Source organism: Pelodiscus sinensis, chromosome 33 (genome assembly GCF_049634645.1).
Source record: "Pelodiscus sinensis isolate JC-2024 chromosome 33, ASM4963464v1, whole genome shotgun sequence".
NCBI lineage: Eukaryota > Metazoa > Chordata > Testudines > Trionychidae > Pelodiscus > Pelodiscus sinensis.
In genome coordinates this window covers 12,127,216-12,197,325 of record NC_134743.1, presented here as the reverse complement: position 1 = coordinate 12,197,325, position 70,110 = coordinate 12,127,216, and the positions used below count along the sequence as shown (strand labels likewise).

The window sequence follows — 70,110 nt, the reverse complement described above, 5'->3', positions numbered from 1 at the left end:
ATCCAAAGAAGTGATTATTCCCCTTTATTCGGCTCTGGTGAGGCCACATCTGGAGTATTGTGTCCAGTTCTGGGCCCCCAACTACAGGAAGGATGGGGACGCATTGGAGGGGGTCCAGGGGAGCTTGACCAAAATGATTCGGGGTCTGGAGCACATGACCTATGAGGAGAAACTGGGGGATTTGGGTTTGTTTAGCCTGCAGAAGCAAAGAGTGAGGGGGGATTTGATAGCAGCCTTCAACTTCCTGAAGGGAGGTTCCAAAGAGGATGGAGAGAGGCTGTTCTCAGTAGTGAGGGATGGCAGAACACGGAACAGTGGTCTCAGGTTACAGCGGGGGAGGTCTAGGTTGGACATTAGGAAAAACTATTTCCCTAGGAGGGTGGGGAAGCACTGGGCTGGGTTCCCTAGGGAGGTGGTGGAATCTCCATCCCTAGAGGTTTTTAAGTCTCGGTTTGACAAAGCCCTGGCTGGGATGATTGAGTTGGGATTGGTCCTGCCTTGGGCAGGGGGCTGGACTTGATGACTCCTGAGGTCTTTTCCAACTCTAGGATTCTATGATTCATCCGTGCTTTGTCACTGGAGTCTCAGGGAGGTACACTGTGGGCGAAAGCCCCGATCTTGCTTCTGGTTTTGTACAGGCGGCCGTGAAAGTAACTTTACAGTTTCTCACAGGTACTGTCCTATTGCAGCCCAGGTCTTTGCAGTTCTTGCTGGAGCTGCGCACCAGGGCACTTTCACCTCTGTGTTCAGGATTCAGAGTTATCTCTTTTCCCAAAGATCTTCCCTGGAGCTGTTCAGAGAGAGCTTGCTCCCTCTCGCCACAGTCTCTCTTAAGGCAACCATGTTCTTCAGAGCCTCTGGCCTGACGTGGAACGGGACGGGGGACACCACAGAAGAGGCCAAATTCGCCGGGGGAAACACTCCAAGGAAATGGATGCTAAAGAGGGTCCATTCGCCAAGACTCATGTGCAGGGCCTCTTTGATTTCAGTGTTGTCACTATAGACCAGCGCGCGCCCGTTGAGATTATGGTCCCTGAGCCTCTGTTTGTACAGCGGGACGTTTTCCTCCTTCAAGCCGATTGTGTCCATCTGGAAGAGAAGTGGGAGCACCCGTTAGTGCCGTGCATCTACTGAACAGGTCGCCAAACACGTTTTTAGGAAGGGTCCGCTATAGCTCCCGAGAGGAACCTGTCTGGGATTGCTCAGATTCTAGCAAACAAGGCGGGCCGGCCGGCTGTGGGGCCAGGTATGGTACCCGGCACACCCCACTGCCGTGTGCTTGGATTCTGCTAGGGGCACCGCTGAGCAAGTTGGCACGGCAGGGGAAATAGCATGCTCTCTGCAGGCAAAAGCTAGCAATGCAGGGACCACTGGAGGGGTGTGTTGAACTGAAGAGGGAAGGTTTCCTGACCCTGCTTGAAGGCTGGAGGGAAGCATGCAGTCAGCCTGACGGGGGTGGAGTTGGGCCTCTCGACCTAAGGCTATATCTACACTGCGGGCCTTTGCAGGCAGAGAGTATGCTAATGAAGCACTCGTTAGCAACTTCTTGTGCTTCATTAGGGGTGTGTCTGGACTACATGCCTCCGTCGACGGAGGCATGTAGATTACACAGATCGGCAGAGGGAAATGAAGCCACGATTAAAATAATCGCGGCTTCATTTAAATTTAAATGGCTGCCCTGCTCTGCCGATCAGCTGTTTGTCGGCAGATCGGGGCAGTCTGGACGTTCCCCTTTCGACAGAAAACCCTTTTGTCGACCGCCCCGGTAAACCTCATCCCACGGGGCATAACGGGGCGGTCGACAAAAGGGTTTTCTTTCGACAGGGGAACGTCCAGACTGCCCCGATCTGCCGACAAACAGCTGATCGGCAGAGCAGGGCAGACATTTAAATTTAAATGAAGCCGCGATTATTTTAATCGCGGCTTCATTTCCCTCTGCCGATCTGTCTAATCTACATGCCTCCGTCGACGGAGGCATGTAGTCTAGACACACCCTAGCATGCTCTCTGCAGGCAAAAGCTAGCAGTGTAGACATAGCCTCAGGGTTCTTGTGTGTTATTCTGGATAAGGGGTATTACACTGCAGGCCTCCAGCAAGAGTATTTATGTTTTTGCCTCTCTTCTCTCTGGAGTGCATAACAGACAGCTACGGGTCTCCCAGTCTTAAAACCGACCAAAGTCATTTCAGAGCGTAAAGGATGAAACCGGGGAGAGCCAGCCAATGGCTTCGGGGTTGGAGGAAAGAGCTCCAAGGAACCGAGTTGTTCCAAGAAGAAATGTTTTGTGCAAACCAAGAGTCAGGAGCAGCAGAAAGTGGGGGAACTAGCAGAGCCCGGACTGTGGCCTTGCCCCCTACATCACCCTTTCCCCCTCATCCTCACTCTGCCCATTCCCTCTCATGTGCCCCCCCTACTCCTGAGGCCTCAAACCAACACTGTGCCTTCCCCGAAAGCCCCCATCCCACACCGCCTGTTCCCCTCAACATCCTACCCCCACTAGTTCTCGCTCCTCTCCCTCCAGTTATGCACCAGTTATGTGGGACAGTTTTCTCCCAGCTCTGGGGCCCGTAGTCAGGGCTGTCCCTAGGCCCATGGGAAATATGTAGCTGCATAGGGCACCGGAAAATTTGGGCACCAAATTTTTTAGTTCCCCAATGCAGCAGCCATGTGTTCTTGTATGTCTGAGGATATGCCTCTGCCGGTTCGTCTCTGGGGACGCTGTGTCCTGTCTGCTGCAGGGCTTTTCCCTTCGCCCTCCCCCACGTGCTCCTCTCAGCTGGCAGTGTAATCCACACACCTAGTGTGTGTGGTTCACTGTCCCTTCGTGTGGCAATTGGACCTCTTACAGCCAGAGATAAGAACAAGGGAGCTCTACATCCTAAGCTGGGAGCCAGCTGCCTTCATGGCTCCAGCTGTCGAGGCCTCTAGGGGTGTGTCTAAACTACATGGCTCCATCGATGGAGCCATGTAGATGAGGCTGATCGGCAGAGGGAAATGAAGCCGCGATTTAAATAATCGCGGCTTCATTTAAATTTAAATGGCTGCCGCGCTCTGCCGACCAGCTGATGATCAGCTGTTTGTCGGCAGATCGGGGCAGTGTGGACGCTCCCGTCGACATGAAAGCCCTTTGTCGACCTCCCCCTGATGCCTCGTGGGATGAGGTTTACCGGGGAGGTCGACAAAGGGCTTTCACGTCGACGGGGAAGCGTCCAGACTGCCCCGATCTGCCGACAAACAGCTGATCATCAGCTGGTCGGCAGAGCGCGGCAGCCATTTAAATTTAAATGAAGCCACGATTATTTAAATCGCGGCTTCATTTCCCTCTGCCGATCAGCCTCATCTACATGGCTCCGTCGACGGAGCCATGTAGTTTAGACACACTCCTAGAGGGCCTAGGTTCAAATCTGCTACGGGGTTCAAATCAGCAGCAGCAGCAAGCTAGCAAACAGAGAGGATCTGCAACTCTGCTCTAGTTCCTGAGCCCTGCTTGGGGTAGGGAGGTAGTAGGAACGACCAGACCTCCAGCAGAAGCTGCATGAGGGGAAAAGGCCCAGGCAATCCTGCAGAAGGGCCCTCAATTATTCAGGGCCCCACGATTTGCAAAGATGGCTCTGCCTGTAGCCATCATCTGTGGGCAGCTGCTGTCACATGAATGACATGCTTCTTGCGATGAAGAGGCATGGACATTCTATCGACAGCTGGCCCTGCTCGAAGGAAGGAAACCCAAGGGTGACCCACCTCTCGGCAGACATCCTCCACCGTCATACCCAGCAGAGTGCAGGCGCTGAGCTTGTCGAATTTCTTTGTCCGTTTCAGTCTGTGGCTGCCACGTTGCAGCTCCATCTGTCTTTTCAGGGATGGGTCCAAACTGACCGTGAAGGGGAGGTAGAAGAGGGCCTCCTCCATCCGAAACCTGTCGCACAGGAAAGTGTGGAACAGCTCGGGATCCTGGTCCAGTTCCAGCAGCTTTTCCATCTGGCCTTTCAGCATGTCCAGCTCTTCCATGTACTTCTCGTAGACCTCCCACAGAGACATGTCGGGGCGGAGCGGGCTTCCATGGCAGCTGCCCATTCGGCTCCTCTGCTCCTCATCCTCAATGCACTGCAAGAGCCAGCTCAGACGGCACGGCCACTGGTTGGCAAGGAGCACCCATTCCACCACCTTCTTCGGACACACTTCATCCTTGGGGATGTTACTCGCCAGCAGCCTGATGGTGATGGTGACGGTGTTCACGATGCGCCGCATCTGCACCACGTTGTCTGTCATGAATTCCTTCAAGGCGTCATCCAGGAGGTAGTCGAAAGCATCTTGAATGAGGTCTTTGGCTCGGATACCTTTCCCGCAGCTGCCGGTTCCCAGCGCTGGGGTTCCAACCATGAGAGGTATCTGGCTGTCCTCTGCAACTGGATTCTGGGCATCGTGGTTGGCCGAATGGTAGCGAGAGATGTTGAGGAAGTCAGAGCTGGCTTCCATCTTGCCATCCTGCCGGAAGCCGACCTCTGCCTCTAGCTGCTCCTTGCGCGCGATGATATTCCTGATCAGCCTCCGCTTGGTGTCGCAGTCCATCCGAGGGACAGAGAAGGGCAGGGTGACGATGCGGTTTAAGAACTCGTAGCCGTTGTTGGCCATACCTCTCATATACTTGGAGCTTTCCACGCAGTCGACAATGATGCTGGAGTCAACAGCCAGGATGGAGATGAAAGGGGCGTCATCGTCTGAGAGGAGAATGTTCATGGCATCAAGGACGCCCACCACCTTGTCAGGGCTGCATGTATCCAAGTGGGTGATCTCCAGCACCACCCGCAGCTTCCGCCGCTGGAAGATCTCCATGTACTGCAGGAACCCAGTGATTGTCCTGACTTCGCTTTTCACGCAGCTCATGAAGCCCAGCTGTGCGCTGAGAGCCGTCTGGTTCATCTGTCTCTCCAGCTGGCTCTTCTGGGTGACGATAATGTTTCGTACCACTGTGATAGTGAGCCGTATGGCAGCTGCTGCAGAGACGCTGACAGCCGTCACCCCAATGCCTTCCACGACAGCTATGGCGTCTCCCGAGGCATCCCCGATGGGGATCCCAAACACTAGGAGGAGACCACCCACCCCAATAGCTACCATGATCAAAAGGATCACAGCCACCCACAGCGGGAGGAAGAGGAACTTCTTGCTAACCCATTCCTGATCCCCTGGTCTTTCGATGATGCTACATTTCCTGTCTATGGTCCTGTAAATGCTCATGGGTAGGAGACCAAAGTGGCTTTCGATGCCGTCGCACAGTGTGTTAATGAGGCCTGCCCAGAGCTGGTCGCAGCCCGCGTACTCCCAGGCGCTGAAATGGATGAAGACGTGTTTCACGTTCCTTCTCCACTTCTGCTGCTCCGTCAGGACCGGCCGGTAGAAGATCATGAGTAACAGGAGCTTGAGTAGATCCCGGCCAGTGTTGTCACGCTGCATCTTCTGCGTCCGCTGAAATTCCTCCTCGTCTTTCTTCTTCGATTCGTTTTCCATGTTCTCTGAGATAAAAGAGGAAGATATGTTAGGTACCTGGCAGTGCCTTAAATCTCTCCTCCTGAAGGGTCTTCCAGCTTCACAATCCCTCCCTTCTGGGAAGCAATCAAGAATGGGTAGCTCTTGGCAAAGCCATCCTTAGGATTGATGGGATCCTACGCCGTACTATTAAACTGGTGCCCATCTGCCCAACAGCAGCCCAGATGGATGTTGAATTTTTAGCGATGTGATTTTATAATCCTCATCCACACACTAATAAACAAACACATTTTAAACTAAGGTCCTGTCGACTCTCTCAGTAAATTCAGCAAACATTTAGCAGAGGTTGGCAAATGCCTGTTAAATGGCTTCATTACCATGTCGTCGATGTTCTGCTAGTAGCTCGAGCAGACTTTGTCACTTGTAAATTAACTAGATCTTCTAGAACTTCTGCTGCTGGAGGAAGCAGAGCCACAGACCATGGATAGGAAGAGGCAGGTGGGTGGAGTGGACATGAAAACCCAGTGCTGCACCAAATTTTCAGGTCCCCTATGCGATTGCATAATCGGCAAATGAGTACGGGTGGCTCTGGCTCTTTGGAGATGGTTGTCATCCACTAATCCCCATCCCCACAAGGTTCCTTCCCCGTCTTACGTTCCCCGGGGCAGTACTCACCCTTGATTTTGTGTAAGAGCAGGTTTTTGCAATGTCCCCATGGTGCATAAAACCCAGCAGTCACTGGCGTGGGCACAGTGTACAGGGCCTTTGCTAAAGCGAGGCAGTAGATATCCTCCTTGGTCTGGAACCCTGCAACGGGGATGAGGTAAAACACGAAGATTAGCCTCACCGAGCGCATCCTCAGTGGATGCTCAACAGTGTCTCTTCTAATATTTTTCGGTTCAAGGTACTAGGTACAAGGGGAGGGAGCAAACAAATGTCCGAAACCACACAAGTTTATTTTAGGCTATAAATATTGGGGTGCCTGGCCTTACCCCCTTTGCATGGCCAAAGGGACAACAGAGACTTACTGACTGAATTGCTCCTCGTCCTGGGGCACTCATGAGTTGGTGCACGTGTAACCGCAAATCCAGGGCACTAGATCTGTGACTACACGGCTATAAACCTGGCCAAGTGCCTCTGTCACCAGACGGTGCCTGTGGTCGGTCTTTGTGCATAACAGCGAGATCTGCAGCAGGAGCAGGCTGCGTTACCTGCATTGACCACTGATAACACCAGAGCTCCAAGAACAGAAGCACTGAGCCACGCTGCTGAGGCAACCACATCACAGCTCTTAACACTAGGAGCCCGTAAGTACTCCTGTAGACCCTGCTTTTGCTGGCATTAAGCCAAGCAGCGTCCACAGAGCCCCCTGGCACTCCTGCGCCCTGCTGTGCAATGCAGAGGGAGAGATGGAGAAGAGAAAGGCCCTCGTGTTCCTTTGCCCTGGCCCAGGCTAGCCTATGCCACTTCCCATGGTTCTGTGGGCCAGACTTGCAGGGCGGGGAAAAGAGATGTAGAGATCATGGTGGGTAATCAGCAGAACACGAGCTCCCATTGTGGCGTTGGGGCTTAAAAAGCTATTGTAATTCTGGGATGTATAAACAGGAAACGCTTGAGCAGGAGTAAAGAGGTTGTCTCGCTTCTGTGATGGATGGGAGGCCCACTGTTCTTTTCTGAACATCCCAGTATTCAGTAACTAAAGGGTTAAATCTAGCTAGCTAGAAAGTGTTGGCAGGGAGCCAGGAGCACCAGTGAGAAGAAAGAGTTCAGATCTGCATTAAAAGGGAATCTGTCTGCTGTTTTTCTTTGTGAGTTTAATCCTGGAGCTGCGGAAGGGGATGGGGGGGGGGGGGGGGGGATGAATTGAACTGGGCAGGGACATCATGCCTAAAAAAAAGAATACCTGGGCCTAGAATTGGACTGGACCTTGGAAGTGTGGATACTTGAGTAGATAGAGAATGTTTATTTAGATGCGATCAGGTTATTTTTTTGTTTTGTTGTTTGGTTAAACTCCTCTGTGCTAAATCCATATCCCCTCCTCTCCCCACTATAACTTTAAACTGAATCCCAGGGATGCAATTGTCTGTGTTTTAATCTGTTCTTTTCTCAGTTGCGCTATAACTCCTAGCAGCCAAGTCAGCTTTACAAATGAATACCTTTTTGTTTTCTTAATATAATCACCTATTTTAAGGCTATGATCTGATTTTGTATCCTGGAAAGTAATAGGAGGTCTGTGTATACCTGCCTAAGACTAAGAGGACAGCTATCAGAAATTACAGTTTGTTTTCATTTTTCTTTTTTTCTTTCCAAGTGCTAAATAAAGGGGAATAATCACATCCCTAGATCTGCTGACAGTGCTCCTCCTAATGCAACCTAATATGCCATTAGCCTTCTTGGCTACAAGGGCGCCCTGTTGACTCATATCCAGCTTCTCATCCACTGTAAACCCCAGGGCCTTTTCTGCAGAACTGCTGCTTAACCAGTCGATCCCAGCCTGTAATAGGGCTTGGGATGCTTCTGTCCCAAGTGCAGGACTCTGCACTTCTTGTTGAACCACATCAGATTTCTTTTGGCTCTTGTGTAAAAGAGTTTGGGTTACCCTTCTGGAATACGTTCCCAAGTGACTTCTTCCTGCGTTCAAGAAGAAAAAGTTTTTTTCCACTTGGGTGGAGGCAGCAACCCTCCTAAGCTCAGGGAATCTGTGACCTTGGGGAGTTTTGAAGCAGAAGCCCATAGAGACACGGTATTTTAAGGTCTCTTTTGGGCCCACACCTTCTGCACTCCAAGTGCCAGAGTGGGGAACCGACTTAGCCTCTTTATTCAGCACTTGAACTTCTGCTGCTGGAGTTCTGTGCCCAGCTCTGGTGACCAGAATTCCAGATGGATGTTGATAAATTGGAGAGGGGTCATGTCAAGGCTGTTTCCCACTCTGGCACTCCAAGTGCAGAAGGTGGGGGCCCACAAGAGACTTTAAAATACCCTGCCACTGGAGGCTTGCGTTGGTGTTGCTGCCATCATCCAAATGCACAAACCCCTTTGAGAACCAGACAGGCGCATTTCAGAATTCCCTCCTGTGGGGTACCTTCCTTGTCCTTGACACTCCCTCCAGAGAGAGCTTGAAAACCTGTAATTTCTCCTAGAAGTATGGCTTGCTGTCTTAGGCACGTGCATACAGAACCTTCCGCCCTCTAGGATGCAGGAATCAGATCATGGTTTTAAAAATGTGACTTCTATTAACAAAACAAATACACTTGGTGAAACATTACTTAGAATCATAGAACCATAGAGCTGGAAGAGACCTCAGGAGTCATCAAGTCCAGCCCCTGCCCAAGGCAGGACCTATCCCAACTAAATCAACCCATCCAGGGCTTTGTCAAGCCAGGACTTAAAAACCTCTAGGGATGCAGATTCCACCACCTCCCTAGGGAACCCAGCCCAGTGCTTCCCCACCCTCCTAGGGAAATAGTTTTTCCTAATATCCAACCTAGACCTTCCCCATTGTAACTTGAGACCATTTCTCCTTGTTCTGCCATCCGTCACTACTGTGAACAGCCTCTCTCCATCCTCTTTGGAACCTCCCTTCAGGAAGTTGAAGGCTGCTATCAAATCCCCCCTCTCTCTTCTCTTCTGCAGACTAAACAAACCCAAATCCCTCAGCCTCTCCTCATAGGTCATGCGCTCCAGCCCCCTAATCATTTTGGTCGCCCTCCGCTGGACCCTCTCCAATGCGTCCACATCCTTTCTATAGTGGGGGCCCCAGAACTGGACACAATACGCCAGATGTGGCCTCACCAGAGCCGAATGAAGGGGAATAATCACTTCTCTGGATCTGCTGGCAATGCTCCTCCTAATGCACCCTAATATGCCATTAGGTTTCTTGGCTACAAGGTCACACTGTTGACTCATATCCAGCTTCTCATCCACTGTAACCCCCAGGTCCTTTTCTGCTGAACTGCTACTTAGCCAGTCGGTCCCCAGCCTGTAACTATGCTCGGGATTCTTCCATCCCAAGTGCAGGACTCTGCACTTGTCCTTGTTGAACCTCATCAGATTTCTTTTGGCCCAATCCTCTAATCTGTCTAGGTCACTCTGGACCCTATCCCTGCCCTCCAGCATATCTACTGCCCTCCAGCGTATCTACTTGGTTGCTAGGTGTTACAAAGAAACTGAAAAAAGAAAGATTAAAACGCAGAAAATCGCTTCCCTGGGATTCAGTTTGAAGAGTTCCAGGGTAAAGGGGGATAGTTACATGTGCTTAGCAAAAAGAAGTCCAACAAACTAAAAAAATAAAGAAAATAACCTAGTAGCGTCTGACTAAAAATTCCCTGTTCTACTCACATCTCTCTTGTTCCAAGATTTAGTCTTTCCCTAGCCAAGAAAGTTGCTGGATTCTGCTTGCCCAGGTTCCTGGCTTAATTCACATCTTCCAGGCATGATCATACAACAGGCACATCACTGCTTCCAATTCAAAACCCCAAATTCTGTTTCCATTTTCTTTCCTGGCCTCCTGTCAACTCGCTTCCTGCTTCTCTAGCATTCCTGGAGACTTTCTAGGACCTTTTGTCTATGGTTTCAACCTTTCCAGGCAAGACAGTTAGGGTTAAGTCCCAAGACTTTCAGGCAACCGTCTGCTTTTGACACGACCTGCCTGTTTCTCTTCAGCTAACTCTTGCTTACTTTGGTTCAGGCCTCAGGCCTTACACCAGGCCCATGCTTCAGGCCCATCCTTTCTAGTACAGGATGTAGCCTGGTAACAAAGCCCTGACTGTGGTATCAGGAAACCTGGGTTCTATTCCTGCCTCTCCCACAGGTTGGAGAGGTTATTCCCTGTCTGTAAAATAAGACTAATGATACTAACCTTCCCTTTTTAGACCTACACACAGCAACTAGGGATTTTTATTAACTACTCAAATATCGGTGAGCCTGGCTCGCTAGATGAACCATCCGGTTCCTCTTGGAATCATGTTAAATGCTTGATCCCCATGACCAAAGTCTCAGATACTGGGAGAAGTGACACGGGGGAATAAAAGCTGCTGTCTGAGGTAAACTACCTGGCAGGAATCCCCTGGAATGGGAGCCATCGCTACCAGGAGCCCAGGAATAACAAGACTCCAAAAGTCCAGCTGCCAGGCAGTTTGACCATCTCCTTCAGGCCAGTGGCCCAGAATTCCAGGACATCTTTGGGCCTGGGTTTAAAAAGAGGCAGTACCGTGTGCTCAGCCCCTTTTTATCCATCCCCTTTCCCTCCATTGGCACGCAACCCTCAAATGGCCAAAGGTTTCCCTTTCCCTCCCTCCTTGGTTAAACAAGCTGGTTAAACAGCTCGAGGTGATGGAGTGATAAGCACCCACTGACAGAGTCGCTCGGGTTGCAGGGCCAGCGTAAGTCCGCTTTTAAAACTGCCGGCCATAGCTGCAGCTACGGGAGGGGACTCTAGCAAGGGCCTGGAACAAGGAACAGGGCTCCACTCCTGCATGGGATTCGGGCTTCCCCCAGGCAGATGCTCTGTTGCTGCTTTCCTGTCTCTCCCTTCTCCAGGTGGAAGGGGACGGTTAGCCAGTGTTCCCTGCAAGCTGAGCTCTTGGGCGGCCAGCCAGGAGATATTCAAATGCTGCCCAGTTTGCTAGCCGGTAGCATGTGTTTCTAGTGGTGGTGCATGTGGTGTACTGGGTGTAGACATAGATCTTGTTGTTATAGTAACTGCGTTAGGTCACTGGGGGTCAGCCCAGCTGGTTTGGGTTTTTTCTAGCTAGCTCCGTGCTATGCAATAAAATGGACACTTGCAACTACTCAAGCTCTCTGTATTTCCACTGATTTCTTCCCATGCTGTGAAACTCCACGTGACGTAACAGTGCACATCCGTGCATGCCTTGGTGCACATAACAAAATGTATTCCGCACAGGAGTGGGGGAAAAAGTAGAGGCATTATTGCTGCTAGCTCCTTACTGAAACTCAGTGAAAGGCAGGGGAAATGAGAGATCAAAATCCTGAGACTGACAGTCCCCAGGAACAACGGGGAGAGGCTAAAGTCCCAGTTCAGCCTGACTGGCAGAGCAGGGAGCCAGGAGGGAGCCAGGGTCGGCAGAGTGGGACTGAGCTAAGGAGAGAGCAGGGGCCCGCACTGAGCTGGGGAGCAGGGCTGGCCTCGGGGAGGGAGAAGGGGAGGCCGGGGTCAGGATCGGGGGCAGTGCGACTGGCCTCAGGGAGGAAGGGGGGGTCAGGGGCAGCATGACTGGCCTCGGGGAGGGAGAAGGGGGGGCCAGGGTCAGGATCTGGCCCTTCCCCCCCAGAGCTGCTTCCCATCCCCTCTTCCTTCCAGCCAGTTCCTGCCCCCCCCCTCAGCCAGTCCCTCTTCCTCCCTCCCCCCTGCCCAGGATCAAGTGTGTCCGTTTTTTTGGGGGAGGGTCTACCTGGCAACCCTACGAGTCAGACCCGGCGCAGGCACCAAGTGATGGGGACTGCCGGAACTTTGGGAACCTGAGTCTGCGGGGTGGGGGTTTGTGGCAGGTCAGGAGATGAAAGGGGAAGGCACTAAGGGACAGGGTGTAGGAGACAGACAAATGCCAGGGGGCCAAGTGGAGACAATGAGGAAAAGGGCAGGAGGGGAGGTGTCAGTGAGGGAGGGGACAGGATGATGCTAGGAGAGGAGAGGGGAAGGGCTTTGGGGGCTAGAGGGGAAAAGGGGAGGTGCTGGGAAAAGGCTTGAAAGAAGGGGTGGGCATGAGGAAGGCGGGGATGGAGCAAGGCACGTGTGAGGGCACAGGGACATGAGGGGAACGGGGGCAGAGGGTGGTGAGGGGGTGGGCATCAGGGAAAAAGAAGGCAAAGGGGGCAGGGGCAGTGAGCGAAGGGGGAGGCACCAAGAGGGTGCAAGGGTAAGGGAAGGTGCAGGTGCCAGAAGAGTCCGGGGGGTGAAGCAGAAGGGCAGACACCTGCAGGGGAGGGACCAGCACCAGAGGAGAGAGGCAGGGCAGGTGTGTAGAGGGGGGTGTTAGGAGAGGGGATGAGGAGGGGTAGCTCACATGGTCAGAGTGGGGCTACTGGAGGAGTGGGCACGGGGGGGGGAGAAAGGCTGCTGGAGGGGGCAGGTCTGGGGAAGGCCGAGGGCAGTGAGAAGGGCAGGAGTCAGGACAGCAGAGGTGGGTGAGGGATTGGGGGGCAGCAGGCACCAGGGGAGCTGATGGAGGAAGGGAAGGAGACAGGGCAGCAGAGGGGACAGGTAAGTGGTTCATAAGATATTTATGAATAACTTGGGTGCCACACTGACACATCCAAACAAGCCACAAACTCAGTACTGGTGCACAACACAAAATGTATTGTGCTCATGGGAGGAAATTCTTAGAGGGAACACTTCCCCCAGCCTCTCCACCCCCCGAGTTAATGTCTCACACATTGGGTTAATGCAATTGCAGGATCGTTGCACGAGGGGGGGGTTGGTGAGGGCCAAACTAATCCCTATTGGTAAGTGGATGGTGGGAAAAGTCCTTGGGGGGGGGGGGGAAGGTCACATGACACCTTTTAATTCTGGTCATGTGTCCATATTGCCCTGAAAGTGTTACCTCCAGAGGCGTGGCTAATGGGAGTCAGGGGGCGTGGCTAATGGGGGTCAGGGGGCGTGGCTAATGGGGGTCAGGGGGTGTGGCTAATGGGAGTCAGGGGGTGTGGCTAATGGGGGTCAAAGAGTACATTTAAAAACATTCTTTGGGTGCACACCCTAATGAAATGTGCTGCGCACGCCTATGGGCAGAGAGCAGATCCAGTCCTGGGAGCAGGGCTGCAGCCACAGAGTTATAGATGCCGCCCAGAGAGCAGATCCGCATGCTGGGAGCAGGCCTGCAGCTGTAACCCACCCACCTGATGTGGGTCACTATCCTATGGAGTGGCACTGAGACCACTTCCAGCAAGCAATTATTACAAGGGAGCTCTTCAGCCTATGCTGAGAGGCAACTGACTTATAACTCAAGCTATAGCAGCTCCTGCCCTAAGCTCCAAAAGTCCCAGGTTCTAATCCACCTGGTGGCAGTTGCACAGCCATGGAAGCAGAGGGGCCAGGGAACCCTCTGTACAGGACTCCCCCCTCCCCCCCACACACACACCCTTGCTTCCTGGAATCAGCCACCTAGGTGAATAAAGCTGGAAACCCCCATGCCTATAGCTGTGCACCTTTGCTAAATAGCTACAGCCATTCTAAAGTGCCCAGATCTCACAACTAAAAAGGAGACATCCCAATGAGCTGCTAAGCTGTGCTGCCTACCTCGGACGAGGAGCGAGTGCTGTTACTCTGGAGCCTAATGATGGTGGTGTCCCCCAGCCATTTTCAGATTAGTACAGCTGCCTCCCTGTGAACCAGGTGCCAGCTGGCCATGGGGTCCCATAGACCTGGCTTGTGCAGCCTAACCTGATAACCAAGCAGCCCATCCATTACTAGCCAGCCGATTACCTTGGGCATGGGAGACCATCGCACTTGTAATTCCTGGGGCCTTCACGCACTGACAGGGCTTGACTTGATCGGCCAGCTAGGGAGAAAGAAATAAACAAAAGGCAGAGGAGTCACCAAGAGATCAGAAGACCAGCATGATGCCTTACAGGCCGTTCAGCTGTGAAGAGTCACCAAGACAGGGCAGGTGATGCTAACCTGAGTTAGTCCATTAGCTGCGGCTAGGCTGGGCCACGAGAGGAGAGACAGGCAGTAAATCTGCAGCTGTCAGACCATAAGGAGGACACGGAGGTTTCGAAACCAGCTCAGAGAACAGGGCTGGGTAAGATGCAACCTACCAAACACTGTGATCTGGCCGCTTTCTGTTTAGATCCTGCTGCCCATGCCGCCACCGAATTCTAAGTGGGGACTCAGGCAGCAGGATCCAATTTTAAATGATTCACGGCTCATGGTTACAGCAGGGGCAGGAGCCACGAGCCCTTTAAAAAGCTGTAGCCACGCTGGACAGCTGCCAGTAGTGGCAAAGCTGTGAGCTCTTTTCTGTGCTTTTAATTGAAAGCCTCAGCCACGGAGAACTCTGAGGGTGGGCTAGTCCACAACACCGCCCCTTCTGCCTCAGGCTCCGCCCCTTCTGTGGGTGGAGCCGGCCTATGACCCCATACCAAAATCCATTAAGTGGCCCCCTTCTGAAAATTATCGCCCAGCCCTGTCACAGAATCATAGAAAAGTCTGAGTGGAAGGGACCATGATAGGTCCAGTGTTTCGCAAACTTTTTTTATAATGTACCCCCTTTAAAAAAAAATGTGTAAGTACCCCCAGTACCTACAGTTTTCAGACACACACAATTTTTTTCTACCGTTGCAACACATTTGTTTAAACAACTGCATCGTAGCCGGGCGGGCGATGGCATTTTTGGGTGTAAAAGGTACAAAAAGAATAAAGCGCTGTCAAACTGAAAATTAAAATTCAGTTTTCTCCAAATTTCAGTTGTGTTGACGTATCCCCCAGACATCTCTTGAGTACCTTTAAGGGGACTCGTACCACTGGTCGAGAAGCACTGATCTAGTCCACCCCTGCACCGAGACAGGACCAAGCATGTTTGTCTCACCTCTTGGCTCCTAGGACACGGCTTGAACTAACGCACTTGGAAAGACATTATCGTTTATACGCCCAAAGTGCTTCGTCTCAGTGTATTACCATAAAATCTAACCGACCAAACTCCGACCTTTCATTTCCCTGTCACTTGGCCAGCTACAGCCTCACACGCCTTCGGCATCGATCTCAAAGCCCTCGTCACGCTTTTACACACCTGTGCTGACACGCTTGTGAGCCAGGCACACTTGTGCGACACGTCCCAAAGCACTTGCTCCAGGGCATTACATCGCACTTGCCTGCCTTTGATGGACAGGGAAAGGGAGACCTGAAAGGCCTCTCCAAGGTCACCAGCGCGAGAGTGAGCGCAGAATTGAGGAGCAAGGGTCTAGCACACAACTCTGTGCCTTAGTCACTAGGTGGCATTAGATTAAAACCCGGGAGTTCTTACACCCAACCCCCTGCCCCCTCCACTAGGCCATGCTGCTGGCCTCCTGCCTCTCCCCCAGGGCTTGGAGACAGACGGGAGGCTGGAGCCAGCCTGCGCAGAAGGGGCTGTAACGCTTACAGCACGTTCATGACACTGCCCCTGCGCAGCCCCTCTCAGATCCACACTCGGAACCCACAAGAAACACCCCAAGAGCGGAGATGAAACCGCCACTCACCTGCAGCCCAGCTTCCAGGAAGGGCAAAGCAAAAGCGGAGCTCGCGGATTCCAGCCCAGCCTGGCACCTGCTTCCTGAACTTTGGCCCCTTTCCTCCAAGATAGCAGGAGGCTGCTCTGGGCCTTTTGTGCCCACGACGGGGCAGAAAAGCAAACTCAGCTGTTGGTTCCATCTTGCGGGCAGAGCCCCGGCAGACAGTGGCAGGCGGGGGTATCGACTGACCCTCCACCCAGGATATTCCCCCAACACACGGATTCGCTTCCTAGTCATCCCCATCTCCCTGCACGATCCTTGTTTCTCATCCCGCCGGTCCGAGAAATTGTCAGAGCAGGTTGATCCCGACCTTGCCAAGGGCTTAGGTTACATCACAAGGCTTTGCCGCCACAGCTGGCTTGGCTTGGGTGTGTGGCAAAAGCCACCCCCCCCCCCCCCGGCACAGCTATTCTGGCAAAGCCGCCAGCCATCACCACCACTGCCCTGCCTCTGTCCTGCTCCTCATCCCCGCCCCCACTCCTATCCCCTGCTCTCCTCCATCTCCTCCCCCTTCCCTTCTCCTGCCCCTCCCCATTTCCACCTGCCCTGCCCTGCCCATCCCCGTCCACTCCCTCCCCCCGTCTGTCCCCCTCTTATGTGAGGGCTTTGCTGGAAACGCCCCCCCCCCAAGCCAGGGAGATCTCCCCTCCGGGAACAATTCAGACCCCCCATCTCGCTCCCTCCACTCCACAGTATTTCCTCCATTCCCCACAGTTGAAAATTGAGCTCCCCCATCCCCTCAGGTGACAGTCGGGCTCCCCCATACGCAGCTGCCTAGGTAGGCACCTCCGCAGCCAGAGCCTGCCCCTGGCGCCCACGTCCCCTCCCCGACTGCCTGTCCCAGGCGACCACCTGAACCTGCGTCCCCCATTCCCTCAGATCACAGCTCCCTCCCTGACCCTGCACCCCCCGACACCCCTCCCCCAGGCCAGACTCCTCTCTGGCACCCGCACCCCCTCCCCCAAACCCTCTGCTCCCCCTTCACCCAGGTCACAGCTCCCTCCCTGACCCTGCACCCCTCTAGAGCCCCTCCCCCAGGCCAGAGTCCTCTCCTGCGCCCATACCCCCTCCTGGACCCTGCACCCCTATCCACCGCCCCAGATCATACCCCCCCCCTGCACCCAGGCTCCACCCCTAAGCTCCCTTCTGCACCCAACCGCCCCGTCCCAGACCCCAAACCCCTCGGTAGAAATGTGGCCCTTGATCAGTTGCCAAAATGGCCCCCCCATTACAAATTATTGACCAAGCCTGATCCAAATGTTTTTTGAAACATTGTTTAATGAGAATGTAAATACAATTCAATACAATTGGGAGGGTTGGGGGGAGGGGGACGCAGCTGCTGGCTCCTCAGCTCTTGCTGCTCTCTCTGGGTGTCTTCCTGCTGCAAGGGAAGCAGAATCCGTCACATTCATCCCTGGGGACTCAGGGGAACTGGCCCCCCAGCATTTCCACCCTCCTCCCCCCTGCTCTCTGGTCACCCCCCGTCAGGCCCGCAGGGTGAGCTCCTGACCCCCCCCCCCCCAGAGCTCCTGACACCTCGGCCCCCTCCCGCCTCCTAGGACAGTTTCTGTGTTCAGAGCCTCCCCCACCCCCAGGGACGCTCGCAGGGGCAGGAGGGATTCTGCCAGCAGGGACGTGGGGTGGGGGCAGCCTGAGGAAAGGGGCGGGGGACTCCCTGAGGGGATGGGAAGGAGACCCTGGCCCTGCCCCACTCTCCTGATCTGCTCCGGCTGCTCACCATGTATTCCAGGAGCTGATGGGCCTGCCCATGCAGGGCGTGGGCCAGGACCAGCCCGGCCTGGCTGGGGCGCCGCAGGGGGGAGCGGGCAGCGAGCAGAGCCTTGTCCAAAAAGCAATTCTCCTGCTCTGCTGTGAAGAGCTGCCCAAAGACCTGGAATCAAGAGCACAGGAGGTTTCAGCTGACGGCCCAGAGCCCGGCCCCAACTCCTGGGGCTAAAACAGCTTCCTCCTCCCCCAAACTCCCTTCCAGACCCTGCACCCAGACGCTCTCCTCACCCGGCACCCCAACCCCTGCCCCAGGTCACAGCTTCCTCCTGCCCCCAAGACCCTCCTACCCCCACGAGGGCCCCAGCCAGCCCCACCCCCGAGCCCTGCCCTGCCCTGGCAGCGCGTCCTTACCTCTCCCACCCTCACGCTGTTGCTGTGAGCCAGGACCCATCTTTCTTTGTAGTAGTGTCTGCACCACAGGTCCTCTGCCTGGTGGATGTTGAGGCCTGCAAGAGACACAACAGGGTCATTCTGCTGGCAGGTCTGAGCCCTTCCCCTCCCACGGGTCCCTGCAGGCATCCCTGGGCAAATGGAGGGGCACAGGGGGCAGAAGGGGAACACAGAGGGACGCATCCCCCCTTGGGCCAGTCTGGGGGAAAAGGGCTGGGTCCCCTCCCCCCGCCGCCGGCACCCTCAGGGTGTCCCTGGGGCCCAGGTCCCGGCTGGGTTCCTTACCCCTGTGGTGCAGGAGGAGTTGATACAGGCTGTGCACCCCCTCCCGGGCCAGCCGGCTGACGTCTTCGGATGGGTCCGAAATAAAAAGGCCCAGCTGGGCCACGTGGTGACCCATCCTCGGCCAGTCGGCGGAGTTCTGAGGGGAGAGAAGAGGGGGGGTCCCTCAGCATCCTGGGGCTGCACGTCCCATGCAAACGGCCGCCGAGGCGGGTCTGAGCTCGGGGGACGGACAGAGACACCTCCCGGGGCGGGGCGGGGCCGGCCTTGCGAGGAGACAACCCTGAGCAATGGCCCCGACTGAAGGGTCACTCCGGGGGTGGAACAAGGGGATCCACTGACGGCCACTCCCCAGTCCCCAGGCCCAGTCCCTCAAGAGCCCCCCTGAAGGGCCCAGGGTCGCCCCTCCCCGGGGAAAGGAGAACGCGGCCCATTCCCGGCCCATTCCCGGCCCTGCCTCTGCCTCCCGGGGACACTCCCAGCCCCGCGCCCTGCAGCCCCAGACCCCCCGGCTCCGAGGTCACTTACGTCAAACCCCGGGAGGGTGGTGGCAACTCCCAGCAGGGCCGTGGTGCTGCCAAGGGCCCTGGCTCGCTCCTGGGGCAGGCGGGACTCCAGCCACGGGCTCAGGTGCTGGGGGGGAAAGAGACAGGTCAGGACCCGTAGGGAGGCGCCGGTTCTGGGCAGAGCCTGGGGCTCCTCTCGGACTGTGCCCCCCCCCCAGCCACTGACACTGCTCCTCTCTCGGCCCCCCCCGAGGAAGCAGGGACAATGGCCCCGTCCCCCCCACGGGGCTCACCTCCATTATGAGCTGCAGCCGGGCGGTGTCTGGGGACTCGGCGAGGAGGCTCGCCAGTAGGGCCTGGAGGTCGTAGGGAAGGGCCCGGATGAACTGCTGCAAGACAAGGGGGAGCCCTGGGTCAGAGGGGGGGTTGGGGGATCCAGGCCACCCGCTGGCTCCGGGGTCCAGCCTAGAGCAGGGTCTGAGCCGCCTCGCAGAGCAGGGAGGAGCCCAGGCTGGGCATGGAAGGGACGGGCCCCCCGGGAGAGCAACGGGAACCCTGGAGGGAAGGATCCAAACCTGCAGCTTCTTCCCTCCCTCTGCCCCCCCCCCTCCTCTCTGGAGCTCCAGCCCAGCCCGGGAGCAGGGCCCGGAGGGACGTACCTGAGTGTGGATGGGCTCCTGCTGCCAGTCCCCAGACACTGTCTGTCCCACGGCCGCCGTCAGCAGGGGGCTCAGGAGCTGGGCCCGCAGGGGAGGCTGCAAGGTGCTGGCAGGAGAGAGGGGCAGAGACTGTTAATTCAGCAGCAGGAGACAGAGACTTTCCCACTCCCTGGCCAGGGGATCTGCTCTGGGGGGAGTCGGCGGGGGGGGAGGGGGGTCGGTACCTGAGGCTGCAGGCGGCGTTGAGGCAGTCGGCCAAGACCAGCGGGGGGGGCGAGTCCTCCATGATCTCCTGTGAGACCCAAGGAGACAAAGGGGCATGTGGGCCGCCGGGAAGCAGGGCTGGCTGGGAGGGGGCTGGAGGGAGCGGGGCTGGCCGGGGGGCAACCAGCCGTCGGGAAGCGGGTCTAGTTGGGTTGAGGACCAAGAGGTGGGGGAACCGGCCGGCAGCGCTGCAGAGATGTACCAGAGCCTGGGTCGGATTCATCTTTGGTGGGCCCTGGCTCCTAGACCATAGACACACTCCCCCCTCCACCCCCCCCGGAGGCCCTAGGGAAAATGGCACCCCGGCCCTGTGGACATGGTGCCCTCTCTGTTTCCCTTGGCCCCGTAGGCACTAAGCTCCACTCCTGACGCCCAACTACTACAAGGCCCGACTGATTTCTCTGTGGCCCCCGACCCAAAAAAGGATCCCCCCAGCCCTGTGTTAGGGGATACGAGGGAGTCTGGCTGGGACGTAAGTGCAAATAACTCTGCTCTTAGCAGCTCTGAACCGATGGGCTCTGCCCTGTGCCCCAACCAAGAACCCTAACATAAGAACGGCAGTACTGGGTAGCCTGTCTGCTGACAGTGGCCAGCACCAGGTGCCCCAAAGAGGGTTGACCAAAGACAATGATCAAGCGATTTGTCTCCTGCCATCCTTCTCCAGCCTTCCACAAACAGAGGCCAGGGACACTATTTCTATCTCCTGGCTAATGGCCTTTTATGGACCTAACCTCCGTGAAATTATCTAGCTTCTCTTTAAATCCTGTTATAGTCCTAGCCTTCACAGTCTCCTCTGGCAAGGAGTTCCACAGGTTGACTACACCCTGTGTGAAGAAGAACTTTCTTTTATTAGTTTTAAACCTGCTACCCATTAACTTCATTTGGTGTCCTCTAGTTCTTCTATTATGGGAACTAATAAATCACTTTTCTTGATTCACTCTCTCCACACCACTCATGTTTTTATAGACCTCTATCATATCCCCCCTCAGTCTCCTCTTTTCTAAACTGAAAAGTCCCATCGCTTTAACCTCTCCTCGTATGGGACTCATTCCAAACCCCTAATCATGTTAGTTGCCCTTTTCTGAACCCTTTCCATTGCCAAAATATCTTTTTTGAGGTGAGGAGACCACAGCTGTACACAGTATTCAAGATGTGGGCGTACCATAGTTTTATACAGGGGCACCCTGAGTTACCAAACCACATGGCAGTGCCCATTAAAAACCCACCAGGACTTACCCAGCATTTATATGCAGAGGTCCCGCACCAGCAGCAATCTGCACTGGACAGGAAACCATCCGCCCAGCACGCGCGGGAAATCACAGGAACCCAGCCTGGACGGTCCGATGCCCCAGCCCTGACAGAAGAAAATCAAGGTGTGCTTGAAGTGCCACGCCCACCATCCCTTGGTCCTCTGGGGCATTCGGCACATCCTGCTGGGTGAAAGGGCCGGTCACAGCTCCAGGGTCTGTCACACTTCAGGGCCTTTGGCAGCTCCTATTCACCGGGGTCAGGCAGATAATCGCCCCGAGCTTTCCCAGCACTTTTCAGCATCAGCTCTCAAAGGGGGGCAGCGTGACCCCCATGGGAGCAGGGGAATGTCAAAGAAGGAATGGGGCGGGGCAGGGGAGGCAGCCAATGGCTTCTCCTAATGCAGTGGTCCCCAACCATTTGAGGTTGCCGGGCGCCAAGGGTTGTGGCTGTTTGCCCGCAGGGCGCCCTGGAGCGGAGCCCCCCATTGCGTACCCGGGGGCGGGGCCCCCCCATAGACACATTCCCAGGGCCGCCCCCCCCCCCCACAAGTACCGCATGCCCAGGGCCGGGCCTCCCACCAAGCGCCGCGCGCCCGGGACCGGCGCTCTCCCCCCAAGCACCGCGTGCCCGGGGCCGGCGCACCCTGCAAGCGCCACGCGCCCGGGGCCGGCACTAGCGCTGGCACTCTCCCCCCCCCAAGCACCGTGCGCCCGGGGCCGGCGCTCTCCAAGCGCTGTGCGCCCAGGGCCTGCGCACCCTGCAAGTGCCGCACGCCCGGAGCCTGCGCTCCCCCCATGCGCCACGTGGCCATAGCGCGGGCAGCCAATCTGCGGCGCCCCCGGGGCCGGCGCTCACCGTGCACCATGCGCCCGGGGCCAGCTCCGGCACCGCACATGCGCCACGTGCCCGGGGCCAGGCCAGCCCTGAGCACTTGGCGGGCGCATACAAATGCGGGCACCGTGTTGGGGACCAGTGTCCTAATGTTAGCAGTGGGGACACCAAGTTCGGAAGTGAATGGTTAACCAGTAAGCCGGTTATGGTTAACCAGAGGGGGCTGGAGCAGCCCTCCACCAGCCATAGGCAGAGGGCACTCTGGCACGCCATGGGTAGGGTTGCTCAGCAGTCACAGCAGTGTGCCACGGGGGTAGGTGTGTGGGCTGCTCCAAGCCCATCTTTAACACATCCTACGTGTCCCATTTAATCGGTTAACTGGTTCAACATATTGTTGAACTGGTTAGCTAATTAAATGAGATTTTACATCCCTGGCACCAAGGTGGCTAAAAGTAGGGTTGAATTGGGACTAGAAATTCCAGGATTTTGACTTTTTTTTCCTGATCACACACAGTTCTGCAAATAAATTCACATTTTGTTTAGATTTTGACTTTTTTTAAATGTAGTACGGTGGATTACGGAAGATAAACTTTAAAGAGACCAAACAAAGAGTCATTTCAGGAATGGAAAACTACATTTTAATGTTCTGAAATGGTGGAGTTTTCCCCTTCCAAACAAAAGGTCACTAAAATCAGCGTTTTCCAATGGAAAAACATCCCCTCAGAAAACTTCCTTCCAGCTCTAGTTAAAACGGACGTATTTTGAAGTGTATAATCAACCTCTGGAACTCACTGCAAAAGGATATTAATGATGGTGAAGGAAAGGGGAGGGAATCATAGAATCATAGAGCTGTAAGAGACCTCAGAAGGTCATCAAATCCAGCCCCCTGCTCTAGGCAGGACCAATCCCAACTAAATCAACCCGGCCAGGGCTTTGTCAAGCTGAGACTTAAACACCCGCTGTGTACAGCCTGTCTGATCCCTTCTGGGGAAGCATGGGTGGGAAGAAAGAATTAGACAGGGTTAGACAAACCCGTAGGTCTTGGTTGACTTCGTCCTGCTTCAGGGCAGGGCGCTAAACTTGGGGACTACTCTAGTCAGACCAACATTTCAATCAATCTTGTCAAGAAACAGGCAAAAAAAACCCCCCAACCCAAACCAGGGAGAAACACGTTCCTTGGTTTGTAAACACAGACACAGAGAACAGCTCCTTCCGCTGGGGGGGTGGGAATAAAGAAAATAATCCCTCGCCCCCTCCCCTTCCTATTTGGTCCTAAAGGATGAAGATTTGTGCAGGCTGCGGGGGCAGGACGGATACTCAGGGAACGGGGAGCATGGGGGAGAAGGGGGCAGCTTGCTTACAATCCAGGGGCAACCCCGTGTCTCGGGGCTGGCCCAGCAGAGGCAGGATTTCTGCAGCGCAGGGGGACACGAGGTGAAACAAGCAGCGACTCGGCCGATTGGGGCTTGTTATTGTAGGGTCGCATTGAAGCAGACACTGGCACCAGCGTCGCCTCCAAGAGCGAGGGGAGCGCGCGGCCTGGTAACCCCGTACGGACCCGGACCCCCCTGCGCTGGGGGGCCAGGAGTCACCGCCCCCCCGCCCCTCACCTCCGCCTCCTGCCTGCTCGCAGCTCCCGGGCCCGCGGCAGCAGCTGTGCCAGCCGGCTCCGAATGTTGAAACACCAGCAACATTAGCCCTCGCTTCCCATTGGCTGGAGGGCCCCAGGGGCGGGCGCAGGGAAGGGGAAGCTCCGCCCTCCGAGGGCCACGTGGGCAGGCAGTGGAAGTTGCAAGTTGCTAGTCAGCTGGAGGAGAGAGGGGCCCGGCCCGGCCCGGCCAGCGCACGTGGCTTTCACCGCAGCGCTCACCTGCCCTCACGCCCCACGCTCCTGCTTTTCCCTCCCTGCGTTGTTCGACCCAACCCTCACCCAGGCATCCACCCAGTTCACCCCGATTCTCACCCCTTTTTAAACTTGTTCCTAAGAAACCCCGATCGGTTCCTGGGAAATTCCCAACAACTCTTATCAGTGGTGCCCGTTACATACCAGCTGGGTTTTCCCTTTGATATTTACATACCCACTGCCTCCTTCCCCCCCCCTCCCATTTTTTCCTCCCCTATTCATTTTGGTTCTGGACATACAACACTCCAGTCGTCTGAAGAAGTGGGCTATGCCCAGGAAAGCTCATGATCCCATTGACACGGTTTGTTAATCTTTAAGGTGACTATATGTTGTGTTTTAAGTTTTTTCTGTTACAGACTCACTCAGCTACCCCTCTGAAACTCGTGGGCTCTGTCTACACTGCAGGCTTCTTGCACAAGAACTGTTTTGCAGAAGAGTTCTTGTGCAAAAGGTCTTCCATACGAGCGCGTCCACACTGCCATGTGCTTTTGCAGAAGAGATGTGCTTTTGCACAAGAGCATCCATGGCAGTGTCGACACTCTCTTGCACAAGAAAGCTCTGATGGCCATTTTAGCCGTAGGGGTTTTTTGCGCAAGAAATTCATGTTGCCTGTCTACACTGCCGCCTTCTGGAAGAGCTCTTGTGCAAAAGGTCTTCCATACGAGCGCGTCCACACTGCCATGTGCTTTTGCAGAAGAGATGTGCTTTTGCACAAGAGCATCCATGGCAGTGTCGACACTGTCTTGCACAAGAAAGCTCTGATGGCCATTTTAGCCGTAGGGGTTTTTTGCGCAAGAAATTCATGTTGCCTGTCTACACTGCCGCCTTCTGGAAGAGCTCTTGTGCAAGAGGGCTTATTCCTCGTGGGGAGAGGAATAACTCTTCCGGAAGAAGCCCTTTTTGCTGATGCTGTACTGTAATACTTGTGCAAAAACACGCACGCAGTGTAGACACTCTGCAAGTTTTTGCGCAAGAACAGCTGTTCTTGTGCAAAAAGCCTGCAGTGTAGACATAGCCTTAGAGGGGCAACCCCAACAGTCATTACTAACAAGGAGTCCTGTGGCACCTTGAAGATTTATTTGGGCATCAGCTGTTGCGGAGGAAAAGCAGGTCCAAGTGTTTTTTACCCCTGGAAGCGGATGCCCAAATACACGTGTTTGTCTTTAAGGTGCCCCAGGGTGCCTCTGTTTAAACAAGTGGAAGAGAAGGGCCTGTGTGCACCTCATAGGATGCCAGGCTAGACTGAAGATCACAATGGCCCTCTCTGGCCTGGAAGTTAATGAATGGTTACATCTGGCCAGGCTGCCTCTCTTTATGCTTGCATTAACTAACTGGGTTATTTGCAGGTGTTGTACTCAGTCCAGCTGTGTCGGAGCGCCTGCTGCTGGAGGAGAACGCAAAAGTTCTGTTACCTGGTTTGTAAGTCTGGAGCCTTCTCTACTGCATGAGGTACAAGCCACCTGGCTCTTCGCTAAAGTTGCAGAGCCGAGTCACTATCGCTGGATGTGGTCTCCGTGCCCAGAGTCCCCAGAGACCACAAACCAGATAAGATTCGAAATCGCCCAAGCAGATTTTTTGCGTAACAACATGCAATAATAGTTGCCAGCGAACAGACTCAGCGCTGCGCCGCTACACTTTATGGAAGCCGTGGCAATGTCCTAACACCCACTGAGCACCATCCAGTGCCCCCACACAGTCAGCTGGTGAACACCATTTGAGGTGAACTTTTATACATTCCTGATGTATCAGGTTGCTACCCCCTGTTACCTGGTTACCGTCCCTTACCTTGCAGAAGGGGGCTTACTTCCTAGTCTTCATACTGTCAACTTACTATCTGTTATGCTGTCAACTTTGACCTGGTCCTGAACATAGGTCGGTATGTACTTTATTTGTGGGAGGTAAATGGTACCAAGATGTTCCTTAGGACAATCCACAGAACTACAGACCGGTCAGCCTTACCTCACTCCCCGGAAAAATCATGGAGGGGATCCTCAAGGAATCCATTTTGAAGCACTTAGAATAAGGAAAGGGATCAGGAGCAGTCAGCATGGATTCACCAAGGGCAAGTCATGCTTGACGAACCTGATTGCTTTCTATGACGAGGTAACTGGCTCTGTGGACATGGGGAATTCAGTGGATGTGATATACCTGGACTTATTCTTGCCAGCAAGTTAAGGAAGTATGGATTGGATTAATGGACTGTAAGATGGATAGAAATCGGGCTAGACTGTTGGGCTCAATGGGTAGTGATCAACAGCTCGATGTCGGACTGGCGGTCAGTTTCAAGCAGAGTACCTCAAAGACCGGTTCTACGGTCGGTTTTGTTCAACATCTTTATTAATGACTGGATGAGGGGATGGATTGCACCCTCAGCAAGTTTGCCTATGTCACTAAGCTAGGGGGAAAGGTAGATACATTGGAGGGTAGGGTATATGGTGCAGAGTGTCCAAGACATATTGGAGGATTGGGCCAAAAGAAATCTGATGAGGTTCAACAAGGACAAGTGCAGAGTCCTGCACTTGAATGGAAGAATCCCAAGAATTGTTATAGGCTGGGACCGACTGGCTAAGTAGCAGTTCTGCAGAAAAGGACCTGGGGGTTACAGTGGATGAGAAGCTGGATATGAGTCAACAGTGTGCCCTTGTAGCCAAGAAGGCTAATGGCATATTAGGGTGCATTAGGAGGAACATTGCCAGCAGATCTAGGGAAGTGATTATTCCCCTTTATTGGAATGTGGTGAGGCCACGTCTGGAGTATTGTGTCCAGTTCTGGGCCCCCCACTACAGGAAGGATGTGGATGCATTGGAGAGGGTCCAGTGGAGGGCAACAAAAATTATTAGGAGGCTGGAGCACATGACTTAGGAGAGGCTGAGGGAGTTGGGCTTGTTTAGTCTGCAGAAGAATGACGGGGGATTTGATAGCAGCCTTTAACTATCTGAAGGGAGGTTCCAAAGAGGATGGAGAGAGGCTGTTCACAGTGGTGACGATGGCAGAACGAGGAGTGATGGTCTCAAGGTGCAGTGGGGGAGGTGTAGGTTGGATATTAGGAAAAACTCTTTCCCTAAGAGAATGGGGAAGCACTGGAATGGGCTAACTAGGGAGATGGTGGAATCTCCATCCCTAGAGGTTTTTAAGTCCTGGTTTGACACAGACCTGGTTGGGATGATTGAGTTGGGATTGGTCCTGCTTTTGGGCAGGGGGCTGCACTCAATGACTCCTGAGGTCTCTTCCAGCCCTGGGATTCTATGATTCTAAGGCAAGGGACTTCTTTTATTTGAGAGCCCCAATTCCTTCAACAGCAGTATAGGTCTAATCCATGGAGCTCCTGAAGAGCAGCTCTGCATCCCTTTCTATGGCAGCCCAACTGTCCTTGGAACTGGTCAGACCAGTGTGACATCCCCCTGTGTAGGCATAATGAGCTAACGTGTCCTTCACTCCCATGCACCAACTTTGCCACTTATCAACTATGTTTTTAATTTGTTCCAAGGGAAAGCTGAATGAAGCCAAAATTAATGAGTGTTTTAACTTGTAACAAAATACAGGACTGTGTAGCACTTTAAAGACTAACAAGATGATTTATTAGATGATGAGCTTTCGTGGGCCAGACCCACTTCCTCAGATCCACTATTTGATCTGAGGAAGTGGGTCTGGCCCACGAAAGCTCATCATCTAATAAACCATCTTGTTAGTCTTTAAAGTGCTACATAGTCCTGTATTTCGTTTCAGCTACACCAGACTAACACGGCTACATTTCTATCACTGTTCTAACTTGTGTTTCTGTTCCCAGGAAATGTTGAAACGGTAGATTCCTAGGGACTGTCAAGTAGAAAGATTGACCCAAATTAGTTACTTGTTTACTTTCTTTGGCTCCACTGGAATCTTACAACAGGGATTAACTAGCTCCATTCATATCTATAATTAACACAAACAAAATCTATGTTTAGTGACAGGTAAGGTTTCCTGAGCACATGTCTAACAATCCAGACATTTAAAATCAGAAGTTAGTGGAAGGAGGCTGAAAAAGGTGAGGCTTTCGAGAGAAAAATTGCCCGAGAAAGGGTTATTTTGAACTCCAATTTACTCTGTATCAACCCATTTTTCCATTAAACCAACCTAAAGTACTATAAATAGGACTCAAAGTTTATGTCCTATGTTTTAGTTTTTGTCATAAACACCACAAGAAAAAAATATAAAGCAAATGGGAAAAAAGGGAGGATGCGAGTTATGAAAAAGCAAACAGTTGATAGGAGAAGCTAAAATTGGGGGAAAAAATCTATAACCAGTAACATAAAGGATAATTAGGAAATGTTTAAATATATCGGGAACAAAAGAAATCAGAGGAATGGTAAAGATCCATTACTGTATAAGGCTGGTCAAATTGCCAATCATGATGAAAAAAAGAAACTTCAGCAACCTGCTTGGAATTTAATGCGTTGAACTACACACAAGCCATAAAGATTGGATGTCTTTCTAAAACATATGTGGTAGCTCAACCGAGGGATGTTAAATTGCGCTTAATCAGCTAATCCAGTAGTTGGTGGAATTTCCATCGACTACTCAATTAGTCAATAAGGGTATGTCTACATTAGCTCGTTAATTTGAGCTAGGTAGGCAAAGCAGGCAACCGGAGTTGTAAATGAAGCCCGGGATTTAAATAGCCCAGGCTTTATTTGCATGTTCCCGTCCGGTCGCCATTTTGAAATTCCACTAGCCCGAAGTAACTGCCGCGCTGCTATAGAATGAGATGTAACAGTTAATTCGAACTAAGGACTTAGTTCGAGTTACCGTTTCATTGCCACATGTAGCCGGCAGGAAGGGACCTCGAGAGGTCGAGTCCAGTCCCCTGCCCTCATGGCAGGACCCAGTACTGTCTAGACGAGTGTTTCTTAAACTTTTTAAGACCGAGGAACACCAAACAATTTTTTTTTTAATGAGGATTTTTTGTTGACTCCTGAGGTCTCTTCCAGCCCTAGGATTCTATAAATGTGCTTGGTACCTGTGCCTGGACCTTTATGCTTGATCTGGCTTATACTATTTCTCTTTCCTGCCTGCGGTTCCACTGAGCCAAAGTCTTGCTTCCTAGATTTCAGGCCTGTTGCTGTTTTTATGTTACCGGCCTTTATTCGGGCCTGCTGATTTTATGTTACCAACCCGCAACTTACTACAGAGGCAACTGAGTCCCAAAAAGGAGGAGCAGCTTGTTCAAAAACACAGCAAGCCAGTGGCAGCGCTAGGAATAGGACCCGTATGTCCCAACTCCCTGTCCCCTGCTGTACTAACCAGACCAAAATACTTTGACCACCAGGGTCTGAAGCCCCACAGACAGGGGCCACGGATGGGGAGGGGGAGAGGCAAAGGGGGCAGTTGTCCCGGGAGCTGATGATTTAAAAGGGTCCAGGCCTCTGGGTCACTGTATCGACTATTATGGCAGCCGCCACTGCCAGAGACCCGGGCAAATGAAATCAATCCTAGAGCTCTGTCTGGTGCAGGGTGGGTGGCGCTAAGGCCTGATTGGCCCTAGCCTTGCCCCTCCTACCTTTAGCTTTGCCCCTTTGAGGGGGTCTAGAGCCGACCCCCTCCCATACATTACCCAGGGCCCGACAACGTCTGTCACCAGCCCCGTTGACATGAATGTGCCCCAAATCCCTCAGACCCAGTACAGTCCCCCCCTCCTCCCCCCCCCCCCCCGGATCCTTAATTCTTCTCTTGTCATCTGATTGCTTCAAGCATTGTTACAGGCTGGGGACCGACTGGCTAAGCAGCAGTTCAGCAGAAAAGGACCTGGGGATTACAGTGGATGAGAAGCTGGAGATGAGTCAACAGGGTGGCCTTGTAGCCAAGAAGGTTAATGGCATATTAGGGTGCTTTAGGAGGAGCATTGCCAGCAGATCCAGAGAAGTGATTATTCCCCTTTATTCAGCTCTTGTGAGGCCACATCTGGAATATTGCGTCCAGTTCTGGGCCCCCAACTACAGGAAGGATGGGGACGCATTGGAGGGGGTCCAGGGGAGCTTGACCAAAATGATTCGGGGTATGGAGCACATGACCTATGAGGAGAAACTGGGGGATTTGGGTTTGTTTAGCCTGCAGAAGCAAAGAGTGAGGGGGGATTTGAGAGCAGCCTTCAACTTCCTGAAGGGAGGTTCCAAAGAGGATGGAGAGAGGCTGTTCTCAGTAGTGAGGGATGGCAGAACACGGAACAGTGGTCTCAGGTTACAGCGGGGGAGGTCTAGGTTGGATATTAAGAAAAACTATTTCCCTAGGAGGGTGGGGAAGCACTGGGCTGGGCTCCCTAGGGAGGTGGTGGAATCTCCATCCCTAGAGGTTTTTAAGTCTCCGTTTGACAAAGCCCTGGCTGGGATGATTGAGTTGGGGTTGGTCCTGCCTTGGGCAGGGGGCTGGACTTGATGACTCCTGAGGTCTTTTCCAGCTCTAGGATTCTATGATTCATCCGTGCGATGTCACTGGAGACGCAGGGAGGTACATTGTGGGCGAAAGCCCCGATCTTGCTTCTGGTTTTGTACAGGCGGCCGTGAAAGTAACTTTACAGTTTCTCATAGGTACTGTCCTGTTGCAGCCCAGGTCTTTGCAGTTCTTGCTGGAGCTGCGCACCAGGGCACTTTCACCTCTGTGTTCAGGATTCAGAGTTATCTCTTTTCCCAAAGATCTTCCCTGGAGCTGTTCAGAGAGAGCTTGCTCCCTCTCGCCACAGTCTCTCTTAAGGCAACCATGTTCTTCAGAGCCTCTGGCCTGACGTGGAACGGGACGGGGGACACCACAGAAGAGGCCAAATTCGCCGGGGGAAACACTCCAAGGAAATGGATGCTAAAGAGGGTCCATTCGCCAAGACTCATGTGCAGGGCCTCTTTGATTTCAGTGTTGTCACTGTAGACCAGCGCGCGCCCGTTGAGATTATGGTCCCTGAGCCTCTGTTTGTACAGCGGGACGTTTTCCTCCTTCAAGCCGATTGTGTCCATCTGGAAGAGAAGTGGGAGCACCCGTTAGTGCCGTGCATCTACTGAACATGTCGCCAAACACGTTTCTAGGAAGGGTCCGCTAGAGCTCCCGAGAGGAACCTGTCTGGGCTTGCTCAGATTCTAGCAAACAAGGCGGGCCGGCCGGCTGCGGGGCCAGGTATGGTACCCGGCACACCCCACTGCCGTGTGCTTGGATTCTGTTAGGGGCACCGCTGAGCAAGTTGGCACGGCAGGGGAAATAGCATGCTCTCTGCAGGCAAAAGCTAGCAATGCAGGGACCACTGGAGGGGTGTGTTGAAATGAAGAGGGAAGGTTTCCTGACCCTGCTTGTAGGCTGGAGAGAAGCATGCAGTCAGCCTGACGGGGGTGGAGTTGGGCCTCTCGACCTAAGGCTATATCTACACTGCGGGCTTTTGCAGGCAGAGAGTATGCTAATGAAGCACTCGTTAGCAACTTCTTGTGCTTCATTAGGGGTGTGTCTAGACTACATGCCTCCGTCGACGCAGATATCCTCCTTGGTCTGGAACCCTGCAACGGGGATGAGGTAAAACACGAAGATTAGCCTCACCGAGCGCATCCGCAATGGATGCTCAACAGTGTCTCTGCTAATATTTTTCGGTTCAAGGTACTAGGTACAAGGGGAAGGAGCAAACAAATGTCCGAAACCAGACAAGTTTATTTTAGGCTATAAATATTGGAGTGCCTGGCCTTACCCCCTTTGCATGGCCGAAGGGACAACAGAGACTTACTGACTGACTTGCTCCTCATCCTGGAGCACTTGAGTTGGTGCACGCGTAACCGCAAATCCAGGGCACTAGATCTGTGACTACACGGCTATAAACCTGGCCAAGTGCCTCTGTCACCAGACGGTGCCTGTGGTCGGTCTTTGTGCATAACAGCGAGATCTGCAGCAGGAGCAGGCTGCGTTACCTGCACTGACCACTGATAACACCGGAGCTCCAAGAACAGAAGCACTGAGCCACGCTGCTGAGGCAACCACATCACAGCTCTTAACACTAGGAGCCCGTAAGTACTCCTGTAGACCCTGCTTTCGCTGGCATTAAGCCAAACATCGTCCACAGAGCCCCCTGGCACTCCTGCGCCCTGCTGTGCGATGCAGAGGGAGAGATGGAGAAGAGAAAGGCCCACGTGTTCCTTTGCCCTGGCCCAGGCTAGCCTATGCCACTTCCCATGGTTCTGTGGGCCAGACTTGCAGGGCGGGGAAAAGAGATGTAGAGGTCATGGTGGGTAATCAGCAGAACATGAGCTCCCATTGTGGCGTTGGGGCTTAAAAAGCTATTGTAATTCTGGGATGTATAAACAGGAAACGCTTGAGCAGGAGTAAAGAGGTTGTCTCGCTTCTGTGATGGATGGGAGGCCCACTGTTCTTTTCTGAACATCCCAGTATTCAGTGACTAAAGGGTTAAACCTAGCTAGCTAGAAAGTGTTGGCAGGGAGCCAGGAGCACCAGTGAGAAGAAAGAGTTCAGATCTGCATTAAAAGGGAATCTGTCTGCTGTTTTTCTTTGTGAGTTTAATCCTGGAGCTGTGGAAGGGGATGGGGGGGGGGGATGAATTGAACTGGGCAGGGACATCATGCCTAAAAAAAAGAATACCTGGGCCTAGAATTGGACTGGACCTTGGAAGTGTGGATCCTTGAGTAGATAGAGAATGTTTATTTAGATGCGATCAGGTTATTTTTTTGTTTTGTTGTTTGGTTAAACTCCTCTGTGCTAAATCCATATCCCCTCCTCTCCCCACTATAACTTTAAACTGAATCCCAGGGATGCAATTGTCTGTGTTTTAATCTGTTCTTTTCTCAGTTGCGCTATAACTCCTAGCAGCCAAGTCAGCTTTACAAATGAATACCTTTTTGTTTTCTTAATATAATCACCTATTTTAAGGCTATGATCTGATTTTGTATCCTGGAAAGTAATAGGAGGTCTGTGTATACCTGCCTAAGACTAAGAGGACAGCTATCAGAAATTACAGTTTGTTTTCATTTTTCTTTTTTTCTTTCCAAGTGCTAAATAAAAGGGAATAATGACATCTCTGGATCTGCTGGCAATGCTCCTCCTAATGCAACCTAATATGCCATTAGCCTTCTTGGCTACAAGGGCACACTGTTGACTCATCTCCAGCTTCTCATCCACTGTAACCCCCAGGTCCTTTTCTGCAGAACTACTACTTAGCTGGTTGGTCCCAGGCCTGTAACAATGCTTGGGATTCTTCTGTCCCAAGTGCAGGACTCCGCACTTGTCCTTGTTGAACCTCATCAGATTTCTTTTGGCTCTTGTGTAAAAGAGTTTGGGGTACCCTTCTGGAATACGTTCCCAAGTGACTTCTTCCTGCGTTCAAGAAGAAAAAGTTTTTTTCCACTTGGGTAGAGGCAGCAACCCTCCTAAGCTCAGGGAATCTGTGACCTTGGGGAGTTTTGAAGCAGAAGCCCATAGAGACACGGTATTTTAAGGTCTCTTTTGGGCCCACACCTTCTGCACTCCAAGTGCCAGAGTGGGGAACCGACTTAGCCTCTTTATTCGGCACTTGAACTTCTGCTGCTGGAGTTCTGTGCCCAGCTCTGGTGACCAGAATTCCAGATGGATGTTGATAAATTGGAGAGGGGTCATGTCAAGGCTGTTTCCCACTCTGGCACTCCAAGTGCAGAAGGTGGGGGCCCACAAGAGACTTTAAAATACCCTGCCACTGGAGGCTTGTGTTGGTGTTGCTGCCATCATCCAAATGCACAAACCCCTTTGAGAACCAGACAGGCGCATTTCAGAATTCCCTCCTGTGGGGTACCTTCCTTGTCCTTGACACTCCCTCCAGAGAGAGCTTGAAAACCTGTAATTTCTCCTAGAAGTATGGCTTGCTGTCTTAGGCACGTGCATACAGAACCTTCCGCCCTCTAGGATGCAGGAATCAGATCATGGTTTTAAAAATGTGACGTCTATTAACAAAACAAATACACTTGGTGAAACATTACTTAGAATCATAGAACCATAGAGCTGGAAGAGACCTCAGGAGTCATCAAGTCCAGCCCCTGCCCAAGGCAGGACCTATCCCAACGAAATCAATCCATCCAGGGCTTTGTCAAGCCAAGACTTAAAAACCTCTAGGGATGCAGATTCCACCACCTCCCTAGGGAACCCATCTCAGTGTTTCCCTACCCTCCTAGTGAAATAGTTTTTCCTAATATCCAACCTAGACCTTCCCCATTGTAACTTGAGACCATTGCTCCTTGTTCTGCCATCCGTCACTACTGTGAACAGCCTCTCTCCATCCTCTTTGGAACCTCCCTTCAGGAAGTTGAAGGCTGCTATCAAATCCCCCCTCGCTCTTCTCTTCTGCAGACTAAACAAACCCAAATCCCTCAGTCTCTCCTCATAGGTCATGCGCTCCAGCCCCCTAATCATTTTGGTCGCCCTCCGCTGGACCCTCTCCAATGCGTCCACATCCTTTCTATAGTGGGGGCCCCAGAACTGGACACAATACGCCAGATGTGGCCTCACCAGAGCCGAATGAAGGGGAATAATCACTTCTCTGGATCTGCTGGCAATGCTCCTCCTAATGCACCCTAATATGCCATTAGGTTTCTTGGCTACAAGGTCACACTGTTGACTCATATCCAGCTTCTCATCCACTGTAACCCCCAGGTCCTTTTCTGCTGAACTGCTGCTTAGCCAGTCGGTCCCCAGCCTGTAACAATGCTCGGGATTCTTCCATCCCAAGTGCAGGACTCTGCACTTGTCCTTGTTGAACCTCATCAGATTTCTTTTGGCCCAATCCTCTAATCTGTCTAGGTCACTCTGGACCCTATCCCTGCCCTCCAGCATATCTACTGCCCTCCAGCGTATCTACTTGGTTGCTAGGTGTTACAAAGAAACTGAAAAAAGAAAGATTAAAACACAGAAAATCGCTTCCCTGGGATTCAGTTTGAAGAGTTCTAGGGTAAAGGGGGATAGTTACATGTGCTTAGCAAAAAGAAGTCCAACAAACTAAAAAAATAAAGAAAATAACCTAGTAGCATCTGACTAAAAATTCCCTGTTCTACTCACATCTCTCTTGTTCCAAGATTTAGTCTTTCCCTAGCCAAGAAAGTCGCTGGATTCTGCTTGCCCAGGTTCCTGGCTTAATTCACATCTTCCAGGCATGATCACACAACAACAGGCACATCACTGCTTCCAATTCAAACCCCCAAATTCTGTTTCCATTTTCTTTCCTGGCCTCCTGTCAACTCGCTTCCTGCTTCTCTAGCATTCCTGGAGACTTTCTAGGACCTTTTGTCTATGGTTTCAACCTTTCCAGGCAAGACAGTTAGGGTTAAGTCCCAAGACTTTCAGGCAACCGTCTGCTTTTGACACGACCTGCCTGTTTCTCTTCAGCTAACTCTTGCTTACTTTGGTTCAGGCCTCAGGCCTTACACCAGGCCCATGCTTCAGGCCCATCCTTTCTAGTACAGGATGTAGCCTGGTAACAAAGCCCTGACTGTGGTATCAGGAAACCTGGGTTCTATTCCTGCCTCTCCCACAGGTTGGAGAGGTTATTCCCTGTCTGTAAAATAAGACTAATGATACTAACCTTCACTTTTTAGACCTACACACAGCAACTAGGGATTTTTATTAACTACTCAAATATCGGTGAGCCTGGCTCGCTAGATGAACCATCCGGTTCCTCTTGGAATCATGTTAAATGCTTGATCCCCATGACCAAAGTCTCAGATACCGGGAGAAGTGACACGGGGGAATAAAAGCTGCTGTCTGAGGTAAACTACCTGGCAGGAATCCCCTGGAATGGGAGCCATCGCTACCAGGAGCCCAGGAATAACAAGACTCCAAAAGTCCAGCTGCCAGGCAGTTTGACCATCTCCTTCAGGCCAGTGGCCCAGAATTCCAGGACATCTTTGGGCCTGGGTTTAAAAAGAGGCAGTACCGTGTGCTCAGCCCCTTTTTATCCATCCCCTTTCCCTCCATTGGCACGCAACCCTCAAATGGCCAAAGGTTTCCCTTTCCCTCCCTCCTTGGTTAAACAAGCTGGTTAAACAGCTCGAGGTGATGGAGTGATAAGCACCCACTGACAGAGTCGCTCGGGTTGCAGGGCCAGCGTAAGTCCGCTTTTAAAACTGCCGGCCATAGCTGCAGCTACGGGAGGGGACTCTAGCAAGTGCCTGGAACAAGGAACAGGGCTCCACTCCTGCATGGGATTCGGGCTTCCCCCAGGCAGATGCTCTGTTGCTGCTTTCCTGTCTCTCCCTTCTCCAGGTGGAAGGGGACGGTTAGCCAGTGTTCCCTGCAAGCTGAGCTCTTGGGCGGCCAGCCAGGAGACATTCAAATGCTGCCCAGTTTGCTAGCCGGTAGCATGTGTTTCTAGTGGTGGTGCATGTGGTGTACTGGGTGTAGACATAGATCTTGTTGTTATAGTAACTGCGTTAGGTCACTGGGGGTCAGCCCAGCTGGTTTGGGTTTTTTCTAGCTAGCTCCGTGCTATGCAATAAAATGGACACTTGCAACTACTCAAGCTCTCTGTATTTCCACTGATTTCTTCCCATGCTGTGAAACTCCACGTGACGTAACAGTGCACATCCGTGCATGCCTTGGTGCACATAACAAAATGTATTCCGCACAGGAGTGGGGGAAAAAGTAGAGGCATTATTGCTGCTAGCTCCTTACTGAAACTCAGTGAAAGGCAGGGGAAATGAGAGATCAAAATCCTGAGACTGACAGTCCCCAGGAACAACGGGGAGAGGCTAAAGTCCCAGTTCAGCCTGACTGGCAGAGCAGGGAGCCAGGAGGGAGCCAGGGTCGGCAGAGTGGGACTGAGCTAAGGAGAGAGCAGGGGCCCGCACTGAGCTGGGGAGCAGGGCTGGCCTCGGGGAGGGAGAAGGGGAGGCCGGGGTCAGGATCGGGGGCAGTGCGACTGGCCTCAGGGAGGAAGGGGGGGTCAGGGGCAGCATGACTGGCCTCGGGGAGGGAGAAGGGGGGGCCAGGGTCAGGATCTGGCCCCTCCCCCCCAGAGCTGCTTCCCATCCCCTCTTCCTTCCAGCCAGTTCCTGCCCCCCCCCCCCCCCAGCCAGTCCCTCTTCCTCCCTCCCCCCTGCCCAGGATCAAGTGTGTCCGTTTTTTGGGGGGAGGGTCTACCTGGCAACCCTACGAGTCAGACCCAGCGCAGGCACCAAGTGATGGGGACTGCCGGAACTTTGGGAACCTGAGTCTGCGGGGTGGGGGTTTGTGGCAGGTCAGGAGATGAAAGGGGAAGGCACCAAGGGTCAGGGTGTAGGAGAGAGACAAATGCCCGGGGGCCAAGTGGAGACAATGAGGAAAAGGACAGGAGGGGAGGTGTCAGTGGGGGGGGGGGGGGGGGGGCAGGATGATGCTAGGAGAGGAGAGGGGAAGGGCTTTGGGGGCTAGAGGGGAGAAGGGGAGGTGCTGGGAGAAGGCTTGAAAGAAGGGGTGGGCATGAGGAAGGCGGAGATGGAGCAAGGCACGTGTAAAGGCACAGGGGCATGAGGGGAACGGGGGCAGAGGGTGGTGAGGGAGTGGGCAAAGTGGGTAGGGGCAGTGAGGGAAGGGGGAGGCACCAAGAGGGTGCAAGGGTAAGGGAAGGTGCAGGTGCCAGGGAGTCCGGGGGGTGAAGCAGAAGGGCAGACACCTGCAGGGTAGGGACCAGCACCAGAGGAGAGAGGCAGGACAGGTGTGTAGAGGGAGGTGTTAGAAGAGGGGAGGAGGAGGGGTAGCTCACATGGTCAGAGTGGGGCTACTGGAGGAGTGGGCACAGGGGGAGAGAGAAAGGCTGCTGGAGGGGGCAGGTCTCGGGAAGGCCGAGGGCAATGAGAAGGGCAGGAGTCAGGACAGCAGAGGTGGGTGAGGGATTGGGGGGGCAGCAGGCACCAGGGGAGCTGATGGAGGAAGGGAAGGAGACAGGGCAGCAGAGGGGAAAGGTAAGTGGTTCATAAGATATTTATGAATAACTTGGGTGCCACCATGGCACATCCAAACAAGCCACACTCAGTACTGGTGCACAACACAAAATGTATTGTGCTCATGGGAGGAAACTCTTAGAGGTAACACTTCCCCCAGCCTCCCCACCCCCCGAGTTAATGTCTCACACATTGGGTTAATGCAATTGCAGGATCGTTGCATGAGGGGGGTTTGGTGAGGGCCAAACTAATCCCTATTGGTAAGTGGATGGTGGGAAAAGTCCTTGGGGGGGGGGGGGGGGGGAGGTCACATGACACCTTTTATTTCTGGTCATGTGTCCATATTGCCCTGAAAGTGTTACCTCCAGAGGCGTGGCTAATGGGAGTCAGGGGGCGTGGCTAATGGGGGTCAAAGAGTACATTTAAAAACATTCTTTGGGTGCACACCCTAATGAAATGTGCTGCGCACGCCTATGGGCAGAGAGCAGATCCAGTCCTGGGAGCAGGGCTGCAGCCACAGAGTTATAGACGCCGCCCAGAGAGCAGATCCGCATGCTGGGAGCAGGCCTGCAGCTGTAACCCACCCACCTGATGTGGGTCACTATCCTATGGAGTGGCACTGAGACCACTTCCAGCAAGCAATTATTACAAGGGAGCTCTTCAGCCTATGCTGAGAGGCAACTGACTTATACCTCAAGCTGTAGCAGCTCCTGCCCTAAGCTCCAAAAGTCCCAGGTTCTAATCCACCTGGTGGCAGTTGCACAGCCATGGAAGCAGAGGGGCCAGGGAACCCTCTGTACAGGACTCCCCACCCCCCCCACACACACACACCCTTGCTTCCTGGAATCAGCCACCTTGGTGAATAAAGCTGGAAACCCCCATGCCTATAGCTGTGCGCCTTTGCTTTCAATAGCTACAGCCATTCTAAAGTGCCCAGATCTCACAACAGAAAGGAGACGTCCCAATGAGCTGCTAAGCTGTGCTGCCTGCCACGGACAAGTAGCTCCAAGAGGAGCAAGTGCTGTTGACTCTGGAGCCTAATGATGGTGGTGTCTTCCAGCCATTTTCAGATTAGTACAGCTGTGAGCCAGGTGCCAGCTGGCCATAGGGTCCCATAGACCTGGCTTGTGCAGCCTAACCTGATAACCAAGCAGTCCATCCATTACTAGCCAGCCGATTACCTTGGGCATGGGAGACCACCGCACTCGTAATTCCTGGGGCCTTCACGCACTGACAGGGCTTGACTCGATCGGCCAGCTAGGGAGAAAGAAATAAACAGAAGGCAGAGGAGTCACCAAGAGATCAGAAGACCAGCACGATGCCTTATAGGCCGTTCAGCTGTGAAGAGTCACCAAGACAGGGCAGGTGATGCTAACCTGAGTTAGTCCATTAGCTGCGGCTAGGCTGGGCCACGAGAGGAGAGACAGGCAGTAAATCTGCAGCTGTCAGACCATAAGGAGGACACGGAGGTTTCGAAACCAGCTCAGAGAACAGGGCTGGGTAAGATGCAACCTACCAAACACTGTGATCTGGCCGCTTTCTGTTTAGATCCTGCTGCCCATGCCGCCGAATTCTAAGTGGGGACTCAGGCAGCAGGATCCAATTTTAAATGATTCACGGCTCATGGTTACAGCAAGGGCAGGAGCCACGAGCCCTTTAAAAAGCTGTAGCCACGCTGGACAGCTGCCAGTAGTGGCAAAGCTGTGAGCTCTTTTCTGTGCTTTTAATTGAAAGCCTCAGCCACGGAGAACTCTGAGGGTGGGCTAGTCCACAACACCGCCCCTTCTGCCTCAGGCTCCGCCCCTTCTGTGGGTGGAGCCGGCCTATGACCCCATACCAAAATCCATTAAGTGGCCCCCTTCTGAAAATTATCGGCCAGCCCTGTCACAGAATCATAGAAAAGTCTGAGTGGAAGGGACCATGATAGGTCCAGTGTTTCGCAAACTTTTTTTATAATGTACCCCCTTTAAAAAAAAATGTGTAAGTACCCCCAGTACCTACAGTTTTCAGACACACACAATTTTTTTCTACCGTTGCAACACATTTGTTTAAACAACTGCATCGTAGCCGGGCGGGCGATGGCATTTTTGGGTGTAAAAGGTACAAAAAGAATAAAGCGCTGTCAAACTGAAAACTAAAATTCAGTTTTCTCCAAATTTCAGTTGTGTTGACGTGTCCCCCAGACATCTCTTGAGTTCCTTTAAGGGGACTCGTACCACTGGTCGAGAAGCACTGATCTAGTCCACCCCTGCACCGAGACAGGACCAAGCATGTTTGTCTCACCTCTTGGCTCCTAGGACACGGCTTGAACTAACGCACTTGGAAAGACATTATCGTATATACGCCCAAAGTGCTTCGTCTCAGTGTATTACCATAAAATCTAACTGACCAAACTCTGACCTTTCATTTCCCTGTCAGTTGGCCAGCCACTGACTCACAAGCCTTCGGCATCGATCTCAAAGCCTTCGTCACGCTTTTACACACCTGTGCTGACACGCTTGTGAGCCAGGCACACTTGTGCGACACGTCCCAAAGCACTTGCTCCAGGGCATTACATCGCACTTGCCTGCCTTTGATGGACAGGGAAAGGGAGACCTGAAAGGCCTCTCCAAGGTCACCAGCGCGAGAGTGAGCGCAGAATTGAGGAGCAAGGGTCTAACACACAACTCTGTGCCTTAGTCACTAGGTGGCATTAGATTAGAACCCGGGAGTTCTTACACCCAACCCCCTGCCCCCTCCACTAAGCCATGCTGCTGGCCTCCCGCCTCTCCCCCAGGGCTTGGAGACAGACGGGAGGCTGGAGCCAGCCTGCGCAGAAGGGGCTGTAACGCTTACAGCTCGTTCATGACACTGCCCCTGCGCAGCCCCTCTCAGATCCACACTCGGAACCCACAAGAAACACCCCAAGAGCAGAGATGAAACCACCACTCACCTGCAGCCCAGCTTCCAGGAAGGGCAAAGCAAAAGCGGAGCTCGCGGATTCCAGCCCAGCCTGGCACCTGCTTCCTGAACTTTGGCCCCTTTCCTCCAAGATAGCAGGAGGCTGCTCTGGGCCTTTTGTGCCCACGACGGGGCAGAAAAGCAAACTCAGCTGTTGGTTCCATCTTGCGGGCAGAGCCCCGGCAGACAGTGGCAGGCGGGGGTATCGACTGACCCTCCAACCCAGGATATTCCCCCCACACCTGGATTCGCTTCCTAGTCATCCCCATCTCCCTGCACGATCCTTGTTTCTCATCCCGCCGGTCCGAGAAATTGTCAGAGCAGGTTGATCCCGACCTTGCCAAGGGCTTAGGTTACATCACAAGGCTTTGCCGCCACAGCTGGCTTGGCTTGGGTGTGTGGCAAAAGCCCCCCCCCCCGCCCCCCCCCCCGCTGGCACAGCTATTCTGGCAAAGCCGCCAGGGCAAATGGCAACTCTGCCGAAAAGCATCTGCTGGCTTTAAGCTCCCTGCGAGCTGTTCTCATCGCTCAGCCATCACCACCACTGCCCTGCCTCTGTCCTGCTCCTCATCCCCACCCCCACTCCTATCCCCTGCTCTCCTCCATCTCCTCCCCCTTCCCTTCTCCTGCCCCTCCCCATTTCCACCTGCCCTGCCCATCCCCGTCCTCTCCCTCCCCCCGTCAGTCCCCCTCTTATGTGAGGGCTTTGCTGGAAACGCCCCCCCCTCCAAGCCAGGGAGATCTCCCCTCCGGGAACAATTCAGCCCCCCCCATCTCGCTCCCTCCACTCCACAGTATTTCCTCCATTCCCCACAGTTGAAAATTGAGCTCCCCCATCCCCTCAGGTGACAGTCGGGCTCCCCCATACGCAGCTGCCTAGGTAGGCACCTCCGCAGCCAGAGCCTGCCCCTGGCGCCCACGTCCCCTCCCCGACTGCCTGTCCCAGGCGACCACCTGAACCTGCGTCCCCCATTCCCTCAGATCACAGCTCCCTCCCTGACCCTGCACCCCCCGACACCCCTCCCCCAGGCCAGACTCCTCTCTGGCACCCGCACCCCCTCCCCCAAACCCTCTGCTCCCCCTTCACCCAGGTCACAGCTCCCTCCCTGACCCTGCACCCCCCCGACACCCCTCCCCCAGGCCAGACTCCTCTCTGGCACCCGCACCCCCTCCCCCAAACCTTCTGCTCCCCCTTCACCCAGGTCACAGCTCCCTCCCTGACCCTGCACCCCTCTAGAGCCCCTCCCCCAGGCCAGAGTCCTCTCCTGCGCCCATACCCCCTCCTGGACCCTGCACCCCTATCCACCGCCCCAGATCATACCCCCCCCCCCCTGCACCCAGGCTCCACCCCTAAGCTCCCTTCTGCACCCAACCGCCCCGTCCCAGACCCCAAAGCCCTCGGTAGAAATGCGGCCCTTGATCAGTTGCCAAAATGGCCCCCCCATTACAAATTATTGACCAAGCCTGATCCAAATGTTTTTTGAAACATTGTTTAATGAGAATGTAAATACAATTCAATACAATTGGGAGGGTTGGGGGGAGGGGGACGCAGCTGCTGGCTCCTCAGCTCTTGCTGCTCTCACTGGGTGTCTTCCTGCTGCAAGGGAAGCAGAATCCGTCACATTCATCCCTGGGGACTCAGGGGAACTGCCCCCCCCAGCATTTCCACCCTCCTTCCCCCTGCTCTCTGGTCACCCCCCGTCAGGCCCGCAGGGTGAGCTCCTGACCCCCCCCCCCCCCGAGCTCCTGACACCTCGGCCCCCTCCCGCCTCCTAGGACAGTTTCTGTGTTCAGAGCCTCCCCCACCCCCAGGGACGTTCGCAGGGGCAGGAGGGATTCTGCCAGCAGGGACGTGGGGTGGGGGCAGCCTGAGGAAAGGGGCGGGGGACTCCCTGAGGGGATGGGAAGGAGACCCTGGCCCTGCCCCACTCTCCTGATCTGCTCCGGCTGCTCACCATGTATTCCAGGAGCTGATGGGCCTGCCCATGCAGGGCGTGGGCCAGGACCAGCCCGGCCTGGCTGGGGCGCCGCAGGGGGGAGCGGGCAGCGAGCAGAGCCTTGTCCAAAAAGCAATTCTCCTGCTCTGCTGTAAAGAGCTGCCCAAAGACCTGGAATCAAGAGCACAGGAGGTTTCAGCTGACGGCCCAGAGCCCGGCCCCAACTCCTGGGGCTAAAACAGCTTCCTCCTCCCCCAAACTCCCTTCCAGACCCTGCACCCAGACGCTCTCCTCACCCGGCACCCCAACCCCTGCCCCAGGTCACAGCTTCCTCCTGCCCCCAAGACCCTCCTACCCCCACGAGGGCCCCAGCCAGCCCCACCCCCGAGCCCTGCCCTGCCCTGGCAGCGCGTCCTTACCTCTCCCACCCTCACGCTGTTGCTGTGAGCCAGGACCCATCTTTCTTTGTAGTAGTGTCTGCACCACAGGTCCTCTGCCTGGTGGATGTTGAGGCCTGCAAGAGACACAACAGGGTCATTCTGCTGGCAGGTCTGAGCCCTTCCCCTCCCACGGGTCCCTGCAGGCATCCCTGGGCAAATGGAGGGGCACAGGGGGCAGAAGGGGAACACAGAGGGACGCATCCCCCCTTGGGCCAGTCTGGGGGAAAAGGGCTGGGTCCCCTCCCCCCGCCGCCGGCACCCTCAGGGTGTCCCTGGGGCCCAGGTCCCGGCTGGGTTCCTTACCCCTGTGGTGCAGGAGGAGTTGATACAGGCTGTGCACCCCCTCCCGGGCCAGCCGGCTGACGTCTTCGGATGGGTCCGAAATAAAAAGGCCCAGCTGGGCCACGTGGTGACCCATCCTCGGCCAGTCGGCGGAGTTCTGAGGGGAGAGAAGAGGGGGGGTCCCTCAGCATCCTGGGGCTGCACGTCCCATGCAAACGGCCGCCGAGGCGGGTCTGAGCTCGGGGGACGGACAGAGACACCTCCCGGGGCGGGGCGGGGCCGGCCTTGCGAGGAGACAACCCAGAGCAATGGCCCCGACTGAAGGGTCACTCCGGGGGTGGAACAAGGGGATCCACTGACGGCCACTCCCCAGTCCCCAGGCCCAGTCCCTCAAGAGCCCCCCTGAAGGGCCCAGGGTCGCCCCTCCCCGGGGAAAGGAGAACGCGGCCCATTCCCGGCCCATTCCCGGCCCTGCCTCTGCCTCCCGGGGACGCTCCCAGCCCCGCGCCCTGCAGCCCCAGACCCCCCGGCTCCGAGGTCACTTACGTCAAACCCCGGGAGGGTGGTGGCGACTCCCAGCAGGGCCGTGGTGCTGCCAAGGGCCCTGGCTCGCTCCTGGGGCAGGCGGGACTCCAGCCACGGGCTCAGGTGCTGGGGGGGAAAGAGGCAGGTCAGGACCCGTAGGGAGGTGCCGGTTCTGGGCAGAGCCTGGGGCTCCTCTCGGACTGTGCCCCCCCCCAGCCACTGACACTGCTCCTCTCTCGGCCCCCCCCCGAGGAAGCAGGGACAATGGCCCCGTCCCCCCCACGGGGCTCACCTCCATTATGAGCTGCAGCCGGGCGGTGTCTGGGGACTCGGCGAGGAGGCTCGCCAGTAGGGCCTGGAGGTCGTAGGGAAGGGCCCGGATGAACTGCTGCAAGACAAGGGGGAGCCCTGGGTCAGAGGGGGGGTTGGGGAATCCAGGCCACCCGCTGGCTCCGGGGTCCAGCCTTGAGCAGGGTCTGAGCCGCCTCGCAGAGCAGGGAGGAGCCCAGGCTGGGCATGGAAGGGACGGGCCCCCCGGGAGAGCAACGGGAAACCTGGAGGGAAGGATCCAAACCTGCAGCTTCTTCCCTCCCTCTGCCCCCCCCCTCCTCTCTGGAGCTCCAGCCCAGCCCGGGAGCAGGGCCCGGAGGGACGTACCTGAGTGTGGATGGGCTCCTGCTGCCAGTCCCCAGACACAGTCTGTCCTACGGCCGCCGTCAGCAGGGGGCTCAGGAGCTGGGCCCGCAGGGGAGGCTGCAAGGTGCTGGCAGGAGAGAGGGGCAGAGACTGTTAATTCAGCAGCAGGAGACAGAGACTTTCCCACTCCCTGGCCAGGGGATCTGCTCTGGGGGGGAGTCGGCGGGGGGGGGGGGTCGGTACCTGAGGCTGCAGGCGGCGTTGAGGCAGTCGGCCAAGACCAGCGGGGGGGGCGAGTCCTCCATGATCTCCTGTGAGACCCAAGGGGAAAAAGGGGCGTGTGAGGCTGGGCCCCCAAGAGACGCTCACGCGGCCAGCGCCCCCACCCAGCAGGATCCAACCCCACTGCCTCCCGCTGCCCTGTAGCCCCCCTGCCCGACACAGGGCCCCTCCCAGCACCCCCCTCCCAAACCGGGACCAGCTCAATCCTTGTCCCCAGGCCGTCTCCTGCCCCTCCCTGCCCTGGTGACCAGCCTCTGAACCTCCTCATCCCTGCTCCCCAGGCGCATCCCCAGCAGCCCGCTCGGCTCCCTTCCAGCCCCCCATGGCCCGGGGAGACCCCTCCCTGTCCCGAATCCCCCTTCCTGTCCGGCACCCCAGACCTGCCCCATTTCTGTGTCCCTCCCTCCTCCAGCATCCCCACCCACCCTCCCCATGTCCACCTCCAGCCCTCCTGGCTCCACCCATCCCGTTTCCAGCACCCCCACCTGCCGCCATGGCCCAGGCAGACCCCTGTCCACCCCACGTATCCCCTTCCCTCCTCCCGGCTGCCGCGACTCGCTTACAACGATCCTGGCCATCATGGTGTCCTTGCAGCAGCGCGGCGCCAGGGTGTCCTCGCCCCTTTGGAGGGCGGCGAGGCAGGCGAGGGGGATGGCCAAGAGGAACCGCTGCAGGGCGGCTGGGCTCTGCACCCCAGAGAGAGTCTGTGAGCCTGGGGCCTGCCTGCCCCCCACGGACAGCTGCAGGGCTCAGGCCTCCCAGGAGTGGAGGTGGGAGCTGCTGGTTGTCCAAGCACCCACACTCCCCCCCCAACTGCTGCCTCAGGCTTGTGGGGGCCCAGCTGGTGCATGACAAGAGCCCCCAGCTTGGGGGGTCCAGGTCATGCAGGAGAAGGGGCCCCAGGGGGATCCCCAGGGACAAGCCCCTCCCGGAGGGGGGGGGACGTGCTGGGAAGGGGCCGGACAATCTCGGGTCCCCCCCGTGTGGAGAAGGTTCCTACCGTGTCCCGGGTGTGGAGCTGCTCTTCGATGTCGTAGATGGCCACTTCCTCCACCCGGGAGTCCACCCGCTCCTGGCAGAGCTCCGCCGAGGCGCAGGGGGGCTCTGTGCGGGAGGGAAGGGACCAGGGTGACTCCAGCGGCCAGCAGGGGTCACGCGCCCCCATGTCAGGGACCCAGGGCAGGTTGGGCCCCACACGCCCCTCGCAGGGACCCATCCCCCTGCCACCCTCACATCTGCCAACGCCCTCAGCAGAGCCCCCACCAGGAACAAGAGAGCCAAGCAGCCCCCCCCCATCCATTGCCCTGGCTGCGGGGCAGACACTGGGGCTGCCCCTCCCCCCCCCGGGTACTGGGTGAGCCCCTGAGCCCAGCGTGTTCACGGCCCCTCACCTGGGTCTGAGCGGCTGCGGGAGGTGGCCCGGCTGCAGCTGGAGGCCCAGGCGCTGCTGCTGACGGACCTGGACCCACAGCTGCAGGGGCTGGTGCGGGGAGCGACGGGCTGGGGGCTCCCGGAGACTGGCAGGTCCCCGGGGGCCGGGCAGGGCGATGCCCCCTGGTGGTAATGGGGGCTGGGCTCCCGGGGCAGGTGTTTCTCTCCACAGAGGAGGCCCCGGAGCCACCCTACCCGGCTCCCCCGCTGGGCTGTGTCCCGCCTGCCCAGCCGCCTCTGGAGCCAGGTCCGGGGGGGCCTGGCCGGTGGGCGAGTCACCCCGAGCTGGTGGGATCCAGCTTCCCCGCCCGCGGGGACGGAGAAGCTGCTCCCCACCGGCCCTGGGGCCATCTTCAGGGCTTTCTTGAACCACAGCCGAAAACGTTTGGCCATGCTGGAAATGAGGGGAGCAAAGGGGAGCTTGGGGCGCAGCCTGCAGAGCGAAATCCAGGGGTTCCAGCTCCCCAGAGCGACTGCCCCCAGCCCCCAAATGGCCCCTTGCTTATCGGTTCGGTCTTGCACAGGCACTGCAAGGACCTGAGGGTATGTCTACACTACCCCGCTAGTTCGAACTAGGAGGGTAATGTAGGCATACCGCACTTGCAAATGAAGCCCGGGATTTGAATTTCCCGGGCTTCATTTGCATAAGCGGGGAGCCGCCATTTTTAAAACCCCGCTCGTTCGAACCCCGTGCAGCGCGGCTACACGGGGCACGAACTAGGTAGTTCGAACTAGGCTTCCTAGTTCAAACTACCGTTACTCCTCATTCCACGAGTCTCCTGCCCATCAACAGCCCCTTCTTGGCCAATCAGGGGAGAATCTAAGGTGTGGGGGGTGGAGCGTTCTCCCCAAAGACACCGGCATAGACTTGTTCCAGCCCCACCTCCCCAGTCCCCACAATGGGGGCTGCATCCCCCACCCCACGGCTCCTGCAAACCACCCCCCGTCCTTCAGCTAGTCTGTTGGGTCCCAAGCTGGGGGAGGCAGCAAGGGAAGGTCACAGAGGAGGCAAGAACAGAGCAGAAATGTGGGGGGATGGAGGAAAAGGGAAACCAACCAGGAGAAAGCCCCAGTGGCGCTAAGGACGCAGCCCAGGTGAGGAATCACCTTCTGGCCCTTGACCGAGGGCTGGGCCTGCCTGGAACCCAGCCGGCCCCGGGCGGGATCCAACCCCTGGGGGCTCTTACCTTCGTCACAAAGGTGTCGGGATGTGGAACTCACAGAACGCGAAGGAACCGTGAGGAGGAGACGCACCAGAGCTAAAGCAACCGGGGGTCTCCAAAGTCCCCTGGGCCCGCCCCCCGCTTTTATCAGCCTGAGATGTGGGTCCCTCTGTGAGGTCATCACCTCCCCACCTGCCCTTTGCCTTATATGCTGAGGGCTGCCCAAAGCCCCTGTGAGGTCACCGCCCCCCCCTCACCCTGCCAGGCAAATGTCCTGCCTCTGGCCACCCCCCTGGGAAGTTTGAGCCATTACTAGGGGTCCCTCCCCCTCCCTCATAGGCTGCTCCCTGCCCTACACTGCAGGCTTCTTGCACGAGAGCTGTTTCACGCCGGAGTTCTTGCGCAAAAGGTCTCGTGCAAGAGTGCCTCCACCCTGCCATAGGCTTTTGCACAAGAGCGTCCATGGCAGTGTGAACGCTCTCTTGTGCAAGAAAGCTCTGATGGTCATTTTAGCCATAAAAGTGTCTTGCTCAAGAAGCCCCTGGTGCCCGTCCACGCTGCCTTCTTGCACAACAGCTCTTGCACAAAGGGGGCTTAGTCATCGTCGGGAGAGGAATAACTCCTGTGCAAGGAGCCCTGTTCTCTGATGCTTTACTGCAAATTTACTTCTGCAAGAACACACGTAGGGTACGTCTACACTACAGCGCTAGTTCGAACTAACTTAGTTCGAATTAGTTAATTCGAACTAAGCTAGTTCGAACTAGCGCATCTAGAACTAAAAACTAGTTCGAACTAGCGTTTTGCTAGTTCGAACTAGCGCGTCCACACTGATTGGACGCAGGGGGGCATTTAAGGGCAGCTGAAACCGGTTCTGGCAGGGCATCAGGTCAGCAGTTGCTTTGTGTGGCTGCTGTCTGAGGCTATCTGAGGCTCGTGCTTAAAGGGACCCCCCTGGACAGCCGGTTCTCAGCTTTTCCTGCTTGCTTGCCAACCTCGCCGAGGGACAGCAAAGCATCGGTCTCTGTGCCCGTCTGTGTCGGTGCTTCCCTTCGGGGGGGACCGCCGCAGGTGGCAACATGGAGCCACGGCTCGCCCTGCACCTTCTGGTGCACGTTCTGGACTTGCTGCTGCAAGCCTGCCAGCAATGGCTCGAGGCTGCCTGGCACCACCTGGGGAACGTCAGCCTCCTGCCTCTCCGCCTGGCCGCCCTGGGGGCCGTGGAGGAGCCGCGGCGGCGCCCCGGCACCGGCGTGCCCCGCCGCATCTGGCGTCTGGACACCAGCAGCGACTGGTGGGACCGCATCGTCCTGGAGCGCTGGGACGACCGACAGTGGACCCAGAACTTTAGGATGAGGAGGGACACCTTCCTGGAGCTCTGCGAGTGGCTCGCCCCTGCCCTGCAAAGAAGGGACACTCGCATGAGGCCCGCCATCCCCCTCCAGAAGCGGGTGGCCATCGCCCTCTGGAAGCTCTCCACGCCGGACAGCTACCGATCCGTCGGGAACCAGTTCGGCGTGGGGAGATCCACTGTCGGAGCAGTGCTCATGCAGGTACGGCGCTCGTCAGCCACCGAGCCGGGGGGGAGGGGGGCTGCGAGGAGGGGATGGGCCGCCCCAGGGACAAAGGGGGGGGCGGGAGGAGGCGAAGGCGCCCCGCACCGGAGGGGTCGGGCTGTCCCGGCCGTACTACACGCCGCCAGGGGGGTTGCTTCCGGGAGTGGGGCTCGGGGCACTGCCAGGGCATGAATGCTCCCAGCCACCCGGGCGCCCCACTGATTGACGCTTTGCTGTGTCTCTCTCCGCAGGTGGTCAAGGCCATCAACCGGGTGCTGCTCCGCAGGGTGGTCCGCCTCGCCGACCCGGATGCCGTCATCCGGGGATTCGGCGCCCTCGGCTTCCCCAACTGCGGGGGGGCCATCGACGGGACGCACATCCCCATCCGTGCCCCGGAACACCAGGCGTCCCGGTACGTGAACCGCAAGGGGTACTTCTCCGTCATCCTGCAGGCCGTGTGTGACCACCGGGGACAGTTCACGGACATAAATGTGGGCTGGTCCGGCAAAGCACACGACGCCCGGGTGTACCGGAACTCCTCCGTGTGCCAGCGGCTGCAGGACGGGACCTTCTTCCCCGACCGCCACATCAGGGTCGGGGATGTGGACATGCCCATCTGCCTGGTGGGGGATGCCGCCTACCCACTGCAGCCGTGGCTCATGAAGCCCTACACGGGGCACCTCAATCCCTCCCGCCAGGCCTTCAATAACAGGCTGAGCAGGGCCCGCATCGTGGTGGAGGGGGCCTTCGGGCGACTGAAAGCCCGCTTTCGATGCCTCCTCACCCGTCTGGACCTGGCCGAGCACAACATCCCTCCCGTGGTGGCGGCATGTTGTGTGCTCCACAATTTGTGTGAGCGGAAGGGGGAGGCTTTCTTGCCAGCCTGGATGGCTGAGGCTGACCGCATGGCTGGACACTACGGTCAGCCCCGCACCGCCGCCGTCCGGGAAGCCCAGCGGGGGGCCATCCGGATCCGGGAAGCCCTGCGGGAGAGCTTCCAGGTGGAGGAGGAGGAGGACTGACCTCTCCCTGCATGCCCCACCGGGGCCTTCTTCCACCCTACCCCCCCGCTTCCCCTTTCCCCTCCCTATCTACTGTACAATAAAGACACCTGTTTTTCCAACAAAAATGTCTGTTTATTTCAGAGAACTGGGGTGGGGGAGGGAGGAATGAAGGTGGGAGAAGGGAGGGGGAAACCTGGGACGAGGGAGCTGGAAGGGGAGGGGAGGGAAGGGAGGAAGGGAAAGGAAAGCTCAGGGGTGGGAGTCCGGCTGCCTCTCCCGTCTCGCCACACTGCGGGTCCGGGGGCGTCGGTGGGGAATGGTTGTGGAGGGGGGGGGCAGAGAGGACAGGGGGTGTGGAGGAAGCAGGAGCGGAAGCAGGAGGAGCAGGGGGAGCAGGGGGAGCAAGAGGGGGAGAAAGAGGGGGAGCAGGGGGAGTAAGAGGGGGAGCAAGAGGGGGAGCAGGGGGAGGAGGAAACGGGAAGCGGTCCAGCAGGCTCTGGAGGTGGCCTCGCAGGGCACGGCCCTGCTCCTCCAGGGCCTCCAGACTCCTCTGGCGCAGCCTGAGGTCCTCCTGGACCCAGTGGTCCTGGAGACGGAGCTGTCGGTCCAGGAACCGGAGATGCCGCCTCTGGTAGTCCTCCTGGTTCCTGGCTGACCTGCTTGCCCGGGCGCGGGCGGCTGCTGCAGGCGGTGTGGTGCGCCCTGCAGGCCCCGGTGCTGCAGCTGTGGTGCAAGAAGACCAGCGGTCAATGACCCCAGGGGCCCAGGTGTGTGAAACCCAGCTCCCCTCTGCAAGGCCAGGGCCCCTGCAGGATCCCCAGCTGCTGCTCCGTGGTGGGCAAGGCCCAGGCGCACGGTCCCGGGGCTCCCTCTCGCCCCAGCCCCCCGTACACATAAGGGGAACACGAGGGTACTCACAGGTGGACGCCTCCCCGGCCTCTGATGATGCAGGCGAGCGGCTCTGTGGGGTGCCTCGGGGGTCCCGGGTCCTGGGAAGGCTGGCGGCAGGCTCCTGGCTCTCAGAGCCCTCTTCCTCCTCCTCGGTGTCCAGGAGCGGTCCCTCTGCCCCGGGGTCAATCACGTCCCGGGGGGCAGGGACGGCATGAGGCCCCAGGATGCGGTCCAGGGCATGGAAGTGGGGGCAGGCCTCCGGGTCAGCCCCTGGCAGGCAGGCCCGGGAGTAGGACTGCCGCAAGTCCTTAATTTTGCAGCGCACCTGCTCCCGGCTGCGCTGGTGGCCCCTGGCGGCCAGACTGGCAGCCATGCGTCCATAGACAGCCGCGTTCCGGTGGCTAGTGCGGAGATCGTGGACATTGGAGGCTTCCCCCCAAACCTCGATGAGGTCCACGATCTCCGCACTTGACCAGGCGGGCGCCCGCCTTTTGTGCCCCCGGGCAGGCTCCCGGGAGCCGCCAGGCTGGTCGTGGGGAGCAGTGGAGGGCTGGGAACCCTCGGATGGCTGGCTCATCCTGTGGCAGGTGCAGGCTGTGCAGGCACGGGTGCTTGCAGCCTTGCAACTGGCACAAAGTGAGTAGCCAGCCCGTGGCCCTTTAAGGGCTCCGGGGCCGGGAGGGGGGCAATAGAGTTTCCCTGGTGTTGGCCAGAGTGGCCACCAGGGAAACCTGGGAAGCCTTAGCCTCCCACTAGTTCGAACTAAAGGGCTACACAGCCCTTAGTTCGAACTAGCTAGTTCGAACTAGGCGTTAGTCCTCGTAAAATGAGGTTTACCTAGTTCGAACTAAGCGCTCCGTTAGTTCGAATTAAGTTCGAACTAACGGACCGCTAGTGTAGCGCCTAGGAAAGTTAGTTCGAACTCACGTCCGTTAGTTCGAACTAACTTTCTAGTGTAGACATACCCTGGGTTCCTGCAGTACATGGAGATCTTCCAGCGGCGGAAGCTGCGGGTGGTGCTGGAGATCACCCACTTGGATACATGCAGCCCTGACAAGGTGGTGGGCGTCCTTGATGCCATGAACATCCTCCTCTCAGACGATGACGCCCCTTTCATCTCCATCCTGGCTGTTGACTCCAGCATCATTGTCGACTGCGTGGAAAGCTCCAAGTATATGAGAGGTATGGCCAACAACGGCTACGAGTTCTTAAACCGCATCGTCATCCTGCCCTTCTCTGTCCCTCGGATGGACTGCGACACCAAGCGGAGGCTGATCAGGAATATCATCGCGCGCAAGGAGCAGCTAGAGGCAGAGGTCGGCTTCCGGCAGGATGGCAAGATGGAAGCCAGCTCTGACTTCCTCAACATCTCTCCCTACCATTCGGCCAACCACGATGCCCAGAATCCAGTTGCAGAGGACAGCCAGATACCTCTCATGGTTGGAACTCCAGCGCTGGGAACCGGCAGCTGCGGGAAAGGTATCCGAGCCAAAGACCTCATTCAAGATGCTTTCGACTACCTCCTGGATGACGCCTTGAAGGAATTCATGACAGACAACGTGGTGCAGATGCGGCGCATCGTGAACACCGTCACCATCACCATCAGGCTGCTGGCGAGTAACATCCCCAAGGATGAAGTGTGTCCGAAGAAGGTGGTGGAATGGGTGCTCCTTGCCAACCAGTGGCCGTGCCGTCTGAGCTGGCTCTTGCAGTGCATCGAGGATGAGGAGCAGAGGAGCCGAATGGGCAGCTGCCATGGAAGCCCGCTCCGCCCCGACATGTCTCTGTGGGAGGTCTACGAGAAGTACATGGAAGAGCTGGACATGCTGAAAGGCCAGATGGAAAAGCTGCTGGAACTGGACCAGGATCCCGAGCTGTTCCACACTTTCCTGTGCGGCAGGTTTCGGGTGGAGGAGGCCCTCTTCTACCTCCCCTTCACGGTCAATTTGGACCCATCCCTGAAAAGACAGATGGAGCTGCAACGTGGCAGCCACAGACTGAAACGGACAAAGAAATTCGACAAGCTCAGCGCCTGCACTCTGCTGGGTATGACGGTGGAGGATGTCTGCCGAGAGGTGGGTCACCCTTGGGTTTCCTTCCTTCGAGCAGGGTCAGCTGTCGATAGAATGTCCATGCCTCTTCATCGCAAGAAGCATGTCATTCATGTGACAGCAGCTGCCCACAGATGATGGCTACAGGCAGAGCCATCTTTGCAAATCGTGGGGCCCTGAATAATTGAGGGCCCTTCTGCAGGATTGCCTGGGCCTTTTCCCCTCATGCAGCTTCTGCTGGAGGTCTGGTCGTTCCTACTACCTCCCTACCCCAAGCAGGGCTCAGGAACTAGAGCAGAGTTGCAGATCCTCTCTGCTTGCTAGCTTGCTGCTGCTGCTGATTTGAACCCCGTAGCAGATTTGAACCTAGGCCCTCTAGGAGTGTGTCTAAACTACATGGCTCCGTCGACGGAGCCATGTAGATGAGGCTGATTGGCAGAGGGAAATGAAGCTGCGATTTAAATAATAGTGGCTTCATTTAAATTTAAATGGCTGCCGCGCTCTGCCGACCAGCTGATGATCAGCTGTTTGTCGGCAGATCGGGGCAGTCTGGACGCTTCCCTGTCGACGTGAAAGCCCTTTGTCGACCTCTCCGGTAAACCTCATCCCACGAGGCATCAGGGGGAGGTCGACAAAGGGCTTTCATGTCGACGGGAGCGTCCACACTGCCCCGATCTGCCAACAAACAGCTGATCATCAGCTGGTCGGCAGAGCGCGGCAGCCATTTAAATTTAAATGAAGCCGCGATTATTTAAATCGCGGCTTCATTTCCCTCTGCCGATCAGCCTCATCTACATGGCTCCATCGATGGAGCCATGTAGTTTAGACACACCCCTAGAGGCCTCGACAGCTGGAGCCATGAAGGCAGCTGGCTCCCAGCTTAGGATGTAGAGCTCCCTTGTTCTTATCTCTGGCTGTAAGAGGTCCAATTGCCACACGAAGGGACAGTGAACCACACACACTAGGCGTGTGGATTACACTGCCAGCTGAGAGGAGCACGTGGGGGAGGGCGAAGGGAAAAGCCCTGCAGCAGACAGGACAGAGCGTCCCCAGAGACGAACCGGCAGAGGCATATCCTCAGACATACAAGAACACATGGCTGCTGCATTGGGGAACTCAAAAATTTGGTGCCCAAATTTTCCGGTGCCCTATGCAGCTACATATTTCCCATGGGCCTAGGGACAGCCCTGACTACGGGCCCCAGAGCTGGGAGAAAACTGTCCCACATAACTGGTGCATAACTGGAGGGAGAGGAGCGAGAACTAGTGGGGGTAGGATGTTGAGGGGAACAGGCGGTGTGGGATGGGGGCTTTCGGGGAAGGCACAGTGTGGGTTTGAGGCCTCAGGAGTAGGGGGGGCACATGAGGGGGAATGGGCAGTGTGAGGATGAGGGGGAAAGGGTGATGTAGGGGGCAAGGCCACAGTCCGGGTTCTGCTAGTTCCCCCACTTTCTGCTGCTCCTGACTCTTGGTTTGCACAAAACATTTCTTCTTGGAACAACTCGGTTCCTTGGAGCTCTTTCCTCCAACCCCGAAGCCATTGGCTGGCTCTCCCCGGGTTCATCCTTTACGCTCTGAAGTGACTTGGGTCGGTTTTAAGACTGGGAGACCCGTAGCTGTCTGTTATGCACTCCAGAGAGAAGAGAGGCAAAAACATAAATACTCTTGCTGGAGGCCTGCAGCGTAATACCCCTTATCCAGAATAACACACAAGAACCCTGAGGCTATGTCTACACTGCTAGCTTTTGCCTGCAGAGAGCATGCTAATGAGTGCCAAGAAGTTGCTAACGAGTGCTTCATTAGCATACTCTCTGCCTGCAAAGGCCCGCAGTGTAGATATAGCTTTAGGTTGAGAGGCCCAACTCCACCCCCGTCAGGCTGACTGCATGCTTCCCTCCAGCCTACAAGCAGGGTCAGGAAACCTTCCCTCTTCATTTCAACACACCCCTCCAGTGGTCCCTGCATTGCTAGCTTTTGCCTGCAGAGAGCATGCTATTTCCCCTGCCGTGCCAACTTGCTCAGCGGTGCCCCTAACAGAATCCAAGCACACGGCAGTGGGGTGTGCCGGGTACCATACCTGGCCCCACAGCCGGCCGGCCCGCCTTGTTTGCTAGAATCTGAGCAAGCCCAGACAGGTTCCTCTCGGGAGCTATAGCGGACCCTTCCTAAAAACGTGTTTGGCGACCTGTTCAGTAGATGCACGGCACTAACGGGTGCTCCCACTTCTCTTCCAGATGGACACAATCGGCTTGAAGGAGGAAAACGTCCCGCTGTACAAACAGAGGCTCAGGGACCATAATCTCAACGGGCGCGCGCTGGTCTACAGTGACAACACTGAAATCAAAGAGGCCCTGCACATGAGTCTTGGCGAATGGACCCTCTTTAGCATCCATTTCCTTGGAGTGTTTCCCCCGGCGAATTTGGCCTCTTCTGTGGTGTCCCCCGTCCCGTTCCACGTCAGGCCAGAGGCTCTGAAGAACATGGTTGCCTTAAGAGAGACTGTGGCGAGAGGGAGCAAGCTCTCTCTGAACAGCTCCAGGGAAGATCTTTGGGAAAAGAGATAACTCTGAATCCTGAACACAGAGGTGAAAGTGCCCTGGTGCGCAGCTCCAGCAAGAACTGCAAAGACCTGGGCTGCAATAGGACAGTACCTGTGAGAAACTGTAAAGTTACTTTCACGGCCGCCTGTACAAAACCAGAAGCAAGATCGGGGCTTTCGCCCACAGTGTACCTACCTGCGACTCCAGTGACATCGCACGGATGAATCATAGAATCCTAGAGTTGGAAAAGACCTCAGGAGTCATCAAGTCCAGCCCTCTGCCCAAGGCAGGACCAATCCCAACTCAATCATCCCAGCCAGGGCTTTGTCAAACGGAGACTTAAACACCTCTAGGGATGGAGACTCCACCACCTCCCTAGGGAACCCAGCCCAGCGCTTCCCCACCCTCCTAGGGAAATAGTTTTTCTTAATATCCAACCTAGACCTCCCCCGCTGTAACCTGAGACCACTGTTCCGTGTTCTGCCATCCCTCACTACTGAGAACAGCCTCTCTCCATCCTCTTTGGAACCTCCCTTCAGGAAGTTGAAGGCTGCTCTCAAATCCCCCCTCACTCTTTGCTTCTGCAGGCTAAACAAACCCAAATCCCCCAGTTTCTCCTCATAGGTCATGTGCTCCATACCCCGAATCATTTTGGTCAAGCTCCCCTGGACCCCCTCCAATGCGTCCCCATCCTTCCTGTAGTTGGGGGCCCAGAACTGGACACAATACTCCAGATGTGGCCTCACCAGAGCCGAATAAAGGGGAATAATCACTTCTCTGGATCTGCAGGCAATGCTCCTCCTAATGCCCCCTAATATGCCATTAGCCTTCTTGGCTACAAGGCCACCCTGTTGACTCATCTCCGGCTTCTCATCCACTGGAATCCCCAGGTCCTTTTCTGCTGAACTGCTGCTTAGCCAGTCGGTCCCCAGCCTGTAACAATGCTTGAAGCAATCAGATGACAAGAGAAGAATTAAGGATCCGGGGGGGGGGGAGGAGGGGGGGACTGTACTGGGTCTGAGGGATTTGGGGCACATTCATGTCAACGGGGCTGGTGACAGACGTTGTCGGGCCCTGGGTAATGTATGGGAGGGGGTCGGCTCAAGACCCCCTCAAAGGGGCAAGGCTCTAGACCCCCTCAAAGGGGCAAAGCTAAAGGTAGGAGGGGCAAGGCGAGGGCCAATCAGGCCTTAGCGCCACCCACCTTGCACCAGACAGAGCTCTAGGATTGATTTCATTTGCCCGGGTCTCTGGCAGTGGCGGCTGCCATAATAGTCGATACAGTGACCCAGAGGCCTGGACCCTTTTAAATCATCAGCTCCCGAGACAACTGCCCCCTTTGCCTCTCCCCCTCCCCATCCGTGGCCCCTGTCTGTGGGGCTTCAGACCCTGGTGGTCAAAGTATTTTGGTCTGGTTAGTACAGCAGGGGACAGGGAGTTGGGACATACGGGTCCTATTCCTAGCGCTGCCACTGGCTTGCTGTGTTTTTGAACAAGCTGCTCCTCCTTTTTGGGACTCAGTTGCCTCTGTAGTAAGTTGCGGGTTGGTAACATAAAATCAGCAGGCCCGAATAAAGGCCGGTAACATAAAAACAGCTACAGGCCTGAAATCTAGGAAGCAAGACTTTGGCTCAGTGGAACCGCAGGCAGGAAAGAGAAATAGTATAAGCCAGATCAAGCATAAAGGTCCAGGCACAGGTACCAAGCACATTTATAGAATCCTAGGGCTGGAAGAGACCTCAGGAGTCAACAAAAAATCCTCATTAAAAAAAAATTGTTTGGTGTTCCTCAGTCTTAAAAAGTTTAAGAAACACTCGTCTAGACAGTACTGGGTCCTGCCATGAGGGCAGGGGACTGGACTCGACCTCTCGAGGTCCCTTCCTGCCGGCTACATGTGGCAATGAAACGGTAACTCGAACTAAGTCCTTAGTTCGAATTAACTGTTACATCTCATTCTATAGCTGCGCGGCTAGTGGAATTTCAAAATGGCGACCGGACGGGAACATGCAAATAAAGCCTGGGCTATTTAAATCCCGGGCTTCATTTACAACTCCGGTTGCCTGCTTTGCCTACCTAGCTCAAATTAACGAGCTAATGTAGACATACCCTTATTGACTAATTGAGTAGTCGATGGAAATTCCACCAACTACTGGATTAGCTGATTAAGCGCAATTTAACATCCCTCGGTTGAGCTACCACATATGTTTTAGAAAGACATCCAATCTTTATGGCTTGTGTGTAGTTCAACGCATTAAATTCCAAGCAGGTTGCTGAAGTTTCTTTTTTTCATCATGATTGGCAATTTGACCAGCCTTATACAGTAATGGATCTTTACCATTCCTCTGATTTCTTTTGTTCCCGATATATTTAAACATTTCCTAATTATCCTTTATGTTACTGGTTATAGATTTTTTCCCCCAATTTTAGCTTCTCCTATCAACTGTTTGCTTTTTCATAACTCGCATCCTCCCTTTTTTCCCATTTGCTTTATATTTTTTTCTTGTGGTGTTTATGACAAAAACTAAAACATAGGACATAAACTTTGAGTCCTATTTATAGTACTTTAGGTTGGTTTAATGGAAAAATGGGTTGATACAGAGTAAATTGGAGTTCAAAATAACCCTTTCTCGGGCAATTTTTCTCTCGAAAGCCTCACCTTTTTCAGCCTCCTTCCACTAACTTCTGATTTTAAAAGTCTGGATTGTTAGACATGTGCTCAGGAAACCTTACCTGTCACTAAACATAGATTTTGTTTGTGTTAATTATAGATATGAATGGAGCTAGTTAATCCCTGTTGTAAGATTCCAGTGGAGCCAAAGAAAGTAAACAAGTAACTAATTTGGGTCAATCTTTCTATTTGATAGTCCCTAGGAATCTACCGTTTCAACATTTCCTGGGAACAGAAACACAAGTTAGAACAGTGATAGAAATGTAGCAGTGTTAGTCTGGTGTAGCTGAAACGAAATACAGGACTATGTAGCACTTTAAAGACTAACAAGATGGTTTATTAGATGATGAGCTTTCGTGGGCCAGACCCACTTCCTCAGATCAAATAGTGGATCTGAGGAAGTGGGTCTGGCCCACGAAAGCTCATCATCTAATAAATCATCTTGTTAGTCTTTAAAGTGCTACACAGTCCTGTATTTTGTTACAAGTTAAAACACTCATTAATTTTGGCTTCATTCAGCTTTCCCTTGGAACAAATTAAAAACATAGTTGATAAGTGGCAAAGTTGGTGCATGGGAGTGAAGGACACGTTAGCTCATTATGCCTACACAGGGGGATGTCACACTGGTCTGACCAGTTCCAAGGACAGTTGGGCTGCCATAGAAAGGGATGCAGAGCTGCTCTTCAGGAGCTCCATGGATTAGACCTATACTGCTGTTGAAGGAATTGGGGCTCTCAAATAAAAGAAGTCCCTTGCCTTAGAATCATAGAATCCCAGGGCTGGAAGAGACCTCAGGAGTCATCGAGTGCAGCCCCCTGCCCAAAAGCAGGACCAATCCCAACTCAATCATCCCAACCAGGTCTGTGTCAAACCAGGACTTAAAAACCTCTAGGGATGGAGATTCCACCATCTCCCTAGTTAGCCCATTCCAGTGCTTCCCCATTCTCTTAGGGAAAGAGTTTTTCCTAATATCCAACCTACACCTCCCCCACTGCACCTTGAGACCATCACTCCTCGTTCTGCCATCGTCACCACTGTGAACAGCCTCTCTCCATCCTCTTTGGAACCTCCCTTCAGATAGTTAAAGGCTGCTATCAAATCCCCCGTCATTCTTCTGCAGACTAAACAAGCCCAGCTCCCTCAGCCTCTCCTAAGTCATGTGCTCCAGCCTCCTAATAATTTTTGTTGCCCTCCACTGGACCCTCTCCAATGCGTCCACATCCTTCCTGTAGTGGGGGGCCCAGAACTGGACACAATACTCCAGACGTGGCCTCACCACATCCCAATAAAGGGGAATAATCACTTCCCTAGATCTGCTGGCAATGTTCCTCCTAATGCACCCTAATATGCCATTAGCCTTCTTGGCTACAAGGGCACACTGTTGACTCATATCCAGCTTCTCATCCACTGTAACCCCCAGGTCCTTTTCTGCAGAACTGCTACTTAGCCAGTCGGTCCCAGCCTATAACAATTCTTGGGATTCTTCCATTCAAGTGCAGGACTCTGCACTTGTCCTTGTTGAACCTCATCAGATTTCTTTTGGCCCAATCCTCCAATATGTCTTGGACACTCTGCACCATATACCCTACCCTCCAATGTATCTACCTTTCCCCCTAGCTTAGTGACATAGGCAAACTTGCTGAGGGTGCAATCCATCCCCTCATCCAGTCATTAATAAAGATGTTGAACAAAACCGACCGTAGAACCGGTCTTTGAGGTACTCTGCTTGAAACTGACCGCCAGTCTGACATCGAGCTGTTGATCACTACCCATTGAGCCCAACAGTCTAGCCCAATTTCTATCCATCTTACAGTCCATTAATCCAATCCATACTTCCTTAACTTGCTGGCAAGAATAAGTCCAGGTATATCACATCCACTGAATTCCCCATGTCCACAGAGCCAGTTACCTCGTCATAGAAAGCAATCAGGTTCGTCAAGCATGACTTGCCCTTGGTGAATCCATGCTGACTGCTCCTGATCCCTTTCCTTATTCTAAGTGCTTCAAAATGGATTCCTTGAGGATCCCCTCCATGATTTTTCCGGGGAGTGAGGTAAGGCTGACCGGTCTGTAGTTCTGTGGATTGTCCTAAGGAACATCTTGGTACCATTTACCTCCCACAAATAAAGTACATACCGACCTATGTTCAGGACCAGGTCAAAGTTGACAGCATAACAGATAGTAAGTTGACAGTATGAAGACTAGGAAGTAAGCCTCCTTCTGCAAGGTAAGGGACGGTAACCAGGTAACAGGGGGTAGCAACCTGATACATCAGGAATGTATAAAAGTTCACCTCAAATGGTGTTCACCAGCTGACTGTGTGGGGGCACTGGATGGTGCTCAGTGGGTGTTAGGACATTGCCACGGCTTCCATAAAGTGTAGCGGCGCAGCGCTGAGTCTGTTCGCTGGCAACTATTATTGCATGTTGTTACGCAAAAAATCTGCTTGGGCGATTTCGAATCTTATCTGGTTTGTGGTCTCTGGGGACTCTGGGCACGGAGACCACATCCAGCGATAGTGACTCGGCTCTGCAACTTTAGCGAAGAGCCAGGTGGCTTGTACCTCATGCAGTAGAGAAGGCTCCAGACTTACAAACCAGGTAACAGAACTTTTGCGTTCTCCTCCAGCAGCAGGCGCTCCGACACAGCTGGACTGAGTACAACACCTGCAAATAACCCAGTTAGTTAATGCAAGCATAAAGAGAGGCAGCCTGGCCAGATGCAACCATTCATTAACTTCCAGGCCAGAGAGGGCCATTGTGATCTTCAGTCTAGCCTGGCATCCTATGAGGTGCACACAGGCCCTTCTCTTCCACTTGTTTAAACAGAGGCACCCTGGGGCACCTTAAAGACTAACACGTGTATTTGGGCATCCGCTTCCAGGGGTAAAAAACACTTGGACCTGCTTTTCCTCCGCAACAGCTGATGCCCAAATAAATCTTCAAGGTGCCACAGGACTCCTTGTTAGTAATGACTGTTGGGGTTGCCCCTCTAAGGCTATGTCTACACTGCAGGCTTTTTGCACAAGAACAGCTGTTCTTGCGCAAAAACTTGCAGAGTGTCTACACTGCGTGCGTGTTTTTGCACAAGTATTACAGTACAGCATCAGCAAACAGGGCTTCTTCCGGAAGAGTTATTCCTCTCCCCACGAGGAATAAGCCCTCTTGCACAAGAGCTCTTCCAGAAGATGGCAGTGTAGACAGGCAACATGAATTTCTTGCGCAAAAAACCCCTACGGCTAAAATGGCCATCAGAGCTTTCTTGTGCAAGAGAGCATCCGCACTGCCATGGATGCTCTTGTGCAAAAGCACATCTCTTCCGCAAAAGCACATGGCAGTGTGGACGCGCTCGTATGGAAGACCTTTTGCACAAGAACTCTTCTGCAAAACAGTTCTTGTGCAAGAAGCCCACGTGTTTCAGAGGGGTAGCTGAGTGAGTCTGTAACAGGAAAAACTTAAAACACAACATATAGTCACCTTAAAGATTAACAAACCGTGTCGATGGGATCATGAGTTTTCCTGGGCATAGCCCACTTCTTCAGATGACTGGAGTGTTGTATGTCCAGAACCAAAATGAATAGGGGAGGAAAAAATGGGAGGGGCAAAAAAAGGAGGCAGGGGGTATGTAAATATCAAAGGGAAAACCCAGCTGGTATGTAACAGGCACCACTGATAAGAGTTGTTGGGAATTTCCCAGGAACCGATCGGGGTTTCTTAGGAACAAGTTTAAAAAGGGGTGAGAATCGGGGTGAACTGGGTGGATGCCTGGGTGAGGGTTGGGTCGAACAACGCAGGGAGGGAAAAGCAGGAGCGTGGGGCGTGAGGGCAGGTGAGCGCTGCGGTGAAAGCCACGTGCACAGGCCGGGCCGGGCCCCTCTCTCCTCCAGCTGACTAGCAACTTGCAACTTCCACTGCCCGCCCACGTGGCCCTCGAAGGGCGGAGCTTCCCCTTCCCTGCGCCCGCCCCTGGGGCCCTCCAGCCAATGGGAAGCGAGGGCTAATGTTGCTGGTGTTTCAACATTCGGAGCCGGCTGGCACAGCTGCTGCCGCGGGCCCGGGAGCTGCGAGCAGGCAGGAGGCGGAGGTGAGGGGCGGGGGGCGGTGACTCCTGGCCCCCCAGCGCAGGGGGGTCCAGGTCCGGGTCCGTCCGGGGTTACCAGGCCGCGCACTCCCCTCGCTCTTGGAGGCGACGCTGGTGCCAGTGTCTGCTTCAATGCGACCCTACAATAACAAGCCCCAATCGGCTGAGTCGCTGCTTGTTTCACCTCGTGTCCCCCTGCGCTGCAGAAATCCTGCCTGTGCTGGGCCAGCCCCGAGACATGGGGTTGCCCCTGGATTGTAAGCAAGCTGCCCCCTTCTCCCCCATGCTCCCGTTCCCTGAGTATCAGTCCTGCCCCCGCAGCCTGCACAAATCTTCATCCTTTAGGACCAAATAGGAAGGGGAGGGGGCGAGGGATTATTTTCTTTATTCCCACCCCCCCAGCGGAAGGAGCTGTTCTCTGTGTCTGTGTTTACAAACCAAGGAACGTGTTTCTCCCTGCTTTGGGTTGGGGTTTTTTTTTTGCCTGTTTCTTGACAAGATTGATTGAAATGTTGGTCTGACTAGAGTAGTCCCCAAGTTTAGCGCCCTGCCCTGAAGCAGGACGAAGTCAACCAAGACCTACGGGTTTGTCTAACCCTGTCTAATTCTTTCTTCCCACCCATGCTTCCCCAGAAGGGATCAGACAGGCTGTACACAGCGGGTGTTTAAGTCTCAGCTTGACAAAGCCCTGGCCGGGTTGATTTAGTTGGGATTGGTCCTGCCTAGAGCAGGGGGCTGGATTTGATGACCTTCTGAGGTCTCTTCCAGCTCTATGATTCTATGATTCCCTCCCCTTTCCTTCACCATCATTAATATCCTTTTGCAGTGAGTTCCAGAGGTTGATTATACACTTCAAAATACGTCCGTTTTAACTAGAGCTGGAAGGAAGTTTTCTGAGGGGATGTTTTTCCATTGGAAAATGCTGATTTTAGTGACCTTTTGTTTGGAAGGGGAAAACTCCACCATTTCAGAACATTAAAATGTAGTTTTCCATTCCTGAAATGACTCTTTGTTTGGTCTCTTTAAGGTTTATCTTCCGTAATCCACCGTACTACATTTAAAAAAAGTCAAAATCTAAACAAAACGTGAATTTATTTGCAGAACTGTGTGTGATCAGGAAAAAAAAGTCAAAATCCTGGAATTTCTAGTCCCAATTCAACCCTACTTTTAGCCACCTTGGTGCCAGGGATGTAAAATCTCATTTAATTAGCTAACCAGTTAAACAATATGTTGAACCAGTTAACCGATTAAATGGGACACGTAGGACGTGTTAAAGATGGGCTTGGAGCAGCCCACACACCTACCCCCTTGGCACACTGCTGTGACTGCTGAGCAACCCTACCCGTGGCGTGCCAGAGTGCCCTCTGCCTATGGCTGGTGGAGGGCTGCTCCAGCTCCCTCTGGTTAACCATAACCGGCTTACTGGTTAACCATTCACTTCCAAACTTGGTGTCCCCACTGCTAACATTAGGACAGTGGTCCCCAACACGGTGCCCGCATTTGTATGCGCCCGCCAAGTGCTCAGGGCTGGCCTGGCCCCGGGCACGTGGCGCATGTGCAGTGCCGGAGCTGGCCCCGGGCGCATGGTGCACAGTGAGCGCCGGCCCCGGGGGCGCCGCAGATTGGCTGCCCGCGCTATGGCCACGTGGCGCATGGTGGGAGCGCAGGCTCCGGGCGTGCGGCACTTGCAGGGTGCGCCAGCCCTGGGCGCACAGCGCTTGGAGAGCGCCGGCCCCGGGCGCGCGGTGCAAGGGGGGGGGAGAGTGCCAGCGCTAGTGCCGGCCCCGGGCGCGTGGCGCTTGATGGGAGGCCCGGCCCTGGGCATGCGGTACTTGTGAGGGGGGGGGCGGCCCTGGGAATGTGTCTATGGGGGGGCCCCGCCCCCGGGTGCGCAATGGGGGGCTCCGCTCCAGGGCGCCCTGCGGGCAAACAGCCACACCCCTTGGCGCCCGGCAACCTCAAATGGTTGGGGACCACTGCATTAGGAGAAGCCATTGGCTGCCTCCCCTGCCCCGCCCCATTCCTTCTTTGACATTCCCCTGCTCCCATGGGGGTCCCGCTGCCCCCCTTTGAGAGCTGATGCTGAAAAGTGCTGGGAAAGCTCGGGGCGATTATCTGCCTGACCCCGGTGAATAGGAGCTGCCAAAGGCCCTGAAGTGTGACAGACCCTGGAGCTGTGACCGGCCCTTTCACCCAGCAGGATGTGCCGAATGCCCCAGAGGACCAAGGGATGGTGGGCGTGGCACTTCAAGCACACCTTGATTTTCTTCTGTCAGGGCTGGGGCATCGGACCGTCCAGGCTGGGTTCCTGTGATTTCCCGCGCGTGCTGGGCGGATGGTTTCCTGTCCAGTGCAGACCGCTGCTGGTGCGGGACCTCTGCATATAAATGCTGGGTAAGTCCTGGTGGGTTTTTAATGGGCAGTGTCACGTGGTTTGGTAACTCAGGGTGCCCCTGTATAAAACTATGGTACGCCCACATCTTGAATACTGTGTACAGCTGTGGTCTCCTCACCTCAAAAAAGATATTTTGGCCTTGGAAAGGGTTCAGAAAAGGGCAACTAACATGATTAGGGGTTTGGAACGAGTCCCATATGAGGAGAGGTTAAAGCGATGGGACTTTTCAGTTTAGAAAAGAGGAGACTGAGGGGGGATATGATAGAGGTCTATAAAAACATGAGTGGTGTGGAGAGGGTGAATCAAGAAAAGTGATTTATTAGTTCCCATAATAGAAGAACTAGAGGACACTAAATGAAGTTAATGGGTAGCAGGTTTAAAACTAATAAAAGAAAGTTCTTCTTCACACAGGGTGTAGTCAACCTGTGGAACTCCTTGCCAGAGGAGACTGTGAAGGCTAGGACTATAACAGGATTTAAAGAGAAGCTAGATAATTTCACGGAGGTTAGGTCCATAAAAGGCCATTAGCCAGGAGATAGAAATAGTGTCCCTGGCCTCTGTTTGTGGAAGGCTGGAGAAGGATGGCAGGAGACAAATCGCTTGATCATTGTCTTTGGTCAACCCTCTTTGGGGCACCTGGTGCTGGCCACTGTCAGCAGACAGGCTACCCAGTACTGCCGTTCTTATGTTAGGGTTCTTGGTTGGGGCACAGGGCAGAGCCCATCGGTTCAGAGCTGCTAAGAGCAGAGTTATTTGCACTTACGTCCCAGCCAGACTCCCTCGTATCCCCTAACACAGGGCTGGGGGGATCCTTTTTTGGGTCGGGGGCCACAGAGAAATCCGTCGGGCCTTGTAGGAGTTGGGCTGCAGGAGTGGAGCTTAGTGCCTACGGGGCCAAGGGAAACAGAGAGGGCACCATGTCCACAGGGCCGGGGTGCCATTTTCCCTAGGGCCTCCGGGGGGGTGGGGGGGGGGAGTGTGTCTATGGTCTAGGAGCCAGGGCCCACCAAAGATGAATCCGACCCAGGCTCTGGTACATCTCTGCAGCGCTGCCGGCCGGTTCCCCCACCTCTTGGTCCTCAACCCAACTAGACCCGCTTCCTGACGGCCGGTTCCCCCCCACCCCCTCTCTTCCAGCCAGTCCCCCCCCCCCCCCCCCCCCCGGCCCCTGCGGTTCGGTATTTTTTTTAAACCATCTGGTAACCCTAGCAGGTGGGGGTGAAAAGTGCATGGAAATGCCTGCACAGGCGCGTCTGGGAATTAGATGCTGCTCTAACATCTCCGCCTCTGTTCACTTCCAGCCCCTGCCTCGTGGCGCTGGCCCCCCCGTGGCCTGGGAGGGCTCCCCAGGCGCACCATGGCCCGGCATAGCAAGCTGCAGAAGCACGTCCTGAGCCTATACAGGCAGTTCCTGCGCGCCGGCCGGGAGAAGCCGGGATTCCTGCCTCGCATCCAGGCTGAGTTCCGGAAGAACGCCAGCATCCCCCGGGCCGACGTGATGCACATCGAGTATCTGCTCCGCCGTGGCCAGAGGCAGCTGGCGCAGCTCCGAGACGCGAACACCAAACAGATGGGCACCTTTGTCCAAGCCAAACCCGAGGAGCAGTGACCCCTGCTGGTTGGCGCAAGCGTCTGTCTTGTACTGGGACGGTTGGGGGTGAATTCACAGATCAGCCTTCCTGGTTCTCACATCCCTGTGCACCCCTCGTGTCCAAACACAGGTGCCTGGCTTGGCATTTGCTGAGCTAAGGTGTCTTTATTGGCAGCCAAGCTTTTAAACAGTTCAGGTGTGGATGGGTGATCTGGAGGAGATGCTCTTGTTTCCAGGACCTGGTACACAATTCATTCTACCCCTGCTGGCTCCTCTCTTCGGGTATGTCTACACTACAGCGCTAGTTCGAACTAAGCTAATTCGAACTAACGCGTCTAGAACTAAAAACTAGTTTTGCTAATTCGAACTAGCAAGTCCACATTGAGTGGACTCTGAACAGGGCTTAAGGATGGCCGGAAGCAGTGCCAGCAGGGCATCAGAGGAGGACTTAGAGCGTGGAGATGCAGTCTCAGGCTAGCCGAGGGCTGCGCTTAAAGGGTCCCGACCCCCACCCCGGACAGACAGTTCTAAGGGGTGCCCCGCTTGAAAACCAGTCCTGGCTTGGAGTGCCCGGAGTACCCACACTGGGCACATCACACCACTCAGCCATCAGCCCGGCTGCACTTGCCGCAGGCTGCCATCTGGGGAGAGGGGGTAATCGGGGGGCTGCAGGAGAGCTTCCACCCCCAGAAGCCTGCAGAGCCAGCCCAGTCCTCCCCATCGGGGGCTCGTACCCCATTCCTCCCTCACCTCCTTCCACTTACCCTTCCCTAGCCCCCCTTCTTATTGATGTACAAAATAAAGATAACGTTTCTTCCAACATTGACTCTGTCTTTATTGAACAAAACTGGGGGAGACTGGGAAAAGGAGGTGGGAGAGGGGAAGATTAAGGCTGGGAGAGGGGAGGGCAACTAACATGATAAGGGGTTGGGAACAGGTCCCAGATGAAGAGAGGCTACAGAGACTGGGACTGTTCAGCTTAGAAAAGAGGAGACGGAGGGGGGACAGGCTAGAGGTCTCTAAAAGCAGGGGTTGGGTGGAGAGGGTGCATTCAGAAAAGTTCTTCATGAGTTCCCATAAAGAAGGACTAGAGGACACCAAAGGAAAGGACTGGGTATCAGGCTTGAAACTAGTAAGAGAAAGTTGTTCTTCTTGACAAAGCAAAGAGTTAACCGGTGGAACTCCTTGCTGCAGGAGGCTGTGAAGGCTACAACTAGAACAGAGTTTAAAGGGAAGGGAGATCAAGTCATGGAGGTTGGGTCCATGGAGTAGTCTTAGCCAGGGGGTAGGAGTGGTGTCCCTGCCCAAAGTTTGTGCAAGGCTGGAGAGGGATGGCACGAGACAAATGGCTTGGTCACTGTCTTTGGTCCATCCCCTCCACGGTCCCTAGGGTTGGCCGCTGTCGGCAGATAGGCTACTGGGCTAGATGGACCTTTGGTCTGACCCAGGACGGCCATTGTAAGCTCAGGGCTCAGGGTCGGGGGTCTCCTGGGTGGCCAGGCTGGCAGCTCTCCTGCCCTAGCCGGCCACTTTCCTGTGACCTAGTGCGGAGATCGTGGACGAGGTCCACGATGTCCGCACTAGCCCAGGAATGTACCCGCCTCTTGCGGTCCCGGGCAAGCTTCCGGGAGCTGCCAGCCTGGTCCCGGGAAGAGGGGGTGGGCTGGGGGACATCGGGTGGGTGGCTCTGTGCCGTGCCAGGTGCAGGGTCTGCTGGCTGGGTGCTGGCAGGCTTGCACCTGGCACGGGCACCGTAGCCAGCCCGTGCCCCTTTAAGGGGTCCGGGGCCGGGAGGGGGGCATAGAGTTTCCCTGGTGTTGGCCAGAGTGGCCACCAGGGAAACTTGGGGAGGGCTAGCCTCCCACTCGTTCGAATTAAGGGGCTACACAGCCCTTAATTCGAACTAGTAAGTTCGAACTAGGCTTAAGCCTCGTAAAATGAGGTTTTCCTAGTTCGAACTAAGCGCTCCGCTAGTTCGATTCAAATTCGAACTAGCGGAGCGCTAGTGTAGCGGCTATGAATGTTAGTTCGAACTAACGTCCGTTAGTTCGAACTAACATTGTAGTGTAGACATACCCTTCCATCCTTAGCCAAAGAGGAACAAGCCAGTTAGCCCAGGGAAATAAAAGAAAGGGAGAGCGGTGACGGAAAACCCTGTGTCTGTCATTTTTTCAAATGATCTATCTTGCCTAAAAGCCTGTCAGGGATTGGGCTCTGTTGCAGGAGGTGCTGGCGAAACACGCCATGGATTTGGGTGCTACAATTCCTGAGTGTCGTCCGCCTTCCTGCCCCCTCCCCCCACCGAAGCGCTTTGGAAGGCTCACAAAGGACAGAGACCTGCCTTTTGAAAATCCGACTCCCCACCGGTGTCTCAAGACAGGTGGCTCTCTCTCGCCAAAAACGCAGGCAGCAGCGTGGGATGACAGGCAGCCAGGTCGCAAGGGGAGGTGCTTTTTAGACCAGTTCCCTCCTGGCACTCCGTACTGCTGCCTCTGTATCAGAGGCAGCAGCACAAGCTGGCAGCAGCCCTTGCCTGGGGGCTGGGTCTGAGCTTCTGGACCTGGTGCAAACTGGAACTGAGCGAGGCTGCCTGCCTGCCTGGCTCCTAACACACTGTAAATGCAGAGCCGCAGAGGGGGTAGGTCACGCACCCAGCGCGAGCCAGGACTGAGACAGGACTGTACGTCTACACAACGAGTTTTTTTGGCAACAAATATGCTAACGAGGGACTCTATGACACGCAATGTCATTTGCATATTTTCTGCCGATCCGTTTTTGTGCTCGGGGTTTGTGCGCAAAACCAAGCCATGTGGATGTTTACTTTTTGTGCAAAAAACCCCCTTTTCCCACAAGATCCCTATGCCTGCAAAAAGGCCGACCGATCTTGTGCAAAAAGGGGCTTTTGCCTAAAAAGAAAACATCCACATGGCTTGTTTTTGCGTGTTCTTGCGAAAAAACTTGTGGCGCGTCTACACTCTACGTGTGTTCTTGCAGAAGTAAATTTGCAGTAAAGCATCAGAGAACAAGGCTCCTTGCACAGGAGTTATTCCTCTCCTGACGATGACTAAGCCCCCTTTGTGCAAGAGCTGTTGTGCAAGAAGGCAGCGTGGACGGGCACCAGGGGCTTCTTGAGCAAGACACTTTTATGGCTAAAATGACCATCAGAGCTTTCTTGCACAAGAGAGCATTCACACTGCCATGGACGCTCTTGTGCAAAAGCCCATGGCAGGGTGGAGGCACTCTTGCACGAGACCTTTTGCGCAAGAACTCCGGCGTGAAACAGCTCTCGTGCAAGAAGCCTGCAGTGTAGGGCAGGGAGCAGCCTATGAGGGAGGGGGAGGGACCCCTAGTAATGGCTCAAACTTCCCAGGGGGGTGGCCAGAGGCAGGACATTTGCCTGGCAGGGTGGGGGGGGGGGCGGTGACCTCACAGGGGCTTTGGGCAGCCCTCAGCATATAAGGCAAAGGGCAGGTGGGGAGGTGATGACCTCACAGAGGGACCCACATCTCAGGCTGATAAAAGCGGGGGGCGGGCCCAGGGGACTTTGGAGACCCCCGGTTGCTTTAGCTCTGGTGCGTCTCCTCCTCACGGTTCGTTCGCGTTCTGTGAGTTCCACATCCCGACACCTTTGTGACGAAGGTAAGAGCCCCCAGGGGTTGGATCCCGCCCGGGGCCGGCTGGGTTCCAGGCAGGCCCAGCCCTCGGTCAAGGGCCAGAAGGTGATTCCTCACCTGGGCTGCGTCCTTAGCGCCACTGGGGCTTTCTCCTGGTTGGTTTCCCTTTTCCTCCATCCCCCCACATTTCTGCTCTGTTCTTGCCTCCTCTGTGACCTTCCCTTGCTGCCTCCCCCAGCTTGGGACCCAACAGACTAGCTGAAGGACGGGGGGTGGTTTGCAGGAGCCGTGGGGTGGGGGATGCAGCCCCCATTGTGGGGACTGGGGAGGTGGGGCTGGAACAAGTCTATGCCGGTGTCTTTGGGGAGAACGCTCCACCCCCAACACCTTAGATTCTCCCCTGATAGGCCAAGAAGGGGCTGTTGATGGGCAGGAGACTCGTGGAATGAGGAGTAACGGTAGTTTGAACTAGGAAGCCTAGTTCGAGCTACCTAGTTCGTGCCCCGTGTAGCCGCGCTGCACGGGGTTCGAACGAGCGGGGTTTTAAAAATGGCGGCTCCCCGCTTATGCAAATGAAGCCCGGGAAATTCAAATCCCGGGCTTCATTTGCAAGTGCGGT

At 55.1% G+C, this 70,110-nt stretch overlaps 1 protein-coding gene across 1 annotated transcript; it reads right to left on the bottom strand.

Moving 5' to 3' along the window:
• Positions 1-18,127: 18,127 nt before the first annotated feature.
• Positions 18,128-45,743, bottom strand: LOC142823353 (uncharacterized). Its single transcript, XM_075914290.1, has 15 exons — positions 45,512-45,743; positions 45,075-45,197; positions 44,473-44,540; positions 44,251-44,356; positions 43,886-43,981; positions 43,615-43,719; positions 43,090-43,225; positions 42,766-42,860; positions 42,365-42,517; positions 19,556-19,677; positions 19,332-19,437; positions 18,966-19,061; positions 18,695-18,799; positions 18,170-18,305; positions 18,128-18,138 (listed from the first exon to the last, which is right to left on the bottom strand). The coding sequence occupies exons 1-15, from the start codon at positions 45,725-45,727 to the stop codon at positions 18,128-18,130; spliced, it is 1,674 nt and encodes a 557-aa protein (XP_075770405.1). The 5' UTR covers positions 45,728-45,743.
• Between the last annotated feature and the right edge of the window lie 24,367 nt (positions 45,744-70,110).

Bases quoted from the DNA above. Each gene is read 5' to 3' on its own strand.
- LOC142823353 (XM_075914290.1), bottom strand. From the start codon at position 45,727: ATGGGTCCCTGCGAGGGGCGTGTGGGGCCCAACCTGCCCTGGGTCCCT. The intron at 44,357-44,472 runs GTACCGACCCCC...CTCTCCTGCCAG, and splicing joins AACGCCGCCTGCAGCCTCAG to CACCTTGCAGCCTCCCCTGC. The intron at 18,800-18,965 runs GTGAGCCCCGTG...TTTCCCCCCCAG, and splicing joins GGCTGCAGCTCATAATGGAG to CACCTGAGCCCGTGGCTGGA.